Source organism: Gymnodraco acuticeps, unplaced genomic scaffold, assembly GCF_902827175.1.
Source record: "Gymnodraco acuticeps unplaced genomic scaffold, fGymAcu1.1, whole genome shotgun sequence".
NCBI lineage: Eukaryota > Metazoa > Chordata > Actinopteri > Perciformes > Bathydraconidae > Gymnodraco > Gymnodraco acuticeps.
Window position 1 is genome coordinate 35,458 of NW_022990614.1, and position 60,565 is coordinate 96,022.

A 60,565-nucleotide genomic window follows, 5' to 3' on the forward strand; every position below is an offset into this window, starting at 1 on the left:
TAACCTTTTTTAATTTAATGTTATACGGTCACTTATATGTTTAATGTGTTATTCAATCTAATTATCCTTGTTTGAACTTAATCTGTTCTATCCTGTGTGTTGCCCTTTGTTCTGCTGTTCAGACACCTGAATTAGCCTACTACAGGAATTAATAAAGGTTTCTCTAATCTTTATGTTATCTTGCATGTCTAAGGGGAATTACATTTTTGTAATACTTTGATTTGGAGGATTTGACTCATACAGATGCTTCGTCAAACCAAACCTCGGTTCGATGCAGCAGTGGAAAGTCCTGGAGGTGTTGACATGTTGCCTGTAAATGACGGTGAACCCATGGGTGAACCACGTTAATGGCGCTAATGATGGAGGTGGAGATGCGCGCGGCTGCCGATCGAGGCGCTGTTTAACGAAACTCAGCCTGATAAACCCGCAGCAGGCCCTGCTCCTGTCTGCCCGTCTCTAACCGGTGTGTCTCACTACTTCCAACAAAACATATTCTGTTCGGCTCGAATAGCAAAACGCATCCTGGACATCCGTGTTCTCAGATGAAAATAACCGGGGGATGTTAGAAGGGGATATTTTAGCGAGAGGTTTCAGAAAACGTGAAATATTCCCATGCACAGTCATAAAGAGGCTCGTGTCTGTTCGCCTCGTGCTTAACAGTAACCCAGCCGAGCTTCATTCTGCAGGGGAGGAAGTGTTTCTGTGTTGCGACTCTGTCTTTCATTTCCGCCGTTTTCCCATATCACACCGCCTCCCGGTGACAAGAGTGAAGAGTGTGGGGGGGGATTTCTTCTTCACCTGAAACCCCCCCTATACCCACCCATGTCCCCACTGATATATCGTCTCTAATTATACAAATCTCACAAATCCAATACACCAAAGCACAGCTCCTTCTGCCCGGCCGAGGAGCTGCAGTACTCTCACCGTGTGTGTCCCCCCCTCCAGTAACCAAAACACAGCACAGACGACGTTTAAAGTGCCATTGAATGTTTTTAGACGAGCGTTTGTCACTCACTCACACACACTCTCTCACACACGAACACACACACACACACACACACACACACACACACACACACACACACACACACACACACACACACACACACACACACACACACACACACACACACACACACACACACACACACACACACACACACACACACACACACACACACACACACACACACACACACACACACACACACACACACACACACACACACGAGCCCCTATTCTTGTGGTGGCACACACGCTCATGAGACAGGGACAGCATGTAGGGAACATGTTCCTGTCAGGACCCAGGACTCAGAAACACCTCCAGGGATCAGGAGAGAGGCTCAGTCCCTCCGTGGCTGGCTGAACTTTATATCGAGCTTGCATTAACACTTTGTGGCCTGCTTTTTTTTCCTCCACTAAAGGCTGGACTGGAAGACTCCATTTTGAAGGGACCGGGTGTGCAGAGACTACACAGCAACTCGTCTCAGGAAAGGAAACCCATCTGTTTTTCCGGGTAGCCTGCTGCACAATTTCTCTGCCTTTCCGACGTGTTAGTGGAGGACATTTTGAATGACTTCCATTTATTTATTTCGTCTTATTTAGTGTGCTGACCAAGTGCGTTTCGAGGGGGTTGGTGGTGTATGAGATGCCAGTTTGTTGGCACAACTTTGGCATGTGACATGTTGGTGATGGCAGCCTGGTTTAGGTTAATAATTGATGCTGGTAATTAAGAAGAGGGGCGGGGCCAGTTTTTAGAGGTGTCATGTGGACGTCTGGTGTGTTTTCTTTTTTATAGGTGGCTGCCAGCTCAGATTTTCTTAGTTTTTATTTCTAGGAAAAACGATTTACGGCCCCTTCTGCTCTCTATGCTGTGGACCGGCTGGGAGGGAGGCAGTGGTGACGCCTGGCAGTGCGCACAGAGAGAGGGGCTGACTTTCAGAGTATGCAGGCAGGAAACAGCCATTCAACAGAGCAGGGATGTATACACGGCGAAATATAAAGTAGTTATCTCAAAGCAGAAGGGGGAGTGTCGCTGCCTGAATCTCTAATTCCAGGGGCCGCTGGACCAGGCTTTAGCGCATGTAGAGAGAAGGAGGGAGGAGGAGGGAGGTGCAGGGGGCAGTGAGAGAGTACGTTTCACAGGATCCGGGCCTAGTAGTATTGCCGCTGGGACTCTCCTCATCCGCTTTCACAAAATTGGAAATTGGCACATTTAATGGGCAAAATGAGCGGGTTGAGGGTCATGTTTGCGCTGAACGACAACAGAATGGTAAGATTCTTGCGACGGATCCCGTGTCATTTGGCGTTTTCTCCGTGATTCTGTTGTTTGATGCACACATAGCCTGCATCTGTCGGGGAGGGAAGTGTGTGTGTGCGTGTGCGTGCGTGTGTGTTGGTGAACTTGTTTTGTGTCGTCTCGTTGTATTATGTAGCGTTAAGTGTTTCTCTTCTCGTGCAAGCATGGAAGCCACTGCACGCAATGATCGACACACACAACACACACATGCAGTGGCACACACCTATGCACACGCGCGTGCACGAATGGGTCCATTTTAATTCCAGTTGGTGGCTGCAGCCGGCTTGTTTAACGACGGGTAGATGTTATAACATGACACGCTGTCATTGATCGTCTTTATTCTGTGAGTCCACAATATGCACGAGCTTACTGGCTGATGACCTTATCGTGTTGATGTCATTTTCGTCACATCGCGATAATTTTCCTCAAAGGCTTTACAGCGGCTGTTGTGATGTTTTGCGCAGAATCTCTCCCAAATAATGTCATATAAGGTCGACCCGCTCTTTGTCAGTGAGTCTGTTTACGTTGTATTCTAATGATCATCATGTGAAGCAGATTGGGTTGTTTTTCACGGATTTCAGGTCAGAGCTGTGTCGCTTTTTCTTCAATATATCTCATCACCAGCTGCTTGGGATAACTTTGATCAAGCTGCAGTGATGTAACACAGATTGTAGGGATATGCTGAGAAGAAACATGGATGAAGTGTACTTTCTTTGAGGATAATAATAGGATTATAAAATATACCATTAATTAAAACAAATGTCAGTCTAACAAGCTTTAGCAACAATTTGCAGGTGTTTTAATAGTCATCCAAACTTAGATTTTTTTAAATCATTTTTTTGGTATGCTAACAATTCTCTGTTTGTGTCACAGGGAGGAACCATGCCAGCATGAGTGGGCCTCACCCAGGCCCTGGCAGGGAGACTCATCAGTCCGGCTGCCCTTTGACCCCCGGGCGCGACCTCTCCGCCTCCAGACACCATGACCACAGGATCGGGTTAAACATGTCTGCCTCCTCCCTCAAGCATGCATCCATGTATGGGTTTACAAAAACGGAGCACTCCTCCTCTTCCTCCTCTTCATCCTACAGTCCTCTGAGGAGGCTGCAGCATCTCACATCCATGGTGAGCCAGCCGGACCTGGTGCTGCCGGTGAGGGAGCCGGAAAGGAGCTGGGAGTGGGGGGGGAATAAGAAGGAGAGGGGGAAGGAGATGGAGACGGACTCCTGGGCTGACTGCACGAGCGGGGATTATTCTGGCAGCCAGAACACAAGCAGGGAGGAAAACTATTGTGGCTCTTCCTCTGGACCAAAACAACCTGTGGTCCAGAGTAGAAGTCGAGACATACCTGCAGCTCCTGACGTCTCGGAGAAAAAGACAGAAGGTCTGTTCTCAGGTCCGCCCAGCCCGGCCTTCTCTCTGGACAGCAACAGCCCCTTTGCTAACGGCTTCCTCCACTTTGAGTCCTCTTTGTTTGAGGATGACGATGAAGAGCAGGAGGCGGTGTCCCCTCTGGACGGAGGCTTGGATAAACACGACAGGCCGGAGAATCTTCTCCCATCCACTCCTGGAAACGTGAATTCAGACTCCAAGGATGCTACCCTGTCCTCAGCCAAGGTGGTGACCCGGTCCCAGTCCTCGGGTCAGCGCCGGAGATACTGGGACGGCTCGGATGACGAGTGGGAGAGCGGCTCCGAGCTGCTCCTGCTGGACGATAGTCCCACAAGGCATTCAATGGCAAGTTTTCCAGTTATTACTCCAAGTAAACAGATTTTCAGGTTTTATTGTCACACCGCCATCAGGTAGACATTAGTTTTCAACTTGGTGTGACACAACAGGGCAAACTTCACTATAAGTGTATTATAGTATAGTATAGTATAGTATATACATACATATAGATGGACACCATTTCATATCCAAAAATATGATAAGTTGAGAGGATGTTTAACATTGTAAATCTGGCTCAGAAAGGAATACTACTCCGAACTGGAAGTGTTGATCCCTGACTGATTAGGTATAAAATACAAGTACACACTAGCCGCGTTCACACCGCAGTACTTTTCCCACTTTAGTTCCGATATAGTTCAGAAATGTCGCGTTCACACCAAAAAGAGCCGGAACTAAAATTAGTTCATCAGAACCTTTTTACCCCCTTTTCTGTCCCTGCTAGAGAGCAGATACTTTCGTGGGAGAAAAAGGTTCCTATTTCTGATTAGCTCGGCGGATTGCAAACCACGCCCTGTAAAACTGCCAAAACGTTTTGTGAAGCCACCATTTTATTATGTACAGCAGCTTCTACTGAAGCCAGTCCCCAACTCCGGGGACTTCCGACCGGGGACTTCGGGTGGCAGTATACGCCGTGAAGTTGTTTGCGGCCTGCCAATAAACCCGAAGAAGAAGTGACTTCAGCGGCTTTATTTGCCTAATCCTCCCTCAGGAACTTATTCCGGTGTGAACGCGATCCGTACTTAGTTCATGAGAACTAAAGAGTTCTCATGAGTCATGAACTAAGTTCTCATGAACTAAAGTGGGAAAAGTACTGCGGTGTGAACGTGCCTACTGTCTACTAAAAGACTAGAACTTATTTACCATGTTGCTGGATTACTGTAAATACTGAACACATGCACTGTTTTTCACCAGAATGTCGCTCATTGTGAATAATGTGTGGGCTCAGAGATGTCAGAGCTCCACAAATGTAGCTCGGTCATTGATAAATAAATAAATACTCTCTTGCTTATTTTTTTACAAAGAACTGAAGGTCAGCTTCTCTAGAGGTTTTCAAACTGTGAGGAGAGCTGAAGGGTGAGACTATGCAAAATGTGAAAGGCACAGGTGTGAACAGAAAGTTAGTTATTGTGGATTGAAAGCTGATTTGGCCTAATCACCTATTGTCAGACTCAGCAGTATCAGACAGTCAGCTGCAGAGCGGCAGTTAATGGAGGCAATGAAAGTACCTGAAAACCCCTTAGGGCCTGATGGCAAAAATCACACCTCCTCTCTGAGTAATAACTGTGTCAGATCTCAACACACAGACATGATAAACATGTTTTTACATTCAGTGTGTCTTAGCTACGCTACGCAAGCATCTTTTCAGTAAATATTCATAAAGCCACTCAGAAATCATAGACTTTCTTCAGTATCAAAGTAATCAAGTGATCATTTTCTGTACGCTGCAAACAGGGACTGCTAATTGCTTATTCTGCACTATTTTAATGGTATGAATTTGCTGAAATGTCAACAAACATAGGTGAAAAGAAGGGTGCTTAGAAGATGAAAATGTTTTACTTCCTGTTTACATTCCCCAAAGCTTTATCGGAAATGTAGTCCAAAAACATAAAGCATAATTATCCCCCAAATAAAAGTTATACAAAGATTATTTATATGACCAAAATAACCATTTAATATAAACTTTATGTGTTGCATATATGGATATGTTTTGTCAGCGCTGAGGCTACCCTCCACAGGGTTCATATATTACCGCAAACGACCTGTAACATAATGCTTATTCATTGCCACAAGTTCTACTTTTGTTTCTCTGCCTCTTTTGGGTGCAGATTATTCACACTAAAACGTGGCACTGCTCAGGAGGTGACACTAAAGCCAAAGCAAAACAACAACAAATAACAACTTGGATGCACCTGTTTTTGTGAATCAATGTTTCGTCAAGTTCCCCAGGATAACAGCTCACAGATCAATCAATGTTAACACAGCATTTTGACTTGTTTGAGTAAGAAAAGCCTTGGTGTTGCTAAAGACATTAGTGATGGCTTTGTTCTATTTAATGCCCCAGTAAACATGTGTTCTCAATTATGTGTTTGGTTGAAATGAGTAGAACAAAATGTTTTAAAGTCATTTGACTCCTCTCACAATGAGTGCACGAGCACAAGGGCCAGATTATTTTGGATGCAATACAGAAAACACAGACAATTAAATGACACAACAAGCGCAACCAACACACCTGTAGCTCTTACTGGGTCAGAACACAAAACAGTATCTAATTTGTATTTGTCTTATTGTAATATTCTGTCTTTATCGTCATGTTGAACAGCAGAACAGCCTCAAGAAAAAGGCTGTGCCATCTCTGAAGTTCTTAGAGGGTGAAGTTATTTGGGCAAAGTTAAACCGAAGACCATGGTGGCCCTGCGAGGTGACCGTTGACCCCGCACAGGGAATCTATCACAAAGTGAAAGGTGGGCCTGAGACATTGTTGACTTCATGTGATTGCCTACAATGTACAAGGATTGTTTCCCTTGTGGTACACTGTGGATTGTTTGGTCGCCTGTATAAGACATCAGCAGCTGTAGCATAAACTGATGGGTGATTCAAACTACACAAAAAGGATAACAAGATAGTCTTAGATTATAATTTATGACATACATTGGCATGCCAATTGCCATATTTGGTCAGGTTACCAAGTGGAGGAACCACGATACCAGAAAACATCTAATACAATCCTTAAGTTAGATTGTAAAATATAGAATTAAAGTCTCCCATTTTACCTTTTGCTATCAAACATGGAATTTTACTAAATTTAACTCATTTTTCACTATACATTACTTTTTAATCATTTGTCAATCAGTTGCATCTATAGTTGCAAAGACGGATTCATACATTTATTGTTTACTATTTAAGAAAATGGCCAATTGGTTTGACTGATCCCACTGATTTTATAGTTTCTGTACTTGTCTTTGATATTCAATTAAATATCTTGGGCTCTTGCAAACACTCATTGACAATTGCTACCAATTTCTGACTTTTTTTATAGACTGACTATCTCATTGATGCATCAATTAAAATAATAGTTTCTTGCTGTCCTAGTTACATCAACCTGTACTGTTAGTTTTCTTGCATTTTAAAGCTTCCTTTGCTTAGTTCCTGTTCAGAACAAAGTGGATTTAATCTGAGTATGATGAGATTTAAACTGATGTTTGTTGTTGTCTTAGAGCCCAGTGACCGGCCCAGTCGGCTCTACCATGTCAGGACCTTTGGGGAGCCTTTGGAGCTAACCTGGGTGGAGGAAAAATCAACTCACAGTTTCCACGGAGGCTTTGAATTCGATCAGCTCCCCCTACTGCGCCGGAAAGGGAAGCAACGGGAGCAGAACTACAAAAACATTGTAAATACTTCTTCTCGGCATGCCCTAATAAAAAGTTGGTCTAAAGCATCATCATTGCTTGGTTATCATCATGTTGGACAACAACAATTATGTTTTCAGACTTGGTCAGGAATAACTAACATTGCAATAAACACATTATTCTTTATACTGCTATGTATGAAAATACTGAGCAGTGTTTGCCTTTATCTTTCCGTAGATTGCAAAGCGTTTACAGGACTCATGGAAATCCAGTGTGGCAGAAGCTGAATTTGTTGTCCAAGCAAGACACCAAATGTCTTCTTCCTTTCCTTCGTTCATAGACGATGACTTTCAAGACAGTTTCTCACCGGAGACAGAGCGCAAGGCCAATCCAACTTTTACTCCCTCCACTTCACCGACCCTTCCTGAGACTTTCTACATGACCAATGGGTCCATTTCACCCCCAATTACAACTCCAGCAAAGCCAAGCACTTTAAATAAATCATCTGGAAAGAAGCAACCAAGTAAATCATCAAAGGACAGTTGTAGTAAACACTCCAAAAAGTCAAAGATATTGCGTAATAGTCCTGACCAATCAGAGAGAGACAATGGAGAGTGCCCATATTCTGACATTGACTCTGTCCCTAAGATTTTGTGTCCTAAAGCACTTGAACGTCAGTCTAAGATTACTCCAACTCAGCCACTGGTCACAATTGTTAAAGAAGTGAAGAAGCAGCCAGAGATTCAAACTGGTCTTTGGTTCAGTAAATCAGGCAAAGACAGACGACCTAAAACAACCAGTTCAAAGTCGGACCGCACTCTCTTCAGTAAGGTGCCCTGTAAGAAAAAAAACTCATTTGCAGCAAGTAAAAAGTCAGTACTTCCTAGTTTCTCCACCTCCAGTGAGCAGCTGGGGTTTTCAGACAGGCATAAGACTCCTGGTGAAACAAAACTGTCACCTGAACAGCCAGTACATTTGAAGTGTAAAAACACTGTGATTGCTAACAAGCCGTTTGTAACAACCAGCAGTACCCCTTACAAGTCAAGTTTGTCAGACAACCGTAAGACTCTGGAACCGGCTGAATCAAATCTGACAACTGAACAGTCACAACATTTGAAGTGTAAAAACACATTGGTGGCTAATACGTCTTTGGGTACAACTGCGAGTCCCACAGAGCATTCATGGTTTTCAGAAAAGCATAACACTCTGGTACCTGCTGAAACAAATCTACAACATAAACAGCCAGGACATTTTAAGTGTTTTAACACAAAGGTTGCTAATAGGCCTTTTAGTACATATGTCAGTACCAATGACCTATCAGGGTTGTCAGACAAGCAGAGCTCACTGGTCTTTGATACGTTAGACGTGCCCTTTGATAAGTGTAGATATTCAAAGGATAGAAAGACAGACTGTGATACAATTGAACCTGTTACAGTCTTACCATTGGATCAATTGGGTAGGTCACATGTTAAAAAAAACATAAAACCCAGCCCACTCATTTTCAATGATCAATCAATGTTGAGTGTAAAGACAGTCAGTCAAACTCCACATTCAGACACAATTGCTAATTATAAGGTCCATCCAATCGACAGGATTTCTGACCAAGCAGACGAAAAGCATAGAAAAAAGTTGAGTGTAAAGAAATTCAGCAAAACTCAACACTCAGACCCAATAGCTAGTAAAACGGTCCAAGTAATTGACAGGATTTCTGACCAATCAGAAGAAAAAGAAAGTGAGAAGTTGAATGTAAAGACATTCAGTGAAACTCAACATTCAGAGACAACAGCTAGCAAAAAGGTCCATGTAATCGACAAGATCTCTGACCAATCAGAAGAAAAGCAAAGAAAAAAGTTGAGTGTAAAGAAATACAGCAAAACTCAACACTCAGACCCAATAGCTAGTAAAACGGTCCAAGTAATTGACTGGATTTCTGACCAATCAGAAGAAAAAGAAAGTGAGAAGTTGAATGTAAAGACATTCAGTGAAACTCAACATTCAGAGACAACAGCTAGCAAAAAGGTCCATGTAATCGACAAGATCTCTAACCAAGCAGAAGAAAAGCAAAGAAAAAAGTTGAGTGTAAAGAAATACAGCAAAACTCAACACTCAGACCCAATAGCTAGTAAAACGGTCCAAGTAATTGACTGGATTTCTGACCAATCAGAAGAAAAAGAAAGTGAGAAGTTGAATGTAAAGAAATACAGCAAAACTCAACACTCAGACCCAATAGCTAGTAAAACGGTCCAAGTAATTGACAGGATTTCTGACCAATCAGAAGAAAAAGAAAGTGAGAAGTTGAATGTAAAGAAATACAGCAAAACTCAACAGTCAGACCCAATGGCTAGTAAAACAGTCCATGAAATTGACAGGATTTGTGACCAAGCAAAGGCAAAAAGAGATAAAAAGTTGAGTAAAAAAGAAGCCAATCCAACTCAACATTCAGAACCAATGGTTGAAAAAAAGGTCCATGAAATTGACAGCATTTCTGACCAAGCAGAAGAAAAAGAAAGTCAGAAGTTGAGTAAAAAAAAAGCCAATCCAACTCAATATTCAGATACGATGGTCAATAAAAAGGTCCATGAAATTGACAGCATTTCTGACCAAGCAGCAGAACTAGAAAGTAAAAGGTTGAGTCAAAAAAGAGCACGTCTAACTCTACATTCAGACACGGTGGTCAATAAAAAGGTCCATGAAATTGACAGCATTTCTGACCAAGCAGCAGAAAAAGAAAGTAAAAGGTTGAGTAAAAAAAGAGCACGTCTAACTCTACATTCAGACACGGTGGTCAATAAAAAGGTCCATGAAATTGACAGCATTTCTGACCAAGCAGCAGAAAAAGAAAGTAAAAGGTTGAGTAAAAAAAGAGCACGTCTAACTCTACATTCAGACACGGTGGTCAATAAAAAGGTCCATGAAATTGACAGCATTTCTGACCAAGCAGCAGAAAAAGAAAGTAAAAGGTTGAGTAAAAAAAGAGCCAGTCTAACTCAACATTCAAACACAATAGCTGATCAAAACTACACTGTAGTTGACAGAATGTCTGACCAATCAGAAGAAAAGGAAAGTAAAACGTTTAGTGTAAAGACAGTCAGACAAAATCCACATTCAGACATGTTGGCTACTAAAAATATCCATGCAATTGACAGGGTTTCTGACCAAAGAGAAGATAAACAAATACAAAAGTTAAGTGTAAAGAGCTTCAGTCGAACTAAACATTCAGACAGAATGTCTGATGAAATAGTCCACGTAGTTGAAAGAATGTCTGACCGATCAGAAGAAATAAAAATTAAGAAGTTGAGTGCAAAACGAGTCAGTCATACTCAACGTTCAGACTTGGTGGCTAGTCAAGAGGTCCAAGCAATTGACAGAGGCTCTGACCAATCAGAAGAAAAGAAAAAAAAAAGTTGATTGTAAAGAGAGTTAGTCAAACGGAAGATTCAGACACACTGGCTCATAAAAAGGTCCAAGTAATCAACAGGGTTTCTGACCAAGCAGAAAAGAAAGAAAGAAAGCAGTCGAGTGTAAAGCGAGTTTGTCAAACTGACGATTCAGACTCAAAGACTGATAAAAAGGTCCAAGTAATCGACAGGGTTTCTGACCAAGCAGAAAAGAAAGAAAGAAAGCAGTCGAGTGTAAAGAGAGTTTGTCAAACTGACGATTCAGACACAAAGACTGATAAAAAGGTCCAAGTAATCGACAGGGTTTCGGACCAAGCAGAAGGAAAGGAGGGTAAAAAGTTGAGTGCAACGAGAATCAGTCATTCCCAACATTCAGACTTGGTGGCTAATAAAAAGGTCCAAGCAATTGACAGGGTTTCTGACCAAGCAGAAGGAAAGGAGGGTAAAAAGTTGAGTGCAACGAGAATCAGTCATTCCCAACATTCAGACTTGGTGGCTAATAAAAAGGTCCAAGCAATTGACAGGGTTTCTGACCAAGCAGAAGAAAAAGAAAGAAAGAAGTTGATTGTTAAGACAGTTAGTCAAACTGACGATTCAGACACAAAGACTGATAAAAAGGTCCAAGTAATCGACAGGGTTTCGGACCAAGCAGAAGGAAAGGAGGTTAAAAAGTTGAGTGCTAAGAAGATCATTCATACTCAACATTCAGAGACAGTGGCTAATAACAAGGTCCAAGTAATCGAAAGGGTTTCTGACATGGCAGAAGAAAATACTTCATCAGCCAGGTTAAATGTCGATGCTTTTGACCCAGTAGCAAGGCTAGAAATGCAAACAAGTCTGCTCTCCAAGTGTAGGCTACCTTTTGTCAAATTAATACGCAAGGACATGAAGGGTAAGAAGTTCCTTAATTCCACTGTGACCCTTAATCCCAATGACCAACCTGGATGTACAAAGAATGAAATACCAGATGCTGAAGTACCTGAAATGTCCTCTAAACAATCAGATTGGGTGAACGGCAAGGCAAGTATCTCCATTGATCGTGCAGTCAGTTCAGAATCCATAAAGATCTCAGTTAAGAAGGTAAAAGCAAGTGGTGGGACAGGTGTCCTCCGTCTCTCGTCAGAATCATTACCAGATAAACCTATTATTACATCCAAAGTGGCAAATGTGCTTGATGAGTTGGGTAGTCAAGAATCGGAAAGGGTATCAGTTTTAAATGTAAGCAACATGACTTACTCATTGTCAAACCAATCAGAAGGTAGGAAGACTCTTGCATCCAATGAATCAAGCATGACCACAGACCAGTTAGGCAACTCAGAACAAAAAATGACCTCTGCCAATAGTACAGCTTTTGATAAAACTCCATCTTCTATAAAAGCCAAGAAAGTTGTCTCCAAATTAAAGCTGGTTTCAGATGAAGTCAATAGAATCGTACTCCTTGAGCAGCCTACACACCTCCCAGCGAGCGGTCGGTTGATGACTCGAGCCCTGAAGGCCATGCAGGAGGTGGAAGAAAGAAAGCGAGAAAAAGTCAGAAAGAAGGCAGAGCAGACAGAACTCTTAAATCCATACAAAACAACTGAGAATGTCGCATGCAACTCTGCATCTAACTCCAAACTGGACTTTTGCACTGAAATTAAAACTCGTACTGACAATGATTGTGATCAGGACACTTCTAGCTGTAGCACTTCTCCTTTGACACGTCCTGATTCAGCTGACTTTGATGTGAAGAGTGAAGATGAAGATCTCTCAATATCCTCAACTCCTCCAATGGACTTCATACCCCTTACCTCTAGGGTAAAGGCAAAGAATGAAGATCAATCCTCTGACATGCAGCACTCGTCGTCTGCACCTTCCTCACCATTTTCTTTTATCAATTCCTTTAAAAACGTTGAGGAGTTATCCTTCCAGTCCCTGACAAATGAGGGTGAAGGTAAACCCATCTCTTTCAAAGCAGACACAAGCTACAAGTTCAGCACTTTTCTCATGATGTTGAAGGACTTGCATGACACTAGAGAGCGAGAGGGGACCCCTTTAGAGCTTGAAATTGGGCCACCAAGTGCACATGTGAAGGAGGAACCTTTAGTGATGCCTGGGGAGGCTACATCCGCAGGCCAAGATCCACAAATTAAACAGGTTAACAATGATTCAAATTCAAGTCCAGACAAAGTTGAAAACAAACACAATGAGGAGAGCACAAGTCAGACATCCAAGAGGCCCTATAAAAGAAGAATCAGCTCAACTATGGTAAAAAAGAAAGCCAACCGTGAGGTGCCTTGTCGTCCCGCCAGGTCTGGCCCTGGTTTCCCAGGACTGGAGTCATTGCCAACCACAGACTCTTCATCAGGACTCGATTGCTCGTCAAGAGACAAGTCACTGTTTGGCATAGAGACCAGCAGCTGGGAGAGGCACGCTGGAGGAGCTGAAGGAGTAGTTGGGGAGGAGGATGATATGTGGAGTAGAGTAAATGAGAATCTACAGAACATGGTGCCTTTGGAGCAGAGGGGATGTGATACTACGCTGTGTCTGGAACAGCCAAATGGCCTCGTTGCAGATGGTACTGAGACGACCACGAGCTTCATGCGCGACACTGGAGGAAGTGACAAGGCTCCAAAAGGTAATACTAGTTTATTGTCTGCCCAAAGTAACTAAGCACAATTTGATCCACATATTTGGTGCATTCAAGTGCTGTTAAGACGACAATAAATTGTAGTTATTGTATGTTTCTCAAATCAACAAGCTCTGGACTTTGACCAACTCTTGCCTTTCTTGGTTAAGGTTTTTCCATGTATTTACTCAATTTTTGGTGTAAACTAGGCCCAAAGAAGTTGCTACAACAACATAATGACAGGAAACCACACCAAGAACTCATAGTACTGTGGTTGTTTATAGATAACCAGCCAGATGTCCATAGCCCCCGCCATTTTACAACATGTCATGTCACTGATGTAATTTCAGATTTCAGAATATCTCTCTGAGAGGGGGGTGTTCATTTGAATTCTTCTTGTGAACAGATTTAACACAACCCATTTGAAGGCAACATTAGACTGTAGGTGTCCAAAGCAACTGTTCTTTGTTTGATTGCTACGTGTTAGCAATCAAACAACTAACTCTCACAAATAGTGGTGCCAAGGTAGAAGAGCGATAAGATACATGAAAGTCTTCTAATTTATTCTACATCATTTCACACTATAACCAACAAATACTAAAAAATATAGTGTATTTCCTCATATATCTTTTTCAGCACACAAACGAATAAGAAAACCAAGCAAGAGACTGATTGAATGGACTGAAGAGTATGATCAGATTTTCTCCACCAGGAAGAAAATCAAAAAGCCTCTCCAGTTGATTGGAAAGGTAAAACTCATACAAAGTATGATCTGTTGTAATGTTGTTGTTACAATACATAATGCTATGGCATTAAGCCTTCACTATCACCTCTCGGGCTACACATGAACCTTTTATCAATTAATGACAATTAAATAAAGTTATTTGTTTCGACAGGAAACTCAACCCGTTATGTCCGAACACCCGGGATCTGACAGCAGCTCACAGGACGACCACCCCTCCTTGAATTTGCCTCCTGAGATACAGACGCCACCTCCTGAGGAAATTCCTACAACAACACCGTCTGAACTACAAATTCCCAACACTGAAAACACATCTTCCCAAGATGCACCTGTACTTTCCATCGACACACTAACCCCTCCTCCTGAAACTGACCATTTGCTGACAGAAGGCCTCGTCAAAGGCAATGGTGAGTAAGGAAGTGTTTGAGTCTCTTGTCAAAGGGCCTTCACTTTAAGAAGAACATTTGTTGTTAAAGATTCTATCCTGGAAGATTAGGTTTTCCTTTATTGGACCTTAACTATGCAAACTATGATGCTTAATAATAATAACTTCGATTTATATAGCGCCTTTCAAGAAACCAAAGGACGCTTTATGATAGAATGAGGGGCGGACAAAAATGCAAACAACAGGGACGAGAAAATAAGAAGATAAAAAAAACTGGTCACAAAAATGTAGAGGAGAGAGTTAACTGAGGCTGAAGGCCCTGACAAACAGATGTGATTTGATTGCTTTTTTCAGCGGTCCTGATTTCAAGAGGGAGGGAGTTCCAGAGGGTCTTAAGCTAAAACGATTGCTTAACACTGACTTAAATATACAACAATGCATTGAGTCTTTTGTGTTACATTTATTTCACAGGAAGCGCTCCTGTGCTGGAGAGGAAGCGGAAGAGGAAACCCACTCAGAAGATCCTGGAGTACTGTATGGAGGCAGAGGCCTCAACGGGCCCCAAGAAAAAGGTAAATATATCTCTGTTGAATCTGTAGTAACACCACACACACAGACACACAGACACACAGACAGACAGACAGACAGACAGACAGACAGACAGACAGACAGACAGACAGACAGACAGACAGACAGACAGACAGACAGACAGACAGACAGACAGACAGACAGACAGACAGACAGACAGACAGACAGACAGACAGACAGACAGACAGACAGACAGACAGACAGACAGACAGACAGACAGACAGACAGACAGACAGACAGACAGACAGACAGACAGACAGACAGACAGACAGACAGACACACACACACACAGACACAGACAGACACTCAACTCCCGCACCAGACATTTTTTTTTTACGCTGCTAATGTACATTCTCAAAGATATTGAAGTGACTGTTATTTTTGTATATATTGATTGTTGTGCTTTTATTTAGGTCTTAATGTGTGCATATGTATAAATGTGTCTTTTGATTGTGTATATATAGGATATACATATTTGCACACATATTTTTATATATATTTGTTTTTGTATTCGGGATTGTGGGAAACGGTATTTCGATCTCTCTGTCTGTACACACAAACTAAAAGATTGATAATAATTTTGACTTTGACTAGTACATCTGTAATTCTTTTATTTTACTGTAGAATTTCAATTGAATGCTACTTTAGACTCATCTAAATCTCAGAGGCAGATATTGTACACTTTAATTCACGTCATGAATTAGGACGTTTTAACGGTGATGTTTTTCTGCTGTCACTTTTACATAAATATGTCTCTCTTGCCACAGGTCAAAACACTGAAGAACAATTCAAATCCTGCTCCTCAGACAGGTCAGTGAATCATCTTACAACAGTCTATATTTATACAATAGTTGAATGCATTATAAGCATATATTAATCATTTCCATTGTGTGCATTTGTTTTGTTTGAAAATAACTTTAAAATGTTAAAATAAGTCAAACTGAAGCCATGTTTCGCATCGCATCTTCAGATCTGAATTTGCAGACAAGTAAAGATTATTTTAGATTTAAAAATATGATTTTAAATAGCCCAGAATCTAGATAACAAAAACAAAGTTTGGGATGGACCTGCTCTGTGTTAACTCTAATAAACAATTGTTTAACCTCAATTTCTGTTTGCTGCTGCATTTTATCAAATCCAATAATAGTAATTTATTCCAAAACATTGTTTCTTTTAATCTTGTATTTTTAACCTGCATTATTCTATTATTTCTAACACGTCTTTCTTACTCCCAGATGCTGGACCGCCATCTTTAAAATCAAAGAGTCGGCAGCCCACAGCCTCCAGCTCAACAGAGGTTTCCTCCAGCTCCACCACAGACCCTCCTCCCAAATCTCCTGCCCCCTCCCCTCCAGCACCTCCGTCACCTGAACCCACGCTGGAGGAAACACCATCAGCAGACATTGATGCTCCTCAAGCCGAGGACAAGAAGGAGGCGACAGAATCAGAGGTCAGCCCTTTTTCCTCTTCTTCTCCTTATGTTTGCAGGAACTGTCACGGCTGGAGGGCCAGGTATACACGACCCAAATGCAGACGATTGGTTGAAAACAAAAAAAACATTATTTGCGGAACTAGTCAAAGTCAACTTTATTGTCAATCTTCCAGTTTGTGTGTACAGGCAGATAGATCGAAATACCGTTTCCCACAATCCTGAATATAAAAACAAATGTATATAAAAATATGTGTGCAAATAGAATCAAAGACACATTTTTACACACGGCCAGGCAAACAAAGTAAAACAAGGCAAAACATAAAATCGCTCAGAACAAAATCCTTCCATCACATACAGAGCAGAACTCTCTCCCCAGTGAACACATTCAACTTCGACAAGGAACTGACAACAAGTGAAAGACGAAAATAACTTAAATACCAGCACGAGTGATCACCAAGATACAGGTGGGGGGAGGGGAGGAAAGACACAGGAGCACCAGGTGAACACAATCAGCCAATCAAACACAGAGACAGGGGGTGTTTCTCAATGTCGAGGACGCTTCCTTAGTAGGACATGTCTTCCGAGTCAGGTCCTTCAGAAGCGAGGCAAGAATCCTTCCTAGCCTCGGAAAACGAAGAATGGTGGAACAGGCTAACAGGTGTGCAGGTGTGCGTCATATGCGAGGCCTCGCCTTAAATGGAGCGCAATTTCCGCCAAAGATTTTGGAAATTGGTCCGTGCGCAAAGCATTGTGGGAATTTTCACACCGCGGAGGATACACATGTGCAGCTTCGAAATGTCCTGCAACGAAGTACGCCGGCCTCGGTAGAATTCTAAGGATCCTGGACATTGGAACAGTCCTTCGCCGGGACTCGATGACGTAGCATCCTTGAAATAGTGGCTCTGGAGGACCCTTCCTCGACATTGAGAAACACCAAGGAAGTAGAAGCAGACATAACTAGGGGGTGCACACCTTTCAGAATCAAACGGGAAAACACAGACAGATCTTGACAGGAACTGGCAGATGAGAATACAAAATGAGCCCTGATTTATGGATGTAGTAAGTAAAGTTATTTTATTTAATTTTTTTATTAGAAAATGTGCTAGTTACATTTTATTTATAATATAAACATAATATACACACGGAAAAGAGCTATTCCACAGGTGATTTATGGACACATTTATTTGATCTATATAAAACACAACTCGTAAAAATAAAGAACACTCCACCACCAAAACCAAAATACATAAATCAATAAACAAGAAAAACATACAAAACTCATACAAATCACAATAACACCTTATTTTCTTTAGGCTGAGCCGTCCTGCTTGGATCACAGGTTCTCCTCCATGAATGACGACTTGTCGCTGTGTGACGATCCTCTGTCACCCTCAAGGAAGATCATAGGGGACCGAGGGGGTCCTGCATCCTTAAAGGAGAACATATGTCAGGTGAGCTTCCTCCTAAAGTCCCAATGTACTGATGAAGAAAGTTATAATGAAACTTGTGCTTTTCAAATATGGAAAAATATATTACACAGTAGTATTCATGTGTTAGTAAGCCCACTTTTTAAATAAATTCAGTCAATTCATGTTGAAAACATTTTCTAACAAATCTTAGCTTGAAATAGACCCTTCATATTTCATCTTATTATAATCACTCTGAGGCGAAGAAGATAAATGAAACCCTATAGAGAGCTGTGATGTAGGCGGTTTTTTTCTTAAAGCATATTCATGTATCGAGCCTAATTAACTACATTTTGTTAACTTATAACTTAACTTTCGAGGCAATATACCTCACCTCTATAAGCGGCCCAGCCCTTCGTATATTTTTCTGTATGTGGCCCCCGTGAAAAAAGTTTGGACACCCCTGATCTACAGCATATTGTCTTCAGTGACTGTAATGTTATGTTAAATGTCTGGTTCCTTGTTTTTCATATGAAATATTTTTCCTTGTTGATTTTGTCAGATAAAGCTGCTTTGATACAAGAACATTGTCATGCTTTATCTGGCAATAAAGTATTATAATATCATTTTGTACAATAAAATCACAATTCACCAATAAAACTTCACAGAAAATAGAAACACACCTTTACCTTCACAGCTTCTCATTATTACGCCTATGTTATGAGGTGTTTTAAAGTGGGTTGTTTTTGGTGTCTCAGGTGTGTGAGAAGACGGGGGAGCTGCTGCTGTGTGAGGGTCAGTGCTGTGGAGCCTTCCACCTGGCCTGCATCTCTCTGGCTCAGGCGCCCAAAGGGAAGTTTGTCTGTCCAGAGTGCAAATCAGGTAAATCAACGGGAAGTAGTGGAGTACAAATACTTCGTTACTGTACTTAGGTACATTTTTCTGGTATCATTACTTTACTCCAATACTTATTGATCTGACGACTTTTTACTTTCTACTTCTTTCATTTTGAACACAAATACCTGTACTTTCTACTTCTTACATTTTGAACACTAATATCTGTACTTTCTACTTCTTACATGTTGAACACAAATACCTGTACTTTCTACTTCTTACATGTTGAACTCAAATACCTGTACTTTCTACTTCTTACATGTTGAACTCAAATACCTGTACTTTCTACTTCTTACATGTTGAACTCAAATACTTGTACTTTCTACTTCTTACATGTTGAACTCAAATACTTGTACTTTCTACTTCTCTCATTTTCCAAACAGGCTGGTTCCTTTAGTTTGAATGTGTGTTTGGTGCGTGATCATTATTATTTCGAGTCATTGCGTGCCTATTGATTTGAACACGATCCGTGTATCCATCATTTCCTGGTCTTCTCTAAAGAAGAGGGACCAATGGAAACGTTGTCATGTTGCCGTTGTTCAGCATGGAAACATTCATTAGCTAACAATGACATTATTGTTCTATTAATATAAAGGGAGGTCAGGTACTCTTTAAAGCAGCTGCTAGTTATGGGTACTTTTTACTGAAGTACATTTCAAAGCCCATACTTCTTTACTTTTACTTGAGTAAAGAAGTTTAGTCAGAGTATTTTCAAACACGAATATCTGTACTTCTGCTTGAGTAAAGGATGTGTGTACTTTTGCCATCTCTGCCCGTAACTCAGCTGAATTAATATAATGCCAGTTTCCATTGGGGTCCGTTTAACTGTTTGCAAAATAACAAAAAAGCAATTTGATTTTTTTTGTTAATTTTTACTTTCTCCTCCCCAGGAGTCCACACCTGCTTTGTGTGCAAAAAGCGCAGTGCTGACGTGCGGCGATGTATGATTCCTGTGTGCGGGAAGTTTTATCACGGAGAGTGTATCGCCAACTTCGCCCCGACCGTACCTGTGAACCGAGGTTTCCGCTGCTCCATCCACGTCTGTCTCACCTGCTTCATCACCAACCCCAACAGCCCCTCCGTCTCCAAAGGTAGAAGATTGTTGGGAAAATACTGAATGTACTCTTCCAATATCAGAGTAGCACAAGATAACTGTAGCTGTGTACATGACAGGATGTATGATGACCTAGAAGAGCATCAGGACTGCTTTAGGCAAATGATAGCTATGTGATTAACATGATGATTCAGCCTCTATGGAGAGAGACATATGACAAGCATGCTCATTTCTGACGTGGAGCTAATCTGAAGTAAACATTGAAGACTGCTTTCTATTCCTCCATCTTGTGACTGTAACTCCCTCTCTTGGATATCAGCATGTGAAGGACACTGTTCAGGAACTAGTTGATGCTCTGTATGTGATGACTACTTCCATTCTGGATTTAGAAATACATGTATCCTGATATTGAAGCTCAAGCTGGTGACGACAAGGGATATTTTTCTAACGTCCAATATGATGAGGACAGAAAACATTTATTGTTTGCAGTTGTTCTCACCGTTAGAGCCCTGAGAGTAGGCGTTACGCTCTCGCTGACCTCCGTCTTCAGCCACTGCACCTTGGTGGACGCCGGCCGGTGGATTTTACACACCAGCTTCGCCTGGCCGCCCACCACAGCTGTAGTGTTTTCTGGGTAACCTGGGTTAATCAGAGGCCTGGAAACCCGCAGATCTGGAAGAAAAACTACTTCCATTCTTGAGAGGATAATAAATACATGGATCCTGAGATTGAAGCTCAAGCCGGTGACGAGTGAGAGTTTTCTAACAAAGATGTTTTAGGGTAATGACCTCTGTTTGTCTGTTGCACCTTCCCTGCTCTGACTGTCCGTGTATCCTTCCGCAGGTCGTCTGGTTCGCTGCGTGCGATGCCCAGTAGCCTATCATGCGACAGACCTGTGCATGGCCGCCGGCACCGTCGTCCTCTCCAACAACAGCATCATCTGTCCCAACCACTTCACCCCCCGCCGCGGAGTCAAGAACCACGAGCACGTCAACGTCAGCTGGTGCTTCGTCTGCACCGAAGGTACGGATTCAGGAACATGTGAAAGCATTTCAACTTCAGTGTGATGAACAACTAACAAACCACTCGGTGGCAAAATAACAAAATGGCAAGCTGACAGAAACACTTAACCCACATATTGTAAAGTTGTTACAGCTACAGTGTTATTGGTCTCCACCAATTCCAATGACCAGCAATTTGCTTACTTTGTTATTTTGAAGTGTAGACAATAAGCTGAAAGCGATTACAGAAAATAGTAGTAACCTTAAAGGTCACCTATTAGGCAAAATCCACTTCTCCATGTCTCCTCTAGATCAACATGTGTTCCCTCTTCTTCATGTCTCTTCTACATCAACATGTGTCCCCTCTTCTTCATGTCTCTTCTACATCAACATGTGTCCCCTCTTCTTCATGTCTCTTCTACATCAACATGTGTCCCCTCTTCTTCATGTCTCTTCTACATCAACATGTGTCCCCTCTGTGGAAAGAGACTCTGAAAGTTTCAGGAACAAAGATTCTCTGTCTTTTTGTCCTGATCCATTTCTATAAAAACCTGTCTGAAAATGAGCTGATCAGATTTTGGCCACTTTATGATGTCATAACGATGTGTTGGCTTGTGTAACCATTAGCCAATCAGCAACCAAGCCAAAGTAACCCCCCCCCCCACCTTATCACCTGAATCTCCTCCTAGAGCACCATTTTGTTCTTTTTAACCAAATCTCTCTCAGAGGGGCGTGGGGAGGGGCTCCTTATTTTGATCTAAAGTAACACAGAGAATCAGCACTTTGGAAACAGGGCTGAAACAGAGGGGATTATGGGTAATGCTGCAATGATCTGTTTGGTATTTGGAGCCAAACACTTCAGAGACATGTTTTGTATATATCTGAGACCTGTGATATATTGATGAAAAACAGTATAATAGGGGACCTTTTAAAGTAGCTCTAGCCAACCTTCACGCCCACTAAAACAATCACCAGTTTTCACGATGTGTCCTCCTCCCGTCCCGCAGGAGGCAGTCTGCTGTGCTGCGAGTCCTGTCCCGCTGCGTTTCACCGCGAGTGTCTGAACATGGAGATGCCTAAAGGAAGCTGGTTCTGCAACGACTGCAAGGCCGGGAAGAAACCTCACTACAAGGACATCCTCTGGGTGAAGGTCGGCCGCTACAGGTCAGTGCTTCCCCTTTTTTACAGAATTAAAAGTCACCTCAGGCTGAATTATAATAACTCTGTTCATTCACCCGTGGATCTTAGAACAGCAAACTCCCTATCTTTTTAATATGGCTTTTAATTTGGGTTAACTTTCCATTCTCACTAGTATCATTGTCTATGTTTTACTGTATTTTTCTTTTTTAAATTGTTTTATTTGAACCTATTTTAATTTCTTGTCAGCTTTAATTCACTGGGATTTCATTAGGATCACTGTAGATGTTTTATCTTGTTCTGTATCTATTTTAATATTATTTTAATAATGTTGTAATGTTTTCTGTAAAGCACTTCGGGCTGCTTTGTGCATGAAAGGTGCTATAAAACAATGGTTTCTCCTGTTCCATAAAGGTGGTGGCCAGCGGAGGTCAGCCATCCCAAATCGATCCCAGAGAACATCCTGCGCATGAGGCACGACGTCGGGGAGTTTCCGGTCCACTTCTTCGGCTCCAACGACTACCTGTGGACCTATCAGGCGCGCGTCTTCCCGTACATGGACGTGGACGCCAACAGCAGAGAGAAGATGGGGAAAGGAGTGGACGCCACCTACAGGAAAGGTAATCAGTGTGCTCAGCAAAATGGCTGTTTGTTGCTTCCTTGGTTTTACCTGGTGATGGTCTGACTGTTGGTCTTCCTCCTTAGCTTTGGAGGAGGCGGCTGTTCGGTTTCGGGAGCTGCAGGCAGAGAAGGAGCTCCGGCAGCTGCAGGAGGACAGGAAGAACGACAGGAAGCCTCCGCCGTACAAACACATCAAGGTCAGGAAGGACACTTGTGGCTTTACTTATTTCTACCCTTAAAAATACATGATTTTTATCGTAGTGATTCAATTATGAGATGAATTATGAGTTTCTCATATTTTTATTTTTTAAATGTATTCTACTATTTCAACAATTACACAGTTTATAGATCCGAAAAAACAGAATGAGTAGAAGCGGGACGGCAGAAAGCATAGCTTAAAAAAACAAGTCCATGTTCAGATAACAAGACAGTTTCATTTCTCATCCTATTTTTATATAAGCTATGATAATTAAGATAATTATGATAATAGTTATTATAATTATTATTGATATTATCATTATCGTATATCCATATAATCTTTTTTTAAGTTAAGCCAAAGGCACTTAAAGGCATATAAGACTGTTTCTCATGAAAAATGTGGCTCTTTGATTAAATAAGGATGGATTAGATATATACATACTGATGTGTCATTTCACCTTTCTGACTCTTTCAGGTGAACCGACCAATAGGAAAGGTTCAGATCTTCACGGCCGACCTATCAGAGATCCCGCGCTGTAACTGCAAGGCGTCAGACGAGAGTCCGTGTGGGATGGACTCTGAGTGCATCAACCGCATGCTGCTCTACGAGTGTCACCCTCAGGTACAGAAACCAGAACTTTCACAGCCGGTTTAGAGATCTATAGATGGACACAAATAATAATTAAAGTGCTTTGTGTCCAAGTAGCAGAAATATACATTTTAAAATACACATAGATAAAGGGTTGTAATAGTATACCGGTATCACAGGTTAATCTTACATGCTATAGTCTCATTGCATTTATTTCGTTCAACAGGAGATGTACAGCTTTCTTATTTTGTACACCCTCCTTAGTTATTATAATAAAGTGTTCAGCAAGAGGTGAATTTTAGAGACTGTTGAAAACAATTTGTCCAAAACTGTTCAAGTCACCTATTATGCAAAATCCACTTCTTCATGTCTTTTCTACATCAACATGTGTCCCCTCTTCTTCATGTCTCTTCTACATCAACATGTGTCCCCTCTTCTTCATGTCTCTTCTACATCAACATGTGTCCCCTCTTCTTCATGTCTCTTCTACATCAACATGTGTCCCCTCTTCTTCATGTCTCCTCTACATCAACATGTGTCCCCTCTTCTTCACGTCTCTTCTACATCAACATGTGTCCCCTCTTCTTCATGTCTCTTCTACATCAACATGTGTCCCCTCTTCTTCATGTCTCTTCTACATCAACATGTGTCCCCTCTTCTTCATGTCTCTTCTACATCAACATGTGTCCCCTCTTCTTCATGTCTCTTCTACATCAACATGTGTCCCCTCTTCTTCATGTCTCTTCTACATCAACATGTGTCCCCTCTTCTTCATGTCTCTTCTACATCAACATGTGTCCCCTCTGTGGAAAGAGACTCTGAAAGTCTCAGGAACAAAGATTCTCTCTCTTTTTGTCCTGATCCATTTCTATAAAAACCTGTCTGAAAATGAGCTGATCATAACGATTGTTTGGCTTGTGTAACCATTAGCCAATCACCAACCAAGGTAACCCCCCCTCCCTTTATCACCTGAATCTCCTCCTAGAGCACCATTGAGTTCTTTGTAACCAAATCTCTCTCAGAGGGGCGTGGGGAGGGGCTCCTTATTTTCATCTAAAGTAACAGACAGAGAATCAGCACTTTGGAAACAGGGCTGAAACAGAGGGGATTATGGGATGCTGCAATGATCCGTTTGGTGTTTCAGCCAATCAGAGACAGGTTCTGTATATATCTGAGACCTATAATATATTGATGAAAAACAGTATAATGGGAGACCTTTTCAATCGAAACAAAATGCTGAAAGACGCTGAAATGTTTCCAGGTTTGCCCGGCGGGGGAGCGCTGCCTGAATCAGGCGTTCAGCAAGCGTCAGTATAGCCAGGTGGAGATCTTCAGGACGCTGTCCCGAGGGTGGGGGCTGCGCTGCGTCCACGACATCAAGAAGGTAGCAACACTACTGTCATTAACACTGCTGGTACTACTCAGTGTTTACTTCCCAGAGGATTAATAATGTTAAATGTTTCAGGGTCACTTTGTGAGTGAGTACGTCGGGGAGGTGATCGACGAGGAGGAGTGCCGGTCCAGGATCAGACAGGCTCAGGAGACCGACATCTGTAACTTCTACATGCTGACTCTGGACAAGGTACAGCTGCAGAGAGTGTGTGTTAAAGTGTGTATTCATGAAGAACACTGGTTGAGACGTCAGAACCAGAAATCTGGTGATAATTGTACCATCGTTTCAAAGCGCCACCTAAGTTTGTTGCTGTTGCGTGTTTGTGACCAATGATTCAGATCAGTCTCTTGATTTTAAAGCTTCCTCTTTGCTCGATGGTACACTGTGTTACCAAGTTTCATGAAAATCAGGGCAGGAGGTTTACCTGCTGACAAACACACAAACAAACCAAGCTTAAAACACAGAATTATTCCGTAAAAAAGGTCCAAATTTGATTTAGGAAAGATTTAAAAATGAAAAAATGCTTTCTTGTTTACATCTTGTGAAGTTGACTTTTAGACTATATCATAAAAATAGACGTCTTAAATATATTATTTATTTTACGGGAGAATTATAAGACACGATCAAAAAGGCCATTTGAACTAAACAAGAACCAAGACCAGGACCTCTTTGTGCTAACACATGTTAACACTACTGGTTGGAGATTGCTCCATTAAATGTGTACAATTTTACAAAACATTTCCCAGATTTGTGACTTTTTAGTAGAAACAATTGTCGGTTCTCTGCTTGCACTGGCTATAGCATTGGCATGAAAACAGTATTTAAAGTGTCCTATGTGCTGTGTGGAAGCTGCAGTTTCATCAGTTGTGTCTCTGTTTGTCAGGATCGAATCATCGACGCCGGTCCGAAGGGGAACGAGGCTCGCTTCATGAACCACTGCTGTCAGCCCAACTGTGAGACGCAGAAGTGGACGGTGAGCGGAGACACCAGGGTGGGTCTGTTCGCTCTCATCGACGTCGCTGCAGGTAAATATAACCGCTGACATGAGGGAGTTTGGTCAAACATCGACCATTCAATATTTGGTCAACGAAGAACCTTGTCATGTTTAATGGAAACATTGGTAAATAAGGAATTCTGAAGTGGAGGTATTTTGTGTTTGCGTGCAGGCACAGAGCTCACCTTCAACTACAACCTGGAGTGTTTGGGGAACGGGAAGACAGTCTGTAAATGTGGAGCTCCGAACTGCAGCGGCTTCCTGGGGGTCAGGCCAAAGGTCAGTGTTTCACTTTTCAGATCAAAAATCCTTTTATTACGTTTCTACAATGCATAACCAGGGGCTTGTCATTTAGTAATCGAAAGCAAAATGTATGCATATACAAATGAAACAATGGTTTGTACTGCTTATATGTACAAAGGGAAACATAAAGAACAACGGAAAACACAAACAAACAATAACGACTAAAGTAATCCCCTACATTCATTTTAGATGCATTCCACACTTGGTAAAATGATCTGTTAATGGTCTTGTGTGTGTGTGTGTGTGTGTGTGTGTGTGTGTGTGTATGTGTGTGTGTGTGTGTGTGTGTGTGTGTGTGTGTGTGTGTGTGGTGTGTGTGTGTGTGTGTGTGTGTGATGGTGGAAATGGACTGTACTTATATAGCTTATCAAAGCACTTTACATACTACATGTCGTTCACCCATTCACACCCAGTCATACAGCGCAGTGTAGCTTACTCTAGGACCTAACATTCACACACATTCACACACCGTTGGCCATCGGAAGCAACTCAGGGGTGTGTGTGTGTGTGTGTTTTACATGCATATATATTAATTTAACAATATTTCTGGTGTCTGAGGCTCACTGGCGGTTTACTTTTATATACAGTAGGATGTTTTTAGATCAATATTACTCCTGCATTCATGTATATTTAGCATGTTACTTCTGTAGATGTACAATAGTGTGCTAATTCCTTTATATACAGTAGGGTTGTGGGTAGTTTATTCTACAGCAATGCACCAGATATGGTATCGAAGCATTTTACAATTGATGCAAGGCAAATGAGGCTTTTAAAAAAAGTAGATTTTACTTCATCCCTCGGTTCAGAACAGACTTTCAGTGTTGTGAAGAAGTACAAAGGTGCTCAAATAAAGTAGAAGTATTTTTTAAATGTACTTAAATACTTAAGTTACCACTAACTGAGGTAAGACTTCTTCTTATTATGTATTTATTTCAACAAGGACCATGCATACAAATACATTAATCTCAAAGAAGAGATGAATTATGCCAGATTTGAGCTAATAGCTCATTTCCATCTGCACTCCTTAAAAAAGCACATCATAATTTAGTCTCATCAAAACAAAGGCTTTTCAAAAAGTAGATTTGACTTCATCCCTCGGTTCAGAACAGACTTTCAGTGTTGTGAAGAAGTTCAAAGGTGCTCAGATAAAGTAGAAGTATTAAAAAAAAATGTACTGAATTCTAAATGTATATAGTCACCACTACCTGAGGTAAGACTTCTCTAAAGGGGCACATCATAATTGAGTCTCATAAATAAAAAGCTATGTTAAAATCTTCCCTCTGAACAGAACAACCCTCCATCTGACGATAAAGGGCGTAAGATGAAGAGGAGGGGTAAGAGGAAGAAGGTGCTGGTGACCAAAGAGCGGGAGGACGAGTGTTTCAGCTGCGGAGACGGAGGACAGATGGTCTCCTGTAAGAGGCCCGGCTGCCCCAAGGTTTACCACGCAGACTGCCTGAACCTCACCAAGAGGCCTGCAGGTCAGTCATTTTGTGTGTACAGACAGAGAGATCGAAATACCGTTTCCCACAATCCTGAATACACAAACCTCTCTGGGTTTCTCCAACTTGGGATGTATCAATCAGGAGAGACTTCATGTTATGTTTAAAGAACATTTATTTACGCCATATGATTGAAATATTAATAGTGTTTGGCGATTAGACCCCAATCCTGATATCATATATCTAAAGGGGGAAGTGAGTATAATAGAAAAACCGTAAAATTAATGTATTTAATATATTTAGTTTTAGCAGTACATTTGTCTATTACAGTGTATTCTTACTTATTTTGTATATTTTATATTGTGTTTTCTATGGATACCCTATAGGTATTTATCTTTATACTGTTGATATATATATATATATTTCATAACATTTTATCTCATGTGCAATGCCTTGTTAACATGCTGCTGTAACAAAACTATTTCCCAATTTGGGATCAATGAATATATCTAATCTAAATATTATTTATATATTATTTTATTACACTGAATCATCTTTGACTTTGTGTCACTATAACACCAAGGCACACACTCACGGTTTTTATTCTGTTGTCTACTTTATTATATTGTTGTTGTTTTGTTTCAACCATTTTACTCCGTAGCACTTTGAGTTTTGTTTACTCAAATGAAAAGTGCGCTTATAAATCAAATGGATTATTATTATTAATATTTGTAAATACATTTTAAACTTGTTTTTTTCTAGTCATTGTATCTTCTTGTCTGTATTGCAGGTCGCTGGGAGTGTCCGTGGCATCAGTGTGATGTCTGCTGTACGGAGGCTTCCTCTTTCTGCGAGATGTGCCCCAGCTCGTTCTGCAAACTGCACCGCGACGGCCTGCTCTTCATCTCCAAGCTGGACGGGAAGCTGTGCTGCAGCGAGCACGACCCCTGTGGTCCGGACCCCCTGGAGCCGGGGGAGATCAGAGAGTACAGCACCCCTCCCAGAGCCCTGACCTCGGGGCTGGGCATGGCCGTCATCCCCTCCTCTGGCCCAAACACCTCCGGGACCACCGGACAGAACCAGAACTCCAGGAAGGTGCGAGAGGTCGTCGATGCTGAGACACTTCCTGCTTTCTCCATTCCGGTTGCCATCACTATCCCCGTCCCCCCCGGCTCCTCGTCTCCTCCCAGCAGCCCTCCAGTGTACGACCTCCCTCACTACTCGCCCATATCCTCGTATGAAGAAGAGAGAGACGTAGAAGAGGAAGAGGAAGAGGAGGAGCTTCTGGATGAAGTGGAGGAGGAGTCGGAGGAGGAGTCGGAGGAGGAAGAAGAAGGTGAGGACACGAGCCAGAAATCAGATCCTCATGAAGAGGATGGAGAGGCAGTGATGGAGTACGTGGAGATCAAAGATGATGAAGAAGAGGAGGAGGATGAGGAGGAGGATGAGGAGGAGGGGGAGGAGGAAGAGGAGGGGGAGGAGGGGGAGGAGGAGGGGGAGGAGGAGGGGGAGGAGGAAGAGGAGTGACGCATGTTGGATTATTATATCTGCAGCGAGAGCCCTCAGCAAATGAAGATTTCCCGACCACACGTAGCCCGGTCTGTCACTGTTTGTATCTGATGAGCTCGTGGACATATGGAGGAACATTTTAGGACAATAATAATAAATCAACACATAAAATAAATAAGAATAAAATACTGTACAGAACCATATTTATACACAGCAGATATTATTTATTTAGTTTTGTCCTCACAATCCTAACACTCTTGACGCAGTGACTTTGCACACACTGGCGCAGACTGCACCTTCAAACTCGAGATCTGACAAAGAAAATCATCTGGGACTTCTCCATGAAAATGACTTTGTAAACATATTTCTCACCGATTTCTCCTGCCGGTTTGTTTTAGTATTTGCAGTATTGCAAGAAGCTTCATGTAGTTGAAGAGAGTTGTTGTATCTGCAGAGTGTACTGTAGGTGTTTCGTGCTAGAAAAGACTGCATCTTCAGTCCATGTTATTAACCTTGACTTGGTTGCATTTGAATCAAATGGTGACCACGTGTTTGAAAGACCCAGAAACACATTACATGTTCTCTTAATAACTCAATGATCTGCTATCAGCACAGCTTCAACTGGCCTAAGAATTAATTCCTTGGGAGTTTTAAAATATCAGTTTAACTACAGTATGTATAATAAGATTTTACTCGACCCAGGCTTCCATTTTACTCCCCTGCGTATTTCCTACGGTGCTTCACAGTCAGACGATCTACGATAATATGTGAAAGTGCCACATGATGGGCTGCCTGGTGTAGCTTCAAGATGAAATCCACGACGCGAACAAGAGGCTTTTTGTTGGTTTTAGACCGAAGCTGGCAACATTTGACCATTTCATGCCAAAAAAACTGCTGAGGATTCAGTGTGACTGAGAATAGTCCTCGTGCTTCAGAGAAAGTGTTTATAAACCGTCACAGGACGCTAAAGCTGTCTCGTAGGTTAATTAGCTGCTCTACAAGGAGACATAGCAGAGATAGCACTATGTGTGTATGCTGTGCTCTGTAGTAATTATTTATGAACTGTTCTGTGATGAAGATGAGGAGATCCATCAAGGGGAATCAAAGGTCTTCAACGGGATGTTCAAACAGACTCCCACCATGACGCTTGCACTTGTTTTTTTGCCAATGCGTGTTTTCGCTCTGTCTTCAAGCTTAATATGGTCTGTGTGTTATCTGCCAATGCCTTAGTGTATTTCTTTGGAGATATTTTGAAGGAATGGTTTCCCTACTTATGCCTTTTTACAGTTTCCCGAAAGCAATGTTTCATTCCTGTGTAATTATGATCTCAACCATTGACCTGTTAAATCGACTGCTATATATATATAAATATATATGGAAAAGAAAATATGAAATAATCTTCGTACTGGCCTCGTTCTTTTTGTTTATTGGTCCAACATGAAGCTACATCTGTGAGCCTCTTTAGAATGGGTTTGGTGACACAAGCTATACTAACTACTCATGTGGCTTTAAATATATTTAATTGAATCAATGCCTAATGCAATGAAATTAAGTGCTTTGTCAAATATTTTTAAAAGGGTAAGAGAACGATTAGCCTCACTGTTTTTTTTGTTGTCGTTATGCTTACGAAACTTAGTAAAAATAATATGGTTTTAACATTTAAATGTCCTGCAAAGTACGATTGAGATTCTTTCGGAAAGACTGATTTGAAAAATGCTAACGAACTTGAGATTTCAGCAGCACAGTGAAGTTTGTAAGTTGGATATTCGGCCGACATCTTACAGGGCGTCTTCCCGTCTTAAATGACACAAAACCTATTATTACTACTATTCATTTGAATATTTAGTTTTCTTTCAAAGGTCCATTTTGAACAGCTTTCATGTCATGTGACCCATTGACTCTTAATCAATACGACATTGTATAACTACTCTGGAAAAGGGGCCACACTTCTTATTGATTTGAGTGCTCCTTCTATTGGATACGATTATCTTCTTCACTTCTGGATTGATTATGGAGTCTTTACAACACATGACAAGGAAACTGTCATTATGGATTGGGATGATTTGTAATACATTTCCTTTCCCGTATATTGCCATTATTCTTACCCAAGGCAAAAGAGTGAATCCCCATCAAATCTATCAGATCTTTAAAAAGTTATTTCTAAAAGCTTGTTGAAATAACTTTCACAGAACATATTTACTTTGCCCTCCATAAAAAATATTGTGCATTTTAATTTCCAACAAATGACACATCAACACGTCAAAGCAGCGACACGGAGAAACAGTTATCTTTTATTTCCCCACGTCTTCCAGGCAGCATAACTTAAAAAGGCAATAAATTAGAGTCCTGAAGTGAGACAGCTGTACAGATTGTTCTGAGGACATCGAGAGGACATGTTTCCACATTCACCCACAACGGCTTTTCTCCTGTTGGTGAAATCTGCAGTTTTTCACCATAGTGGAGGGGAACTTAAGTGTTTCTTAAAAGCTTCAAAAAGGAACATGTCACTGAAGCAACAGACTGAACGAATATTTGCCAGTCACGTTTCCATATGTGCTCTATGCATTTGAAATGACAAAATATAATTTTAGAGTTTAAATGTGGAAAAGCAAACGTTAAAATGTGCTTTCAGTCTGCTCAGGTCATGCAGTTGAATTACAGAGATTTTGGCATCAAGTGAAATCAGAATCATAGCTTATTCTGCAAAAGATGATGTGCCAGAAACATGTCGTCACTGTGGATGTATTATAGGCACATTAAACTGGACTACAAAGATGGCGGCCATTCATTTGAAAGAAAGTGCATAACCACATTTCTTACCAACTTCAGTACATCCCACCAACGTTACATTGGGATGACTTGGAGGGCTATTCAGACATTAACATATGCGTTGTCAATAGTCTTATAGACGTCTCTTTTATAACGGCAGTCTCACCAGAAAAAGCTTTTAGGTGCGGCAGTGTTTTTTTATTTCTGCAGTACCACGAGTGACCCCTGCTTGTTATCGATACATCCAGAATGTTTTTGTAAACGTTAAAGAGCCAGCACTCTGCAAAATGATGGACAATTTGTGGGTAGTAAGGCATCAATTCATATCATTCGTATCATTTCATTCATGCACTGGTGAGACTTCTTTTAAGGTCTGATCGAAATCGTTTTCTTCCTTGTTTCATAAGTTACGATAGATAGGGGGGACAAGAGGTTATGCTTTTACAAAGATGATAACCTTTTTGGTAACTTTAAGAAACCCTTTTCCCCAACTAAAATACATTTACAAAAGGGATCTTAAATGCTGCAAGACCTTATTTTCCTCCACCTTCCCTCTAGTCATAGAGAGAAACGTATTTAGATCAGATGTCAAGAGTTGTCTCACCAGACTTAGTTTTTCTCATCGGCCTCTCAGGGCTTCTGTAAACGGGAACATTGGAGTGTTTGGTTTTTTAGATCCAGCTTGCTTCACTCCACTCCTGTCAGGTTGTGCAGGAATAACAGACAACAAGGTTAAATAGCTGAACAAAAACCAGTCACCCTCCTCGATCTCTGCAAACAATCACTTTTTTTACTTCTGTGGTCCAATCCAGAAGAAGCTACGGAAGAACAAGGACATCGCTGGGTAAAGTGTTCTGTTGTTTCCATCCCTCACAGCCAGTGACAGCCTCTAGCAGATCTTCTTCCATAAAGTTTTGCAGCCGTCAGTTGTTTTTTTTTTAATGGCACAAAAGAAACCTATTGAAAAACATTGTGCAACTTGGTATTTTGTGACTTGGATCACAGCTCCAGAGCAGAGTTTCCCATCAAATGTATCCAGCATAAAATCCAGGTTTTTCATCCAACCGGAAGTGAGGCGAACAGGTCCGTTTCCCTTCCTCTTCCTCAGTTGTTATGGCAACAGGAATAGAAATATGAGTCCTTCTTCTGGCTCAAGTCCACGCTTGTTTCCTCTGCTGAAACACACAAAGACACAGTATATGGTATTTAATAATACATTATTTTACTTTCTTGTTCTACTCTTAATCCCTCTTTCTCTTGCTGCATCTTGTCTCTAACCATAACACTAAATTAAATGTATGTCATAAGCGCATTCAAAAGTAGGGATGGTAAATGGACTGTACTTATATAGCGCTTTATCCAGTCTTTAAGACCCCTCAAAGCGCTTTACAATACTACATGTCGTTCACCCATTCATACAGAGCAGTGTACCTTACTCTAGGACCTAACATTCACACACCGTTGGCCATGCCATCGGGAGCAACTCGGGGTTAAGTATCTCGCCCAAGGATACATTGACATGTTGGGTGAATGGGCTGGGATCGAACCCACAACCTTCTGGTTGAGACGACCGCACTCCCTTGCAGCCACAGTCGCCCATGTGCCCATAAGTAATCGAAATATTTAGTCTAGGAAAATGTCTGAATGAAGCATTTCGCAGAGAAGTCCCGGCCTACAAACTGTATTTTGTAGACTTAATTAAAAAATCCCTGTTTGGTACAGATCCTCTTAAAAAAAAATGACACCATGAGCATTTTAATGATAAAAGATTATTTAAAAAAAATTATCAATTCGTATAATACAACATATTATATCACAATTGCAATATCAGTCAATATAATCACAATGAGATTTTCTATCAAATTGTGCAGCCCTATTCAAGAGTAGATATAAATAAGACTTGAATTAGCCAATAGCCTCAAAGGACCATAGCTTGTTCATAAGTTGCTTCGGTATTCTATCATTCGTCTCTATCTCACTGTATATTTCTCACTGTCTGTTTACATGTCGCTGTACTCGGCCTGTACTCGGCCTTATCACTTATTATCACTAAATGAATAGCTAAGTAGCAGCTCTGGGACAAATTCAGGTGGTAGACTTTATTTTCTTTTAGATTATAGCCAAATAAACTTGCTAGGTCTACACAGATGAATGACAGATACTTACACTAGGGCAGGTGTTAAGTTAGATCAATGGAGAGCAGTTTGGGGGGTAAAGGGGGTCAGTATGTCCCAATCCCCTATTTAAAGGATTCATCCACAGTGTGTGTTAATAAAGCACTCACGTTTCATTTCCTGGAAGGCATTGCTGTTGTAATCCTCTGCAACTTTCTGGAACAACTCATCTGTCAGGGAGAGGAAGAACGAGTCCTGTCAGTTTCCATCAGTTCATTCACAGAAACAAGTCCATGCTGTATAAAAGCAAAGAGTCCATTCGGCTCAGTGCACTTTCACTATGACGTTATCTCTGCTAGGAAACATGCAGCGAGGCTAAAAGGCCACACATAAGCCATTACTGCGTTTCTCTCGTAAAATTTGAATTATTTATACAAGTTAATGTTGTGGTAGATTGTAAAACTGTAATGTATAATGTTCATTCGGATATAAATACGTTTTTAAAATAGTTTCCATGAACTGTTTACAGATAAAAGGCTGTGAGACTCTTCCTCTGTGCTTTATAAACATAAATATATGTCTCCTACGTCTCAACTTGACTCATGTGTTAGGTTTTTATGCACTTCCCTTTTTCCTTCAAGAGAATCAGGGCTGCTTTCAAATAGCCACCGCTACATTCCCCTCGCTAATATAGTTTTAATGTTTCCCATGCTGGCATCAAGTTCTCGATAATACTGCTGAGATTGTTATCTTTACTGCAAATGTAATGCCACTGCCTTTTGTCCTTCAAACATACTGAAGACTACCATTACGTAAATATTTGTTTTGTGTTTGAGAGCCTCATACTTGTGTCCCAGCTGAGTTTAAAAGTAATGATCTGCCAACAATCTGACATCATTCAAAAAAGCCCTCAAAACTCACCGTTTCACTCTTACCTTCAACTCCTCACCCACTAACTCCTCACCCACTAACCCCTCGCCCACTAACCCCTCGCCCACTAATCCCTCGCCCACTAACCCCTCGCCCACTAACCCCTCGCCCACTAATCCCTCGCCCCTATTCCACCGAGCTTGGAACTTTTTAGTTTTGTTGTTATTTGTCTTTACTTGCTTGTAAAGCGCTTTGAGCACCAGGAAAAGCGCTATATAAATATGATGTATTATTATTATTATGATACAGAGAAAGATTAAATGTGTGCAGTTAATGAACATCAAGAGAACACTCCGCTCTTCTTCTAACAATGATAATACATATTCTTCTTTTTGTTTCCTCATTGATGTTGTTAATGTCTTAAAGAGGAGGAATTCCAATGCTCCATACAGACTTCTTGTGTTTTAAAGGTCACCTATCATGCTATTTGTAGGCAATAGCATAGGTCTCAGATATATACAAATATATAAAAAACATGTCTATGAAGTGTTTTGCTCAAAATACCAAACAGATCATTCTAGCCATGCCTCATATCCCTCTATTTCACTTCCTGTTTCAAAAGTGTTGATTTGGGGTATAAAGCTTTAAAAGAAAAAATGGATTTAAAAAAGCAGGGGGCTGAGCTCATACGGGACCCGGCAGCTACTGTCTAAACTAAATACTGCCGTGATGAAACGCCATATCATGGATTATCAAGGATCTGAAACAGTTTGGAGCTCAAAGGCTTTCTCTCTTGCCGGTTATATCACAAGGTGAGTTCCTTTTTATTTCCTGCTTCTTCACACACATGCTCTCCAGTACAGGTTAGCTCTGAGTGTTAGCGATGCTAATGTAAACACCGACCATATTACGTCCAAAACAGTTGGGCATTGTTTCTGATAGCAACTTTTCTGATTGGCCCGTGGGTCCACATTTCAGATATTACGTCATATCGGACGCAAATCTGGATCAGCTCCGTTTTTAGAGATTTGGGTACGGAGGAAAAGAGAGAGGGTTTTATTTTCTGACGCTGCATGAGTTCCCTGACACACCGGGGACACATCTTTGTGTATAAAAGACATCAAAAAGTGCATTTGGCATGATAGGTCCCCTTTAATATAACTTCTGTGCATATCTTAAGTTGGCATTCAACAGTATCTTTCCTGAAGAAATGACTATCTGATATGTCGGGCTAGGTCTTCTCAGTTCTACAATCAAGGGATTTACGTATTTTAAAGATTTCCCAGATTTGCAAATGTCAGAATACTGAGGAAAACCCACTTCCTCAATTGACAGACAGTGAATCAATATGGGAAACATTAAACCACTGGTGTTAAATGTGTTCTGCAGATGCCTGAAGGTGCGACTCACCCACGTTAGTTCCTGTTTTACTGGAGGTCTCAAAATGCTGGGCACCAATCTCTGTGAAAGCAAAACATGACAGTGAGGTTAAAGGTCAGTGAGCTTCACACATAGAGGCTGATGGAGGTCAACCGTTTAAAAAAAAAAAATCAAGACGTTTAAATACACTTCAGAGGTCTAATTATTGTCAACTTAAAATATGAATTATTGTTATTGATAATGGAGCTAGAGAAGTACCAGTAAGTAGACATTGAAGGGATTGAATTAAAACAATTAAATAATAAAGTGGATTTAAGATGTTGCTATGTTTTGCATATACATTTTGTACATTGAAAAAAAGAAAGTATCACTGTGGTAGATCAGGGGGGTCAAACTCAAATACACAGTGGGCCAAAATCAGAAAATGGGTACTAGTCGAGGGCCGGACTGGTTCAATGTTTTTTGCAGAACTTATTGAAATGAACTTATTGCACATATTAAACCTGGAACTAACAAAGCTTAAATTATTGCCTATAAAAACAACATGAAACATTAAATAATCAGTTGCATTCATTTCTTACAGTATGGCTCTATCTGCAGCTTTTCCAGAGTCATTTCTTACGCCAGATACTTGGCATCTCATCTTGGGTGCAAGTTCATCAATGTTTGGGCTCAGGCTCTGAGCGGAGGAAACCCTCAGGATTGAGTGAAGGTGTGCGTGCAATATACCGGCGGGCCAGATCTAATAGTAATTAGAAATTATCCTGAGGGCTGAAATTAAATCCACCAAGGGCCTTGAGTTTGACATGTATGGCTTAGATCAGTGTTTCTCAAACTTTTTCATACCAAGGACCACTTAACCAATAAAAAAACACTCGCGGACCACCTAACTCCACAAATATCCAAAAACACATTGTTTTTCTAGAACAGATTACAAATCGCCTGAAAATGGTACAAACAGGTGGCAACATGTGTGACGAAGGTGTTGCGCTGGGCTATATCATGCAATAGAAAGTGAAACGTAACCTCACCCCATTGCGGAGATATTCCCACGAGAGTGCGGAACACTTAAATTAACTTATTTATTTAAAATGTGAAATGTTACCAATATACTCACGGACCACAAGGGGGCGCTCACGGACCACCAGTGGTCCGCGGACCACTCTTTGAGAAGCACTGGCTTAGATGATGATGACATAACAAACTAAATAAAACCTTTATTTTTAACAGTTAACCAATATGACTGAATATCTAACCCCTATGCAGAGTGTAGTTACCGTCAGCAAAGTCCTGAGCGTCGTGGTAGTCGATTTGGCGCAGACTGCGGTCCTGTGAGATCAGGTCGCTCTTAGAGCCGCACAGGTAGATCTTACAGTGCTGCAGAACAACAGAGAGAGAATACATCAAACACACGGTGACTAACGGACGCTTCGAGGTGTAGAGAGAACACAAAGTGCAAATAGTAATAAAGGGCTTTCGTTTTCAATTCATTCACAGAACAAATATTAGGTGCCGGGTTTAGACATACATAGATAAATACAGATGTGATAAATAGTAGAAACAGATGTTATAAATAGTAAATAAAGAGATTGTAAATGAGTGCAATGTCCCCGAGTGTGAGGTGCTGTGGGTTTGAGCCCAATGACATTCAAAGGGGAGTGGGCTGGTGGAGTGTGAAAGTTCAGGAAGGTTATGGTTTCCTCTATATACCAACCCTAATTTTGTCTATTTCTTGTAAAGCCCTTTAAAGTTAATTGAATTAGTCTGAAAGGTGATATATCAATTAAGTTCAAATGATTGATTGATAATCCTGTGTCCTAATTTGTTCATGCATGAAACGCTTTTGTCAAATTTAGACTGCATTTTATTGAGGCAAAATAGTTGTAAAGCATTTATTAATAAAATGTCTTCTTTTGGTAAATGAAAAAAGGTTTTAGTGGAATGAAACGTTTCGAATTGTCAGCATAGGTATTAAGAACCTATAGTTCTGGTATCTTTGTCAAAATGTAGTGTTCAAATCAACGAAACAAAGAAATCTAGACACACACTTTAACTGTTCCTGTATTATTTAGGTTGTTTTATGAACTGGTAAAAGCTGTATAATCAGAGTGTAAGGTAACACATAATCGAGTCAATCAGCTGTGTTGAGTTGGTCTAGAAACGCTCTCTTACTTCCTCGCAGTTCTGCAGCTCCTTCACCCAGAACCGAGCTCTCTGGAAACTGCTGCTGTCAGTCAGATCTGAAAGGTAAAAAACACAAAGGTAAATAAACCCAACCCTGCATGAAGTGAACCAGGAGAGCAACACTAACACTCAAATCAACAACTAATCTACCAGCTCTTCTCTTTCAGTGATGTATCCCCAAGGAAAGTCACATTAAGGGTATTTGAAGATAAAGTAACAACATCATGGAAAACTGATAAAACAAGATGAATAAGAGGATCATTTGAATGAAGTTGAGACGTGAAAACGACTATTATCATGAAGAAGACCCCGTTAATCTCATCACACTGTGTTTGTCTTCAGCTCTTATCAAAGTGTTTCTCCTATCTTCACGATTGAAAATGTGTCACATTTATTTTTTAAGGGACTCTTTTTGCTTTTACACAAAGCTTCGAGTCTCAAGGTTTCCTTTATTGTAGGAAACCTTTAGACACTTCTGTGATGTGTATATGTTTACATTTTAAGTTAAACGTCATAAACAGTATTTCTTTATATAAGACTTTGATCCTGGAGTTGTCAATGTTCCGGTTAACCTTTAATGTTTTTGTTTGTTTGGTTAATTTTGCATTTAGAATAATAGAACTCAAAAGGCCCTATTATGCTTTTTTGGGTTTCCCCAATCCTGTAGTGTTAAATTGTTTTTAGTACATAGAAATGTTCTGTGGGACATCTCTAAGCAGTTGACCAATCACATCAGAGCCGGCAAGCTAACCAATCAGAGCAGACTGGGCTCTGGTTTCAGACAGAGGGTGAAAAGAGGTGCTGCAGCACAGGCAGTATGAGAAAATTAAAGAGCTTTTTGAACATTAACGCATGGAGACATGTCCCAGGAGAGACACTACATACTGAAAATGAGCATAGTGTGTCCTCTTTCATAACTCAAGGACCTTTGTTTTGTTATCTTGGTGATAGTAGGATATTGCAGGTGTGGTTTAAAACTTGCTTTCACTTGTATCTGAAGTTGTATTATCTTAAAGGAGACATGTCATGCTTTTCCGGTTATTACCCGTCCCCTTGTGTGTTATGAAGATTTTTCTGCATGTAAACGGTCTGCAGAGTCACAAACCCTCAAAGTACACCATGTAGTGAGTACAACTCTAACACAGAAAATACCTGTTTATGCTGCCCCTGAACGCCTCGTTGGAGATTTTTCTTTTTCTTCCTGGGTACAGTGACGTGCCCATACCCAAATGCGCTCCTCACAGACACACACACACTCTCTCTCAGCGGCGAAACTGTGATGCGCTGGGGAGGGGGTGCTAGTGAAGCCTCGCAGCCACGAAACTGTTGCACGCTTACACTGTAGGGGCGGCGCGTTTGGGGGTGCGGGTGCTAGTGGAGCCTCACAGATGGGGGTGCTGTAGCCCCCTCAGCACCCCCCCCCTTCCCACATCCATTCGCGATGTCTCGCAGACCCCACGCAGCAACCAGGAAATGACCCCAGCTCACACTGGCCGCTCCTCACAGCAGCGAGCCCTGCAACGTCCCGCCAGCACGGCAGCCAGACCCCACGCAGCATTCTCATCTGTTTGTCATTACTGGTGTCATTTTCTGGTTGCTAACGCCATTGTAACATATAATCACTGATGTTCCGCTGTAACGGTGGTGGACTCATCAGAACAGAATTGGCGAGCTGACCAATCAGAGCACAGTGGGCTCACAGGGAGGGGGGGGGGGGGGCAGGAGCTCCAACAAGCCGTTTAGGACAGAGAGTGAATACACATACCCGTGTTGTAGTCAAGTCACCAATTCACGAGTCCAAGTCACTCTCGAGTCACCACTCTTCGAGTCAGAGTCCAAGTCCAAGTCACCAAGGGAGGGTCGTAGTCGAGTCCGAGTCCAAGTCACCCAAGGAGTGTCCGAGTCGAGTCCGAGTCATCATTACCTGTGTTCGAGTCCAAGTCCGAGTCACCTAAGGAGTGTCCGAGTCGAGTCCGAGTCATCATTACCTGTGTCGAGTCCAAGTCACCTAAGGAGTGTCCGAGTCGAGTCCGAGTCATCATTACCTGTGTTCGAGTCCAAGTCCGAGTCACCAAGGGAGAGTCGTAGTCGAGTCCGAGTCCAAGTCCGAGTCACCCAAGGAGTGTCGGAGTCGAGTCCGAGTCATCATTACCTGTGTTCGAGTCCGAGTCCAAGTCTGAGTCACCCAAGGAGTGTCCGAGTCGAGTCATCATTACCTGTGTTCGAGTCCGAGTCCAAGTCCGAGTCACCCAAGGAGTGTCCGAGTCGAGTCCGAGTCATCATTACCTGTGTTCGAGTCCGAGTCCAAGTCTGAATCACCCAAGGAGTGTCCGAGTCGAGTCATCATTACCTGTGTTCGAGTCCAAGTCCGAGTCACCTAAGAAGAGTCCAAGTCAAGTCCGAGTCACAAGTCTTCATGTATTAATCTTCGTGGATATATGTGTTGAAATGTAGCTGCTCCTCTACATTGCTGTTATCCTGTCATGTTATACTAATCTGTCTATTGAACTGCTGTGAAGCGAGTTTGGCTACAATTATTGTAATAGGTGCTATACAAATATAAAGCTTATTACTAATATTAATATTATTATTGTAAATGACCTTTAATATGTCTAACTATATTTAAAATGAGTTACCTTTTAGAGAAGTGATTATATTTCTATGCCAATATTTTCCTATGGTAAAGTTTTCGTGTTGCACTTTTATTTTGATAGTAATAAGATCGGGACTCTTATTTTGAAGGACCTTTTAGCGGTTAAATCGGTTTACTGATAAAAGACTTAGCCCCAGAAAGCACATGGCTACTTAGCATGCAAAATGACATCATTCTGTATGTTAAGTAGCCATGTGCTTTCGTGTTATCGGCTGAATCTTTATTTTTTGATTAGATCACGTTACTCTGATGATAGTGTTCAAGACAGCCTATATGTCTGAACTCGATCCTTAGAGTAATGTGTTACGGAGCCTTCTCTTCAATATTGTTTCCACATAACGAGCATTTTGCGCTGCTCTTTTCCAATGTGGAAGCAGAATGTGTGAAAGCATACAGCACGATGCGGGGTGTGTCTCTAGACATCTTTAGACTGGAATAGCGGGGCCCAGTACGTGAACTCGCCTCACAGGTGCACATGCCAGGATAGAGGACATCAGACTCCAGAGAAAACTTGCTCGAGTCCGAGTCAGAGCGTCAATGTACAAGTCGAGTCCGAATCATCGTGGGGGGGGAAAGTTCACGAGTCCAAGTCAGCGTACGCGAGAATTCACGAGTCCGAGTCCAAGTCATCATGCGCGAGAATTCACGAGTCCAAGTCGCGTCAATCAGTGCGCGAGTCCGAGTCGAGTCACGAGTCCCGAAAATCGGCACTCGAGTCCGAGTCCAGGACTTGAGTACTCCATCTCTGACACATACTATACAGAGATGCTGTATGAGAAACCAATGTGAGTTTGGAACATTGAACAATGTAAATCTATTCTAGTAGACCTCAACAATGGATTTATGATCAGTAGAAATGGCCATCACATGGGACCTTTAAGTCTAACTGTGTGACTATCAATGGCACAATGCTCAGTTCCCCCATTAGAAACACCACAAACAAAGTTTTGCTTTCAGCTTTCAGTTCTGTATGCGGTGAAGTACATTTAGAAATGCATCCAGCTGGTGTGCCCTAAATACTGAAACGCCTCCAACACAGCAAACTGAGAGCTGTCCCATTAGACTTCAGCCACAATGAATGTCACTTGTGCTTCAGGTATTTATTAACTACCACAAGACATATCACAAGCACAACAAGCAGTCAACACCATGTCAGACAGTCAGGGTTTCATTAGTCACGTATATAAGGAAATCATTTCTGGTATTTCGTTCGCTATAATACTTCTGAGAAATATATCTCTTTACTGTACATGGTTGAATTTAAGTTTAAAGCTCATTTGTTTATCCATTTGTCAAAGTAACTGCTCTTTGTTATTCACTGTAGTTATATATATATATATATATATATATATATATATATATATATATATATTAGTCAACATTATTTTAGATTTATTCAGAAAGCCAATGTGTCCTTTGTCACATATCTAAGGATATATTCCTGTCAATCAGATGGGGATTTTCACATCGTTGAGTAACACTACATTGAAACAATGGTATCAGAGAAGTTTGGTGTAGTTAGGTATTGGTATTTTGCGAGTTCAGTTTTCATCGTTTTCAAAACTAAAGCACAGACATGTTCTGTTTTTGGTTACACTAAAATGTCTCAGAAATGTGTGCAGTTTGTTCAGAGATCATAATGTTGAAGCTGAAGAAAAATTGGATTTGCTGTATCTATTTTTAAGAGCACTGTTTCTAACATTTGACCAAAAACAGATGGGTTTTGGGCTAAAACTTATATTGAAGCCTGACTCCGTTCCATCCATCTAGCTGGGGAAGCAGAGTATAAACCAACATGTCTTTCCACCAGTAAGTTTCAGTTAGATTACCAGCTATTTGAATGTTTAAAAAAAACGTGCATACTTAATGAGGCAAATGTGTCACATCTAAGGCGTTTAAAGGAATGAAAAAATATAACCCTAATATAAAACGTTGTGGTTCAGAAATAGGGTTCTCTGGTTTAACCAACGCCACAAATGTAGATTTACCATAGCAGACGATGGCTGCACGAGCTCCTCTGTAGTAGATCCTGCTCATGGCTTCATATCGCTCTGATCCCGCTGTGTCCTGAGGGAAATAAATGTAAATACATCTACAGTAAATGTAGATATGATAAGAAGACTGCTTCCTGTTATGTTTCTGCTTTTGTATGTCTCAGATCTGATTATATTATTGTACACAGGCAACATTCCTACAACACCCATGCAGGCTTTACATGCCGTTTAACCCCCAGTGTGACAAACTCTGCAGCTGCAAGCTAACTTCCCCTCACTGCTGCAAAGGTTGTGAATCCCCTAAAACTCAGACAAGTTGTTTTGGCATTAAATCAAACTCATATTTATTTATATTTTCAGACACTTTTTTCTCCTTTCCAAGTCATATGCAAACCATGCATAGTACATCCATTAGAGATAAGGAGAAGTGTAACACATACATCATTTACAACAGCCTGCGTATGAAAAGTAGCTTCATTATTAATTAGATAAGACTCAGACAGTGAATGAGATGTCTTTCTCACGTCAACCAACTCTCAAAATCACTTACCAAGTTACCCTATAATTAATCCTTAATTTAGTGCTTATTTGAAGTTAATTTGGAAAACAGACCATGGATCAAAAACGTATAAACACATTCTGTTGTGACCGAACGATTAGTAAAGGTACAGTACAGTAGTTTATGTATATGGAAGAGAGTATTAGACTGTATTATAATGAAAGAAACAATTAAGAATCAACTTATTGAAAAAACAATAACAGGAAATGAAAATGGGAAACTTAACTTAATAAGCCATAACTGTTGTATAAAATAAGTTTGGCTGCGTTATGTTATTAATTAAGGTTCAGTATAATATTCCAGATAACAATTCACTATATAAAGGTATCTTCTGACTCACCCATATTCCCAGGGTGATCACCTTCTCTCCCACTTGGATTGGTTTGGCAACAAAAGCAGCACCGATAGTCTGCCGGAGGAAAAACAAGCTTCAGACACTCTCTGTGGATTTATGGGTACTTTTAAACTGAATTTACACAATGACATTTTTGTTAAATAATCCATAGCATGTAATGACCGAGTGGGTAAAGTGTGGATGATGAGATCTCTTTCTTGTAATTAATCCTATAAAACCATGAAAAGACAACCCTTATGCCATTTTACAATGTCTTTAAAAACCAGGACAATATCTTGTGTCATATCACCGTGTCAATATAAAATTGAGATATGGCTTAACCATTATTGACAGCTATTGAATTGCTTTTGAACTAAATATAAATATTCTGTTGTGATTGGTCAACCGCTTAGAGATGTCCCGCCCCTTAGCCTATCATATACAATGTGTTGGAGCGCTAGCCCATAGAAGCACAAGTGTTACATAGAAGTAAACAAAGAAGTCCAATGGAGGCACTTCAGGCATGGGGGAGTGTGTTTGAGAGAAACTCCATCTTGCAGGAAACTTTGCAGATGATTTACATGCACACAAACCTATATAACACACAACAGGAAATGGAAACCCCCAAAAAGCACAATAGGGCGTCTTAAACCGGGACAAAACCCAACCGTGACTTCTAAGTCCCCAAGGATACTTTACCGTTTTATGCAACTGTTATAAAAACCTCATGGTGTATTATCAAACAGGACACGAGAAAGGCGTGTCTGACTAGCTCCAACATTAATATACAAGAATCTCACAGAAACGCTTGTCTCATGCTTACAGAAACATTACTGCATCAGTTTGTATGAGGACCTTTATGCTTCAAAATTAACACAGACATGAGATACATTTCCACAACCTCCCTAGGGAAAAAAATAAAATGCTTTTCATCGTAGGCAAGGAAATTGAAGCAGCTGACACTCACGTTCTGGTACGGGCCGACCAAGAAGCGATGGTGGACATATCTCTCCACCAGGCTGGTCTTCCCCACGCTCTCCTTTCCTAGCATCACCACTTTGGCATCCACACGCATCGCACTCATGTTAACTGGAGAGTCGAGGGTCGAGGGAAAGGACAGGAGGAGAGCACAGCAAAGCAAACAGAAGGGGGGGATGTTAATGTACACCGATGCTTAATGTGCCGTGAGGTGAAAAGACAAGATACACAACCATTGAGAGCGCTAATGAAGTCAAACAATACCATTGAATTGAAATAACACATGCACAAGGGAATACTAGGGTGTCGGTAATTTATTTATTTATCTTTGTTATACAGGGATGGGAAAAGGGGTGAGATTAATGAGGGAGAACTTGGATATTTCATTAATGTGTTGACAAAAACAAATCTGAGGTTATAAAATACTACATCTACGAGACAAGACTGAGAGGTTCTCTGAGAATAAAGCATATATTTACGAGAACACTTGGGAAAACATGTTTTTTTGTCAAGTAGCTACATCTACTTTGCCAGGTGTTGTGTGAGAGGGTAACCCAACCTTGCAAAGTGAAGCGATGCGTTTTCTTGAGAATAAAACCAATTGGGACAGAGAAAATTTAAGTTTTTTTATCTTAGTATAATAATATTTTTCCGGTATAATATTACCCAGCTCTCCTAGAGGGGCCCTACAATGCTGTCCTAATAAAGTGGTATTTAATTATTTTAAGAATAATCATACGCATTTAACAAATTCTAAAGTTTCTCTGTAACCTTTTTTACTTCCTCTTATCATCTATGACATATGTTGCATCTTTACGAAATATTGGAATATTATTGTATGTTATGAAGTAAGAAAGTATTAAGTAGAAGAAAAATAAAGTAAAAAAGTTAGTACACTTCTTCAAGTCTAATTAATTCCTAAAACTGGATATGGATATGAATGAAAAGTTATATAATCTCTATTTCTTGCCGACAAGTTTTCTGATAACATCTCAATAATGACTAATCAAATATTGTAATCAATGTGACCAAAGCTTTAATTGTCTACGTTTCGTTTCAGCTCAACTGTAAATGGATGAATTACTCTCCAAAGTAGCAAAGCATTAACTGTCTATATATTACCTGACATTACAATGAATTTGACAAACATCTCAGAGGGAACATTTAAGTTTTTCTACACTACATGTAATTGATAACTTCGCAGATTCAGATTAATAAACCAAATATTATGTTGTTTAAATCACAAATGATTAATAAGATAAGATAAATGTTAAATTGACAAAAGAGTTAACATTTACCATCTGCAACATTAAAGCGATGAACAGATTATGGCATCAATAACTATAGTCCATGAGTACTATTTACACTTTAAGTACATTTTGAAGGTAATACTTTTGTACATTTACTTAGCTAACATTCATAATAAAAGACGTTTACTTGTAACAGAGTATGTGTACAGTACACTGTGATATTACTCGTTATTACTCCAGTAAAATACCTGAGTACATCTTGTCCACTGCCTCACTGGGACAAACATGACATAGCCAAAACAAAACCATTAATATTAACGTTAGCTAACAAAGCTAGCTTCACATAAAAACAGTCACCTTGTAGCTAGTTTGAATCAAAAAATCTTCGTTAACATCTGATCTCCGTCCAGGAACCGAGCCGAACCGGGACTGTCATCCGAGTTGTCGAACCTGTTTGAAGTATAGCCGGTGACCGACCAACCGGCGGCTGTTTACTGGCAGTGGCAGCTAGCTAACGTTGCTGTTGCGCAATGGCTGAAATAACAAAGCGTCACTTTTAGATAAGAAAAATGCAATAACCGGCTCACAGGAGTTTGATTTAATAAAACCAGCCCAGCTAAGTGATGAGGATCAGCTGGCCGGAGACGGAGCTGTTACTGAAGGGAGGGATTTCTCCATCTGAGCTTTGTTTGTTGGGGTGGGAACCAAAGAGGCGGGTGTTTCCAGGAGATGGAAGTGCCCGATTGCGTGAAACAACCGCCGGATGTGTACAATCAGGGAGGCCGCCATGTTGGACTGGGACACTTGTTTGTTTATAACTTTGTGCAGACTGCGACTGTAAGAACAAAGGTTTATGGGAATTACTTTTCACAGCTAAGACTGACCATGTAATATTGTATATGGCAGACAGTTATACCATAATGTTTAATTGGATATTATGGCCATAATAACATAATGTTTTATTAGATTTTGCCATTATAACATAATTTTGTATTGGTTTTGGCCATAATAACATCATGTTTTATTGAATTTTTCCATAAAAAAATCATGTTTTATTGGATTTTGCCATTAAACATAATGTTTTATTAGATTTTGCCATTATAACATAATGTTGTATTGTATTTGACCATAATAACATAATGTTTTATTGTATATGGCCATAATAACATAATTTTGTATTGGTTTTGGCCATAATAACATCATGTTTTATTGACATTTGCCATTATAACATTATGTTTTATTGAATGTTGCCATTATAACATCATGTTTTATTGATTTCTGCTATAATAACATAATGTTTTATTGTATTTGGCCATGATAACATAATGTTTTCTTCGATTTCCCCCCCCCCCCCCCCCAATAAGATCATGTTTTATTGAATTTTGCCATTACAACATCATGTTTTATTCGATATGGTCATAATAAAATCATGTTTTATTGTATTTTGCCATTATAACATTATGTTTTGTTTGATATGGACAGAATAACATAATGTTTTATTGTATTTTGCCATAATAACATATTGTTTTATTGGATTTGGCCATTATAAAATAATGTTGTTGATAGCTAGTTATCCACCAGAGTATGACAGCTGAGCATTTATAAGAAGCCATATAAACTTTATTGCAAATAATAACGTTGTTCTTATATGATGTTGTTTCCTCCAAAATGATTTATTTATTTCAGACTTATTTGCCGACTTTTCTCACACATCTTTATCTCTATTGATTTTGTAATGTACAGTAACCCATTTCTGCAAATATGACCTGATTGTATTATATAATGATAGGCTATTATGTAATAATAAAACAGAAAAAAAGTTTCATATCTGTTATTTTTAAATTAAATATATTCCTGACACTATAAAAAACAAATAATCAATCATAAGAACTAACGATCGCATTGATCGACAACACACATATTAATCTTTATGTGTCGCTTTTTTGGCACGCAGTCGGATGAACCCTATTGGTTTAAAGCTGTTAACCGACGCCTCTCGCGCTGCAGCTGTGGTTGGTTCAGGACCCGCGAGCTCTCCCGGTCCCACCCACACACACCGACAGAGAGAGGACCCAACATGGCTGAAGAAGAAGGAAGCGAGGTAACTTCTGGTGGTCTTTTCCAGGAGATCTTCACCTCCCCGCTGAACCTGACGCTGCTCAGCCTTTGTCTGTTCCTCCTCTACAAGATCTTCCGCGGGGACAAACCTCCGGATCTCGGCGAGGTGGAGCCGCCGCTGCCCAAACTCAAAAAGAGAGATTTCACCCTCGCTGAGTTGAAGCCCTACGATGGGCTCCAGGACCCGAGGATCCTCATGGCTGTCAACGGGAAAGTGTTCGACGTCACACGGGGGAAGAAGTTCTACGGCCCAGGTAACTATTGGGGTAACGGTCACCGCGCGGACCCTTCCGTCGTCACTACGCAACGACGCCAGCTCGTTGGCGACGTTGTGATATTTTAAAGATGCATTGATAAAAAAAAATCGTTTTTTTAATAAATAATATTCGTTTAATTAGTTATTGTTTAAGTGGAAGCTAACGCCACACCCCCTTTAGTTAAAGATCTGAGATCCCGTTTCACAACAGAGGAGCAACTAGCCTTGGGACCACAGATCGTCTATGGAGGAATTAGTGTTACTCCATAGTCAAAAAACAAGTGCATTTGAAAATGTGGATTTAATTCCCAGCTGTGGGGCGAATAGAGGATATATGCTCTCTATGTACATATATACTTGTAATACTCATGTGTCTTACTTCACTAAAAGTAGTTGTATCACTGTTCAATAGTCCATTTATTTTCCAACTCAATAGGCCTACTACCCCAATTTGGGATAAAGTACATGTATCTATGTTGTACACCCCCTGAATTCACAATGTATTTAAGGTGTTGACATCAGAATATTTATTACACAAATTACATGTTGTAGAAAGGTCAATTTCAGATTAATGTGATACTATAGATTGATGCATTCATCTGTTTATCACTATATGCCTGAATTGTATTCACTCTCGTGCATGTTGTTAACTGCAATAAGAGTTTCAGCCAATCACAACAAGCAATGTCCACACTTTATAGAGCTCATTATTCAAATTAAGACAGATTGTTTTCAATATGAATTCAGCTTTGCGAGTATGTGTTGATTTTTTACAGTTGTGATCGTTTTTGAACAGAGTAAGTCATGTGTACTCTGAAATAAGATTATGCCCTGTCATGCTTCTTACTTTCAGCCACGTGGAAACGTAAGCAGAGTTAGACCTCTGTTTATTTTATCTTATCTGTGATGGTAACCTTTGTTGCTTGTAACCTCTGACCAACATGGTATCTAACTGGCATGTACACTTTTAATGACCCTGCACATCCAGCCTTGAAGCCTTTGGGGAGTATTTGGGTATAAAAGGAATTTAGCTATTTTAAAAATGTGTCCATGTGCAGAGGGGTTGGTGCTCAAGGACATTTTGATAACGCTCAAGGCTGTTGCAGTCAGTTTGACTTGAAATAATAAGGGCTGGAGGTTGTTTGAAAGTGTTGGTACAGATGTATGTGTGACCATAAGCAAACTTGAATTAAAATCAGTCTTAAACATGGCAAATACTTATTTAAAAAATGAAAAATCCTATCAAAGTGCTTCCTTTCATTGTTTAAACTTAATGGCCATCAATAAAGCAAAGAAAAACACATAATATAATAATTATTATATATATTAGCAGAGGTGGGATAAGTACTTGAGTAAAGGTAGAAGTACCACAGTGTAGCAATACTCTGTTACAGTAGAAGTCCTGCATTCAAAATGTTACTCAAATGAAAGTACACAAGTATTAGCATCAACATACTTAAAGTATCAAGTAAAAGTAGTCATTGTGCAGATTGGTCCATTTCAGAGTAATATATATGATGTGTTTTATAATGATTGATCATGAAAGTGTTCTCAAAGCTGGTAAAGGTGCAGCTAAAAAAAACAAATGCTGAGTTGTGCTCACTTGTTGCATTCGCCTCACTGTTCTGTATCTCTTCCATCTTGCAGAGGGTCCATATGGAGTGTTTGCAGGCAAAGATGCTTCTAGAGGTTTGGCTACGTTCTGCCTGGAGAAAGAGGCGCTGAAAGACGAGCACGACGACCTGTCGGACCTGAACACCATGCAGCAGGAAGGCCTGTCCGAGTGGGAGACGCAGTTCACCTGTGAGTCATAGACACAGTTTCTCAGGGTGTCCGCGGGGTCTTAAAAAGTATTAAAAGTTGATAAATCAATTTAGCCAAAATGAACGCTATTAAAAAGTATTAAACAGCATTTTCTAAGGTATTAGATTTTGTAGCTTGTTTTCAATAAGTATCTAAATGGTCCAAAGAGGTTGTATTCTACAGTGTGCCTGAATGTAATCATGGCGTAGGTGTGTAGTGTGATTCTGTGTAGTTTATTGATGGCATCCCGTTGGATTTGACGTCATCTGAACAGGACATCTCACGCTCACTGCTTGATAGCGCGAAGGTCCGTTTACGCCGGTTGTTAAACAACATCGTTATGGGGAAATGCAAGTTTGCGTCCAAATGGTTGGAAGATAAGGAGGAAGGACAATCAATACTGTATATAGTCAATGTGAGGTAAAGTGTGTCGCCAAGGTAACCGGTTAAAACTCCAAGTGGCGATGAGGTCTTAAAATGTATGGAAAGGGTCTGAAAAAAGGTCTTACATTTGACTTCTGGATTCCTGATATACCCTGTTACTGTTGTACAGCTTTTACAGATATCAACAGTAATATCTCTTCATGAATCTGAATTACATATATGCATTAAAAGCACTAGAGCATTTGGAAAAATCCCAAAACTATAGAATAACAGAAGCCGTAAAAGTAAATGCTTGTTAATTCAAATCAGAGACATGTGTCACAGCGCTTTGGTGTCTATCCCTAGTCATGCTCAAAACATTTGCTGTTCATTTCTGATAAAGCTTCGGAGCCCAAAACATAATGACGGACAGCCCGAACTTCTGCAATGTGTCCTCCTCAATTTGCACAACCAACTACTTGACCAATTCCTCGTGTTCATGTAACACTGAGGAGCTGATGGAATCATACATTCACATTTCCTTTTGCAGATTTATTTTGAGTATCATTGGTTAAAAAATATTTGTAAAGCAGAAATGTATGTGTTGGATCATACAATCCGTTTTTGTGACATTTTGTCAACTTAATTTATTACGTTAGGAAGATAATTACTCAAATGAGGCTTCCCAGGGGACTCTTAGTGGTTATTAAACAAACATTGGTGACTTTTTTTCCTGAAGCATCAGAAGCAAATCACATTTTATCTTCATGACTTGAGCGATATCAAATTGGGTTGCATGCAGGGGCGGACTGGGACTACAAATCAGCCCGGGACTCTCGACCGGCCCACTTCGGTACCGCAAGTAATTACCGCTAGTAAATTGTCGACGGGGGGGACGGGGGGGGGGTGCTAGTGACTTACCCGTCCGGCCCACTTCAGTACCGGCCCATCGGGATTCGTCCCGATGGCCAGTCCGCCCCTGGTTGCATGAACAAACATTATCCAGTGTCCTTTAATATCCAGCTGAGAATGGATTATATGAGGCTGTTATTAACTGTTGTATTCTTTTCTTGCCCCCTCTGTTACAGTTAAGTATGATTACATTGGTAAGCTGCTGAAACCAGGCGAGGAGCCCGCAGAGTACACAGACGACGAGGAGGTAAAAGACAAGAAGACGGACTAGAGAATGAAAAGTGAACGCGACGGGGAAAATGATTGATGCCTTAATGTTTGTAATTCTGACGCCTGTTGCCTCCTATTAGGGCCAGTCTTCTATATGTACTCTAATACTTTTGGACACTATCCTGCATTTTATATGCTGAGTGACTGAATTCCATTTATCTCTTGGCATCAACATTTAAAAGATACTGCATTGTGACTAGTTGTTTATCTCTTTAAAACGGATCCTTGTGTTGTTTTGGAGAATCAAGAACGTGGACCAATGACGGTTAAATGTCCTGTAGGTTGTCTGAAGGAGGAGAACATCCACAGCTCTGTCGTACACTTTATTAAAGGGTCATTTGGGTATTTTTAGTCTTAGTTACTAATTGGGACAACCATTTTTGAAACTGGTCTTGTATTAAGCGATAGCGCTGCAGCCACAACTGCGAAACAGCTCGGTAGATCGATCAAAGTCAACTAAAAGCGACTGTATTTGCCACTGACACTCTCATCGTTTTATTCAAGTTCAAGCTAACATTGTGTAAAGAAACCTACACAGGAATACAACTTTTTTCTTATTGTTTTGTTTGATCTGAAAGTTGGAAAGTGCCGGGAAGAGTTGGTGTTGTTGGAGTACAGAAAGCCTAGTGGCATTTAGAATATCAAGGCTGAATATTAAGCTGATTCCAACAATGGTTTCCAGCCCTCTGACTCAATGCTGGACCATTTACAAAAATGTTGCCCCTTTTCACCTTTAGACACAAACATATGAGAAAATACCAAAGTTACCCTTAGATATCGCTGCTGATGTATTGCAGGTTGTACACATTCCTTTCATCAAGGTTTCAGCTCGGATCACATTGAAGTTAATTGTCTCAGGAAGTATTCTCCTTTCAAATTGACTACACATATATTGAGGGTCTGGAGCCAGGGTGTGTAAAAATACATTTCAATTTATAAGATAATCTTTGATTCCCACCAAAAGATAGTTTGGTTTCCCTGAAAATAGATCAGACGCTATTGGGTTGGAAATGACTCATTTGAAATTAAAGTTTATCTGTAAAGTGTTTTTGTTTTTTGGAGAACAACGCCCAGGCTGAGGGAAAACAGGAATTTTCTTATAAACAAATACTTAAGAAGTCCTCCCAAAAATACTGCTTGTTATACTGTACCAACAACATTTACTGTACGAACGGTTATATAAGGTGAACGGGCCCTGATCTTTAAACAATGAGGGCAATGACGTCCAGATGTATTGAAAACCTATCGAGTGAATCTGCTAATCTCAATTCACCGGTCCCGTAATACGTTTATCAGATTGTATTTCTTTTTTTCTGTTGAGACCCTTTTCTTTAATTAATCTTGAGATATTTTTGCAACTCAAAAAGACAATCCATGTTGTTTTCTGCATCGCCCAACATCCTAAATGTAACATCAATTAACCATTAAGCAAAACTATTAAAATATTCTCTGGTCTCAGTTATTACAATTTGCTGCTTTTCTTTGCTTCACACAACAATGTGAATTTTGGACCGTAGAGCGGGTTTAAAAAAAGTAACGTGCAATGTTTGTAAAGAAATACTTGATGGTAAACGTGAAGCTCTCATTTACATGAAGTAGTGTTCTGTTGAGCATTACATGCTGCAGGAGAAAAGTTCAGAGCACAGAGAAATGGATCGTAAAAAACACTAAAAAGGCCAGTTAAGATTCTCAAAAACACTAGCAAACAATCGAATGTTTTAGGTAATAGTTTACATGCTTCTTTGACACTAGTCAGAGCATTTTTTAAGCAATATTTCACAGTCCGAGTTCGTAGGCTGTAAAAGATACAACACAAGAAACTTGTTTTCGTCCGTTAAATGATGCTTCTGCTTTGTTTGCAAGGAAATATTGATGAATCCTGAAGTTATATTGAATATTTTAATTGGTGTGTTAAATCATCAATTTTTATTTTGTCACCATTGCCCCTGTCAAAGTGGAAAGAATGGCCACTTTCCATAAAAACAGAGTCAGTGATGGAATATGTTCAGTATGCATGATGTACATAAAATAAATGTCATAATCCTGAAAAATGATATTTTGACTTAATAAATAAAATTACAAAATTAAGATTGTACGTCTGTTTTTTAATTCCTTGATAAGGATTCGGTTTTACATGTTACATATAATGATATCAATTGCAATTATATTGTATTTAAAGCATTGTAATAATTGTTTAACCAGATATTAAACGAGAAAATCTGTAACATGTTAAATGGTAAATGTAAATCCATTGGTTGATTGTAAGTTATTATTTAAATTGAACTCATTTGTACATCTCAACAAGTTGTTGAATCATAACAAATTATTATAATAGTAATACATTGTATTTACAAGAACACTTTACAGAGTAACACATCATTAAACAATATATAAAACTACACTCTTAAAATATATCAAACTCAACATTAATTACAGATTAAAAGCAGTTCTGAAAAGTGTGTTTAGATTTGTGATTTGAACATGGAAAGATTGCTGCAGTCACAGTGAGTTAACATACTGTTGTTATTCAGTTTAACACTGTGTGACTTAATGTTTTGGGTCTTTGTTGGACCACTTTGATTGGTCAATGTAATGGTGGCTGAATGTGTAGAGCCTCGAGACATATTGTTGAAATTCCACTTAATTAATAGTAGTATTCGTTTATTAGTCCCCGAGGGGAAAATGAGTTGCAGCACATCACAGAGGCATTTAAAAAGTTAAAACAATATATCACTGACAACAACATAGACACAGATAATAAGACATCGGTGACTGTTTATTATCTCTTTTGTAAAAAATAAGCTCTCGAAAGCTACTTTTTTACACAACAAGAATTGGTTTCAGTTGTCTCACCCAGTTGCGATCAACAGTGGATGTTTGTTTCCCATTAAGTACAATGATTTTGACGCCATTTATTATCGCATTGCTGATATTGTCGTTTATTCCTCTCATAAAACAAAACAAAAAAGTTATGTCAGAAGTGGGATTTGAACCCACGCCTCCATTCGGAGACCAGAAATCCCGTTTCAAGCGGAAGGGGCTTAATCCTTGAGTCTGGCGCCTTAGACCACTCGGCCATCCTGACACGATGGTGGATAGAACTTCCAGTAGCAATTTATTCAATTTACAAACCCGTATAGAAGTCAAAATGTTGCTGTATTTACCAAATAAACAAATATAAATTACTCGGTGTACGTGTTTCATTGTATGTATATGTCTTAAACTGTGTGAATGACTTGTTTGCACAATTTTCAGCGTAACATGTTGCTCGGCGGATGCTAACACTGGCCAACGTAATTTCCGTTTTGTCTACTTGCGGCGGCCATATTACACTTCCGTCTTCAAGGGTATCCGAGGCTAAAGTAACCAAGCTAGACAACATGTTCCGGTTTGCTAAAGCTGCACTCAACCTCACCGGTAAGAAAACCAGTGTTTGTAGGAATGTATGTTAGATGTGTGTATTGATGCTAAGTGACATTTTAATATCGACCATAAGTCTGACCCTCCTGTCTATGGTGGGTCACCTCGGTCAGCGTGCTAACGTTGCTAGCCAAGCTAACATTAGCATCTCCCGAAGACGTTTTACTTGTCTTGTCTTTACTGAATCCCTTGAAGTATCTTCCATAAATCAAGGTAGTTTGTACTTTAGTATTGAGTTAATCTAAAATGTGGAAGTGCTCTTTTAATATGCCAATTTACCATCGCGATGCCCAAGTAAACTGACCTGTAAGAGTTAGCATAATGATACTAAGCTGTTTTATTTATAATGTTATTTATATTTGTAAGTCAGTTATGTGAAAGACGGATTGCCTTTTAGTCTTTTCAAAAGTAACCAACGCTTAACTGTCTATCTGTTGTGCTTAAAATTAGACTTTTCGACTGTCAAATGGAAGGGTAAACAAGGACATTGTCTTCTCATCTGGCGAACTCATTTAGAAGTCGTTGAAAAAAAGGCTAAGTCACAGGCAGAGCAAGTGAAAACAGAGAAAGATTAGTCATGAACATAAGTTTCACATTAAGAGAACAATAAATATAGTATAGCCATTTGTATTGTACTTCAAACTGTAATTTATTTCAACAAAAATCAAACCTATCCTTATCTGCTGTTGTTGATATGACATGCAGAAGAGCCTGGAAAATAAAACAGACAGGAAATGGCAATCTTCATCAGAGTATCCAGATATGATTGATTTTCTGTTTTGTAACCTTACCCTGAATTTAGCCTATTTTTCATGTATTTATATGAATTTCATAGAAGCCCGAGTAATTCCATAAAGTGAATGGCACAATGAAAGGCATGACCAACTGCTTTTTAAAGATAACAACATGGTAATTGTGCAGTATATAAATGCCACTTTGTTTTGTTGTCTTCCAGGTCAGGCCGCCAGGCAGGTGAGGCACAATTCCACCGCCCAAATGAACTTCAACAAGAAGTACGGCAACATCCTGATGGTTTCTGGAGCCGGCTTCTGCGTGGCTGTGTGGTCATACGTAAGTTCTGGGATTCCAGTTACAGAACAGAAACATTAAAACAAACTTAACTCAAATGAAATTAAATGGCTGAGAAGTTGCAAATATAATAGATGTTTGCAAAGGTCCTAATTTATTGGAATTTAATTTGCTTCATCATGCAAACAAATCACACCAGTTAGCCTACCTGTAAAGAATTTGCGTTTTGCTGCTCAGAAAGTAAATAGGTACATACAACTTGTTAACCACTGGAGGGCGAACTCTGCGTTTTTATTTACTGACAAGTCTTACATTGCAATGGTATTTTATTACAATAAAAATACTTGAATATGCTCAGTTAGTTTTAACTTTGGATATACAAATGTACTTGAGTTGTTTGTATTTAATTGTGTATGTTTTCCGTTGACCAACCTCTGGTTTTGTTGTATCATTTTGATACAGAAACTTTTTCTTTATCTTACTTTTCGTGTGAACTTGCATTTACATTTTTTGAAAAATGTGCACTGCAAAGACTTACATAGTCTAATAAAAGTGTGCCATTGCCCTTAAAACTAGTGTTGTCTTTGTGCAGGTGCTGACTCAGACTGGCATCACCTGGAATCTGTCACCTGTTGGGAAGGTCATGCCCAAAGAGTGGAGAGAGGCAGAGGAGGAGTGAAGATCGGCCATGACAGACCTGCATCCCACCTAATAATAAACCTTCTCTTTGTACAGATGAATAACAGTGAATGTTTGTGTTTATTCCAACGTGTTACTTTGTCCAAATAAATTAAATGTGATTCTACTGATCATTTCCCCAGGTTTTTTGTATGCCCAACCGGTTCTTGTGACGTGATATCTCAGAAATGCCTTGATGGCATTTTTTTCAATTTGGGAAAACTAATTACAATGTGGTGAAAAGCGATCAAGGTCACTGTGGCCTCATAAACCCTGTTCAATGATTTATTTGTTAAATCTGACCATTCCACACCAATGTTTAAGGATAAAATGAAGAAGTGATGACCGGTTGACGGAGGCTTACAACGTGATGATTGTAGTTGTTTTTTAATCCACTATATACTGAACAAAAATATAAATGCAACACTTTTGTTTTTGCTCCCATTTTTCATGGGATGAACTCAAAGATCTAAAACATTTTCTATATACACAAAATAACCATTTCTCTCAAATATTGTTGTTGTTGATAGTGAGCACTTCTCCTTTGCTGAGATAATCCATCCCACCTCACAGGTGTGGCATATCAAGATGCTGATTAGACAGCATGATTATTGCACAGGTGTGCCTTAGGCTGGCCACAATAAAAGGCCACTCTGAAACGTGCAGTTTTGCTTTATTGGGGGGGGTCCGAAAACCAGTCAGTATCTGGTGTGACCACCATTTGCCTCACGCAGTGCAACACATCTCCTTCGCATAGAGTTGATCAGGTTGTTGATTGTGGCCTGTGGAATGTTGGTCCACTCCTCTTCAATGGCTGTGCCAAGTTGCTGGATATTGGCAGGAACTGGAACACGCTGTTGTATACGCCGATCCAGAGCATCCCAAACATGCTCAATGGGTGACATCAATCAACAACTTTATCAATCCCGCAAGGGGCAATTGGTTATGAGCAGCAGTTTATGTCATGTACACAGGTAGGAACATACAAGAAGAAAACACAGATACACCCGGGAGCACATATGTGTATAATTCCAATTTACACTATAAATAGTTCAAAGCATCACAATAATAAATAAATAATCAAGTTAAAAGCCTTTTCAATAATTTAAAAGTTTGAGTGCAGAAGGGATGAATGATTTAGAAAAGCGATTAGTCCTTTGATCAGGTAGAGCATATCTATGCCCTGATGGCAACAGACGAAATTCATGTGAAAGTACATGACCTGGAGAGTTCAGAATGCTCTCTGCTTTCCGCAGAATCTGTTGGTTACAGAAGGAATTTAAGTCTCTCTGTTTCATGTCCGGTGAGTATGCTGGCCATGCAAGAACTGGGATGTTTTCAGCCTCCAGGAATTGTGTACAGATCCTTGCAACATGGGGCCGTGCATTATCATGCTGCAACATGAGGTGATGGTCGTGGATGAATGGCACAACAATGGGCCTCAGGATCTCGTCACGGTATCTCTGTGCATTCACAATGCCATCAATAAAATGCACCTGTGTTCGTCGTCCATAACATACGCCTGCCCATACCATAACCCCACCACCACCATGGGCCACTCGATTCACAACATTGACATCAGAAAACCGCTCACCCACACGACGCCACACACGCTGTCTGCTATCTGCCCTGAACAGTGAAAACCGGGATTCATCCGTGAAGAGAACACCTCTCCAACGTGCCAGACGCCATCGAATGTGAGCATTTGCCCACTCAAGTCGCTTACGACGACGAACCGGAGTCAGGTCGAGACCCCGATGAGGACAACGAGCATGCAGATGAGCTTCCCTGAGACGGTTTCTGACAGTTTGTGCAGAAATTCCTTGGTTATGCAAACCGATTGTTGCAGCAGCTGTCCGAGTGGCTGGTCTCAGACGATCTTGGAGGTGAACATGCTGGATGTGGAGGTCCTGGGCTGGTGTGGTACACGTGGTCTGCGGTTGTGAGGCCGGTTGGATGTACTGCCAAATTCTCTGAAACGCCTTTGGAGACGGCTTATGGTAGAGAAATGAACATTCAATTCACGGGCAACAGCTCTGGTGGACATTCCTGCTGTCAGCATGCCAATTGCACGCTCCCTCAAAACTTGCGACATCTGTGGCATTGTGCTGTGTGATAAAACTGAACATTTTAGAGTGGCCTTTTATTGCATGGGAGCCTGCCTGCAGACCTCCACTCTCAGGACAGTGCCGGTGCAGACCTCCACTCTCAGGACGGCCCCGTCTCAGGTCGATTAAATTAAATCCTTGCTTCCATCACTTGCGTCGTTTCCCTGCGTCTGAGCCAGGGATCACCAACTACATTTGTCCAAGGGCCAAAATGTATCCAATAGACACGATCGCGGGCCAGCGATTTTTATATAGTCCAGCATTTTGAAGTTGTAGACCGGGGGGGGGGGGGGGGGGGGGGGGGTATTGAGTGTTCTGTAATCAGTTACTAAATACTGAATACATGGCTCTGAAAGTAATCAGAATACAGTTACAGTTACGTGTCTTAAACGTTGGAATCGGGTCTACTTTAACGTATTCAGATTACTTTTAGAATACTTTTGGAATACTTTGTTTTTCCATAACATATGGGTATGTTTTGGTGAACAGGAGACACGTATTTTACTGTTTTAATGGCTTATCAAGAACTCAAACACAACATCTTGGTGTCATTCTGGACAGCTCCCTCTCATCTGCACCACACATAAAAAACATCACCCGGACTGCATTCTTTGTACTGTCTTAAAACCTTTCCTTAGAATATGTTATGAATTGTAAGGTGTCCTTGGGTGCTTTGAAAGGCGCCCCTAAATAGAATGAATTATCATTATTATTTATTATCTGAAACGATGTTATAACTTTTAAAACGTTTTCCAGTCACTTGCCCCATGCATTCAGCAGCAGCAGGCCATTCACTTTGATTTGATCCCGTGATGAAATGTCATCATTTCGACAATAAAGAAATTCTACATAAAGGTTATCTTGCACATTTTATCTAACCATCTCCGTTTCTAACTTTCAATATATTTTAAAAGAGATCTCTCTCATCTGCGTGCGGGGGGGGGCCTCACAGACATGCTGCATCTCTCTCTCGCTCACAGACATGCTGCAGCGCCGTGCAGTGTGCACATAGCTCTGCCGTTAATGAATATTACATTTTGTGAGGACATTTTTCCACCAATAATTCCAATAAGTATTCCAAAATGTATTCACTTCAGGTTTACGAAAGTAACTGTAATCAGATTACTCGTTTTTCAAATGTAACGCCAGCTGAATACAGTTAGCCTACTTGATTTTTGTATTCTGATTACGTAACGCCGTTACATGTATTCCGTTACAACCCAACCCTGCTTCGAGGCTACTGTCCCGCAGCTCCTGCCTCTCTGTTGGACTCGTCGCAGCAGGGCTGCTGCTGTGGTGCGGAGCGCACAAAGCAGACTCTTCACAACGAAGGATCACTTCTTCTCAAGGCAGGGAAGGTTTTGCAGTACGCAGTCTACTGTCCCGCAGCTGCTGCCTCTCTGTTGGACTCCGGTACTGCACACACTGGTTACTGCGAACGCAGTAACCACGCCGC

The 60,565-nt window shown here is 40.5% G+C and overlaps 4 protein-coding genes and 1 non-coding gene across 6 annotated transcripts; 3 read left to right on the forward strand and 2 right to left on the reverse strand.

The window, feature by feature from the left end:
- Window positions 1-1,641: 1,641 nt before the first annotated feature.
- Window positions 1,642-30,464, forward strand: nsd1b (nuclear receptor binding SET domain protein 1b). The gene is given in 25 exon segments (XM_034229035.1): window positions 1,642-2,272; window positions 3,173-4,035; window positions 6,347-6,488; window positions 7,242-7,414; window positions 7,611-10,778; window positions 10,781-13,388; window positions 14,016-14,128; window positions 14,276-14,528; window positions 14,978-15,078; window positions 15,862-15,904; window positions 16,330-16,544; window positions 17,840-17,977; window positions 18,691-18,814; window positions 19,717-19,917; window positions 20,724-20,903; window positions 21,889-22,045; window positions 22,433-22,638; window positions 22,724-22,836; window positions 23,313-23,459; window positions 24,688-24,810; window positions 24,892-25,008; window positions 25,703-25,844; window positions 25,986-26,092; window positions 27,405-27,597; window positions 28,349-30,464. Coding segments are annotated over 24 exon segments (10,347 nt in total). The 5' UTR covers window positions 1,642-2,272; window positions 3,173-3,189; the 3' UTR covers window positions 29,086-30,464.
- Window positions 30,465-31,329: 865 nt separating this feature from the next.
- Window positions 31,330-46,912, reverse strand: rab24 (RAB24, member RAS oncogene family). 2 transcript variants are annotated; one of them, XM_034229033.1, is made up of 9 exons: window positions 46,510-46,912; window positions 44,892-45,013; window positions 43,931-43,999; window positions 43,026-43,104; window positions 38,373-38,440; window positions 37,478-37,577; window positions 36,231-36,281; window positions 34,121-34,180; window positions 31,330-33,008 (listed from the first exon to the last, which is right to left on the reverse strand). In XM_034229033.1, the coding sequence occupies exons 2-9, from the start codon at window positions 45,006-45,008 to the stop codon at window positions 32,941-32,943; spliced, it is 612 nt and encodes a 203-aa protein (XP_034084924.1). In that variant the 5' UTR covers window positions 45,009-45,013; window positions 46,510-46,912; the 3' UTR covers window positions 31,330-32,940. The 2 variants fall into 2 exon arrangements, with proteins under 2 accessions (XP_034084924.1, XP_034084923.1); XM_034229032.1 differs by having other exon boundaries at window positions 31,330-33,011; window positions 46,510-46,906.
- Window positions 46,913-48,186: 1,274 nt separating this feature from the next.
- pgrmc1 (progesterone receptor membrane component 1) lies at window positions 48,187-53,962 on the forward strand. The gene is made up of 3 exons (XM_034229034.1): window positions 48,187-48,524; window positions 50,174-50,329; window positions 51,781-53,962. The coding sequence occupies exons 1-3, from the start codon at window positions 48,230-48,232 to the stop codon at window positions 51,873-51,875; spliced, it is 546 nt and encodes a 181-aa protein (XP_034084925.1). The 5' UTR covers window positions 48,187-48,229; the 3' UTR covers window positions 51,876-53,962.
- An 884-nt stretch (window positions 53,963-54,846) lies between these two features.
- trnal-caa lies at window positions 54,847-54,959 on the reverse strand. Its single transcript has 2 exons — window positions 54,922-54,959; window positions 54,847-54,892 (listed from the first exon to the last, which is right to left on the reverse strand). It is a non-coding gene; the product is annotated as a tRNA-Leu (tRNA).
- Window positions 54,960-55,172: 213 nt separating this feature from the next.
- On the forward strand, window positions 55,173-57,133 carry LOC117554589 (cytochrome c oxidase subunit 7B, mitochondrial). Its single transcript, XM_034229038.1, has 3 exons — window positions 55,173-55,291; window positions 56,250-56,365; window positions 56,916-57,133. Exons 1-3 carry the CDS (start codon window positions 55,255-55,257, stop codon window positions 57,000-57,002), a joined length of 240 nt encoding a protein of 79 aa, XP_034084929.1. The 5' UTR covers window positions 55,173-55,254; the 3' UTR covers window positions 57,003-57,133.
- The last annotated feature ends 3,432 nt before the right edge of the window (window positions 57,134-60,565 follow it).

Coding starts and splice junctions, on each gene's coding strand:
- rab24 (XM_034229032.1), bottom strand. CDS start 45,008: ATGAGTGCGATGCGTGTGGATGCCAAAGTGGTGATGCTAGGAAAGGAG. Junction 37,578..38,372: donor AGCTGCAGAACTGCGAGGAA/GTAAGAGAGCGT, acceptor GTTGTTCTGCAG/CACTGTAAGATCTACCTGTG. Junction 33,012..34,120: donor TGCCTTCCAGGAAATGAAAC/GTGAGTGCTTTA, acceptor TGTGTGTTTCAG/CAGAGGAAACAAGCGTGGAC.
- LOC117554589 (XM_034229038.1), top strand. CDS start 55,255: ATGTTCCGGTTTGCTAAAGCTGCACTCAACCTCACCG. Junction 55,292..56,249: donor AGCTGCACTCAACCTCACCG/GTAAGAAAACCA, acceptor GTTGTCTTCCAG/GTCAGGCCGCCAGGCAGGTG. Junction 56,366..56,915: donor GCGTGGCTGTGTGGTCATAC/GTAAGTTCTGGG, acceptor GTCTTTGTGCAG/GTGCTGACTCAGACTGGCAT.
- pgrmc1 (XM_034229034.1), top strand. CDS start 48,230: ATGGCTGAAGAAGAAGGAAGCGAGGTAACTTCTGGTGGTCTTTTCCAG. Junction 48,525..50,173: donor GAAGAAGTTCTACGGCCCAG/GTAACTATTGGG, acceptor TCCATCTTGCAG/AGGGTCCATATGGAGTGTTT. Junction 50,330..51,780: donor GTGGGAGACGCAGTTCACCT/GTGAGTCATAGA, acceptor CCTCTGTTACAG/TTAAGTATGATTACATTGGT.